Source organism: Hordeum vulgare, chromosome 6H, assembly GCF_904849725.1.
Source record: "Hordeum vulgare subsp. vulgare chromosome 6H, MorexV3_pseudomolecules_assembly, whole genome shotgun sequence".
NCBI lineage: Eukaryota > Viridiplantae > Streptophyta > Magnoliopsida > Poales > Poaceae > Hordeum > Hordeum vulgare.
This window is the reverse complement of record NC_058523.1, coordinates 18,338,985-18,410,728: the sequence shown is the minus strand read 5'-3', so window position 1 is coordinate 18,410,728 and position 71,744 is coordinate 18,338,985. Positions and strand designations below refer to the sequence as shown.

The window sequence follows — 71,744 nt, the reverse complement described above, 5'->3', positions numbered from 1 at the left end:
AGGAAGCTTGGCAAGCGCTGAAGGAGATGCATGCTGGAGATGATCGTGTCAAGAAGGCACATGTTCAAGCTCTAAGGAGGGAGTTCGAGAGGATGAGCATGAAGGCGTCAGAAGGGGTTGGTGAATTTGCGTTAAAACTAACCTCCCTAGTTAATGAGATGCGAGCTCTCGGATCAAAGATGGAAGACATCGCGGTTGTGGAGAAATTACTACGAGCCGTTCCCGACAAGTTTTTACCGATTGTTGGCACCATCGAGCAGTGGGGCGATGTGACGAAGATGTCGGTGATGGAGGTGATCGGGCGGCTAAAGACCTATGAGTTGACGTTGAAGGGACGTGAACGTGACCAAGAAGAGGAGCAGTTGATGTTCTTGCATAATAAGCAGAAGTACCGGAAGTTCGACAAATCTAAAGTTCGTTGCTACAATTGTCAGGACTATGGACACTATTCTCGAGAGTGTCCTAATCCGCGGAAGGAGGCAAAGAAGGAGCACGAGATTCTGCAACTAGCTAAAGTTGACGTGGATGACGGCCCAGGGTTGCTTTGATGAAGAAGCTGCGGGGGGGGGGGGGGGGGGAAGAGTCGTGTCTTTAGTTTTTGTTTGTGTTTGAGTCGTTAATTAGTGTGTCTCGGCGGGAAGACGAAGGCCAACGTGAAGATGGATGCGCACCAGTTAAGTTGAGTTCCTGCATGAGAGGCTATGTGTTTAGTCTGCATGTAGCACGCTAAGATGTGACGGCGTGGGCTGGTAATCCAGGTGATATGTTGGTTCCAAGTCAACAAGTCGATGTTTAGATTAGGGGGTGAATGTTGGGTAATCCAAACATTATTGGAGTCTTGCATGTTGTGTCCGGATAGGAGTGCTAGCCCTAGTCTTAGTAAGTTTTGCTTAGGCAAGAGTAGTAGTCCGTGTCCTGATAGGATTTTTAGGTGTGTGTCCGTATTGTATTTGAAAGTCCAGGTTGAGTCGGTTTGTTAGTCGTAGGGCTAGGTTGAGGCATATATATATGCGTGTATACGCTCAGTTTTGTAACATCAAAAAAACGAGAAAAGCAATAAAGAGATTATTACGAGGCACGACACGTGCCTCTGGCCATCTTCGTGTTGCTGCGTTCGCGTGCGTGTGTTCTGGTCCCGGTGTTTGCGTAAGCGCCGGTGAGATATCGAGTGCTACAACTAGTTCGTATACGTTGAGCCGAGTTGCACGTACACGACTAGTCGAGCTGCAGGGTGATCGTGTGTTTGATCCTGAGGGCGAAAAGCCAACAATTGGTATCTAGAGCAAGGTGTGGAGGCTTCGCCGTCAAGTTACGTCACGGTGGAGTTGTCGTCGCCGTCAAGTTGTGTCACGGACGACGGAAAATCGAAGAAGAGGATCATGTCGACTTCGAAGGCGAGTGGTGGTGGTGTGACCATCCAGTATCCCATGCTTGATGGTGACAATTATGGGGTGTGGGCTGCGAAGATGAAGATCTTCATGCATGCGCGTGGTGTTTGGGCAGCGGTGGAAGGTGAAGGCACGGTCGAAGAGACAAAGGACCAAGAGGCTTTCGCCATCATAGCCCAAGGTGTGTCTGATGCTGTTTTCATGTCCATATCGGAGAAAGAGACGGCAAAGGAAGCTTGGCAAGCGCTGAAGGAGATGCATGCTGGAGATGATCGTGTCAAGAAGGCACATGTTCAAGCTCTAAGGAGGGAGTTCGAGAGGATGAGCATGAAGGCGTCAGAAGGGGTTGGTGAATTTGCGTTAAAACTAACCTCCCTAGTTAATGAGATGCGAGCTCTCGGATCAAAGATGGAAGACATCGCGGTTGTGGAGAAATTACTACGAGCCGTTCCCGACAAGTTTTTACCGATTGTTGGCACCATCGAGCAGTGGGGCGATGTGACGAAGATGTCGGTGATGGAGGTGATCGGGCGGCTAAAGACCTATGAGTTGACGTTGAAGGGACGTGAACGTGACCAAGAAGAGGAGCAGTTGATGTTCTTGCATAATAAGCAGAAGTACCGGAAGTTCGACAAATCTAAAGTTCGTTGCTACAATTGTCAGGACTATGGACACTATTCTCGAGAGTGTCCTAATCCGCGGAAGGAGGCAAAGAAGGAGCACGAGATTCTGCAACTAGCTAAAGTTGACGTGGATGACGGCCGAGGGTTGCTTTGATGAAGAAGCCGCGGGGGGGGGGGGGGGGGGAAGAGTCGTGTCTTTAGTTTTTGTTTGTGTCTGAGTCGTTAATTAGTGTGTCTCGGCGGGAAGACGAAGGCCAACGTGAAGATGGATGCGCACCAGTTAAATTGAGTTCCTGCATGAGAGGCTATGTGTTTAGTCTGCATGTAGCACGCTAAGATGTGACGGCGTGGGCTGGTAATCCAGGTGATATGTTGGTTCCAAGTCAACAAGTCGATGTTTAGATTAGGGGGTGAATGTTGGGTAATCCAAACATTATTGGAGTCTTGCATGTTGTGTCCGGATAGGAGTGCTAGCCCTAGTCTTAGTAAGTTTTGCTTAGGCAAGAGTAGTAGTCCGTGTCCTGGTAGGTTTTTTAGGTGTGTGTCCGTATTGTATTTGAAAGTCGAGGTTGAGTCGGTTTGTTAGTCGTAGGGCTAGGTTGAGGCATATATATATGCGTGTATACGCTCAGTTTTGTAACACCAAAAAAACGAGAAAAGCAATAAAGAGATTATTACGAGGCACGACACGTGCCTCTGGCCATCTTCGTGTTGCTGCGTTCGCGTGCGTGTGTTCTGGTCCCGGTGTTTGCGTAAGCGCCGGTGAGATATCGAGTGCTACAACTAGTTCATATAAGTTGAGCCGAGTTGCACGTACACGACTAGTCGAGCTGCAGGGTGATCGTGTGTTCGATCCTGAGGGCGAAAAGCCAACAATTGGTATCTAGAGCAAGGTGTGGAGGCTTCGCCGTCAAGTTACGTCACGGTGGAGTTGTCGTCGCCGTCAAGTTGTGTCACGGACGACGGAAAATCGAAGAAGAGGATCATGTCGACTTCGAAGGCGAGTGGTGGTGGTGTGACCATCCAGTATCCCATGCTTGATGGTGACAATTATGGGGTGTGGGCTGCGAAGATGAAGATCTTCATGCATGCGCGTGGTGTTTGGGCAGCGGTGGAAGGTGAAGGCACGGTCGAAGAGACAAAGGACCAAGAGGCTTTCGCCATCATAGCCCAAGGTGTGTCTGATGCTGTTTTCATGTCCATATCGGAGAAAGAGACGGCAAAGGAAGCTTGGCAAGCGCTGAAGGAGATGCATGCTGGAGATGATCGTGTCAAGAAGGCACATGTTCAAGCTCTAAGGAGGGAGTTCGAGAGGATGAGCATGAAGGCGTCAGAAGGGGTTGGTGAATTTGCGTTAAAACTAACCTCCCTAGTTAATGAGATGCGAGCTCTCGGATCAAAGATGGAAGACATCGCGGTTGTGGAGAAATTACTACGAGCCGTTCCCGACAAGTTTTTACCGATTGTTGGCACCATCGAGCAGTGGGGCGATGTGACGAAGATGTCGGTGATGGAGGTGATCGGGCGGCTAAAGACCTATGAGTTGACGTTGAAGGGACGTGAACGTGACCAAGAAGAGGAGCAGTTGATGTTCTTGCATAATAAGCAGAAGTACCGGAAGTTCGACAAATCTAAAGTTCGTTGCTACAATTGTCAGGACTATGGACACTATTCTCGAGAGTGTCCTAATCCGCGGAAGGAGGCAAAGAAGGAGCACGAGATTCTGCAACTAGCTAAAGTTGACGTGGATGACGGCCCAGGGTTGCTTTGATGAAGAAGCTGCGGGGGGGGGGGGGGGGGAAGAGTCGTGTCTTTAGTTTTTGTTTGTGTCTGAGTCGTTAATTAGTGTGTCTCGGCGGGAAGACGAAGGCCAACGTGAAGATGGATGCGCACCAGTTAAGTTGAGTTCCTGCATGAGAGGCTATGTGTTTAGTCTGCATGTAGCACGCTAAGATGTGACGGCGTGGGCTGGTAATCCAGGTGATATGTTGGTTCCAAGTCAACAAGTCGATGTTTAGATTAGGGGGTGAATGTTGGGTAATCCAAACATTATTGGAGTCTTGCATGTTGTGTCCGGATAGGAGTGCTAGCCCTAGTCTTAGTAAGTTTTGCTTAGGCAAGAGTAGTAGTCCGTGTCCTGGTAGGTTTTTTAGGTGTGTGTCCGTATTGTATTTGAAAGTCCAGGTTGAGTCGGTTTGTTAGTCGTAGGGCTAGGTTGAGGCATATATATATGCGTGTATACGCTCAGTTTTGTAACACCAAAAAAACGAGAAAAGCAATAAAGAGATTATTACGAGGCACGACACGTGCCTCTGGCCATCTTCGTGTTGCTGCGTTCGCGTGCGTGTGTTCTGGTCCCGGTGTTTGCGTAAGCGCCGGTGAGATATCGAGTGCTACAACTAGTTCGTATACGTTGAGCCGAGTTGCACGTACACGACTAGTCGAGCTGCAGGGTGATCGTGTGTTCGATCCTGAGGGCGAAAAGCCAACAATTGGTATCTAGAGCAAGGTGTGGAGGCTTCGCCGTCAAGTTACGTCACGGTGGAGTTGTCGTCGCCGTCAAGTTGTGTCACGGACGACGGAAAATCGAAGAAGAGGATCATGTCGACTTCGAAGGCGAGTGGTGGTGGTGTGACCATCCAGTATCCCATGCTTGATGGTGACAATTATGGGGTGTGGGCTGCGAAGATGAAGATCTTCATGCATGCGCGTGGTGTTTGGGCAGCGGTAGAAGGTGAAGGCACGGTCGAAGAGACAAAGGACCAAGAGGCTTTCGCCATCATAGCCCAAGGTGTGTCTGATGCTGTTTTCATGTCCATATCGGAGAAAGAGACGGCAAAGGAAGCTTGGCAAGCGCTGAAGGAGATGCATGCTGGAGATGATCGTGTCAAGAAGGCACATGTTCAAGCTCTAAGGAGGGAGTTCGAGAGGATGAGCATGAAGGCGTCAGAAGGGGTTGGTGAATTTGCGTTAAAACTAACCTCCCTAGTTAATGAGATGCGAGCTCTCGGATCAAAGATGGAAGACATCGCGGTTGTGGAGAAATTACTACGAGCCGTTCCCGACAAGTTTTTACCGATTGTTGGCACCATCGAGCAGTGGGGCGATGTGACGAAGATGTCGGTGATGGAGGTGATCGGGCGGCTAAAGACCTATGAGTTGACGTTGAAGGGACGTGAACGTGACCAAGAAGAGGAGCAGTTGATGTTCTTGCATAATAAGCAGAAGTACCGGAAGTTCGACAAATCTAAAGTTCGTTGCTACAATTGTCAGGACTATGGACACTATTCTCGAGAGTGTCCTAATCCGCGGAAGGAGGCAAAGAAGGAGCACGAGATTCTGCAACTAGCTAAAGTTGACGTGGATGACGGCCCAGGGTTGCTTTGATGAAGAAGCCGCGGGGGGGGGGGGGGGGGGGAAGAGTCGTGTCTTTAGTTTTTGTTTGTGTCTGAGTCGTTAATTAGTGTGTCTCGGCGGGAAGACGAAGGCCAACGTGAAGATGGATGCGCACCAGTTAAGTTGAGTTCCTGCATGAGAGGCTATGTGTTTAGTCTGCATGTAGCACGCTAAGATGTGACGGCGTGGGCTGGTAATCCAGGTGATATGTTGGTTCCAAGTCAACAAGTCGATGTTTAGATTAGGGGGTGAATGTTGGGTAATCCAAACATTATTGGAGTCTTGCATGTTGTGTCCGGATAGGAGTGCTAGCCCTAGTCTTAGTAAGTTTTGCTTAGGCAAGAGTAGTAGTCCGTGTCCTGGTAGGTTTTTTAGGTGTGTGTCCGTATTGTATTTGAAAGTCCAGGTTGAGTCGGTTTGTTAGTCGTAGGGCTAGGTTGAGGCATATATATATGCGTGTATACGCTCAGTTTTGTAACACCAAAAAAACGAGAAAAGCAATAAAGAGATTATTACGAGGCACGACACGTGCCTCTGGCCATCTTCGTGTTGCTGCGTTCGCGTGCGTGTGTTCTGGTCCCGGTGTTTGCGTAAGCGCCGGTGAGATATCGAGTGCTACAACTAGTTCGTATACGTTGAGCCGAGTTGCACGTACACGACTAGTCGAGCTGCAGGGTGATCGTGTGTTCGATCCTGAGGGCGAAAAGCCAACAATTGGTATCTAGAGCAAGGTGTGGAGGCTTCGCCGTCAAGTTACGTCACGGTGGAGTTGTCGTCGCCGTCAAGTTGTGTCACGGACGACGGAAAATCGAAGAAGAGGATCATGTCGACTTCGAAGGCGAGTGGTGGTGGTGTGACCATCCAGTATCCCATGCTTGATGGTGACAATTATGGGGTGTGGGCTGCGAAGATGAAGATCTTCATGCATGCGCGTGGTGTTTGGGCAGCGGTAGAAGGTGAAGGCACGGTCGAAGAGACAAAGGACCAAGAGGCTTTCGCCATCATAGCCCAAGGTGTGTCTGATGCTGTTTTCATGTCCATATCGGAGAAAGAGACGGCAAAGGAAGCTTGGCAAGCGCTGAAGGAGATGCATGCTGGAGATGATCGTGTCAAGAAGGCACATGTTCAAGCTCTAAGGAGGGAGTTCGAGAGGATGAGCATGAAGGCGTCAGAAGGGGTTGGTGAATTTGCGTTAAAACTAACCTCCCTAGTTAATGAGATGCGAGCTCTCGGATCAAAGATGGAAGACATCGCGGTTGTGGAGAAATTACTACGAGCCGTTCCCGACAAGTTTTTACCGATTGTTGGCACCATCGAGCAGTGGGGCGATGTGACGAAGATGTCGGTGATGGAGGTGATCGGGCGGCTAAAGACCTATGAGTTGACGTTGAAGGGACGTGAACGTGACCAAGAAGAGGAGCAGTTGATGTTCTTGCATAATAAGCAGAAGTACCGAAAGTTCGACAAATCTAAAGTTCGTTGCTACAATTGTCAGGACTATGGACACTATTCTCGAGAGTGTCCTAATCCGCGGAAGGAGGCAAAGAAGGAGCACGAGATTCTGCAACTAGCTAAAGTTGACGTGGATGACGGCCGAGGGTTGCTTTGATGAAGAAGCCGCGGGGGGGGGGGGGGGAAGAGTCGTGTCTTTAGTTTTTGTTTGTGTCTGAGTCGTTAATTAGTGTGTCTCGGCGGGAAGACGAAGGCCAACGTGAAGATGGATGCGCACCAGTTAAGTTGAGTTCCTGCATGAGAGGCTATGTGTTTAGTCTGCATGTAGCACGCTAAGATGTGACGGCGTGGGCTGGTAATCCAGGTGATATGTTGGTTCCAAGTCAACAAGTCGATGTTTAGATTAGGGGGTGAATGTTGGGTAATCCAAACATTATTGGAGTCTTGCATGTTGTGTCCGGATAGGAGTGCTAGCCCTAGTCTTAGTAAGTTTTGCTTAGGCAAGAGTAGTAGTCCGTGTCCTGGTAGGTTTTTTAGGTGTGTGTCCGTATTGTATTTGAAAGTCCAGGTTGAGTCGGTTTGTTAGTCGTAGGGCTAGGTTGACGCATATATATATGCGTGTATACGCTCAGTTTTGTAACACCAAAAAAACGAGAAAAGCAATAAAGAGATTATTACGAGGCACGACACGTGCCTCTGGCCATCTTCGTGTTGCTGCGTTCGCGTGCGTGTGTTCTGGTCCCGGTGTTTGCGTAAGCGCCGGTGAGATATCGAGTGCTACAACTAGTTCGTATACGTTGAGCCAAGTTGCACGTACACGACTAGTCGAGCTGCAGGGTGATCGTGTGTTCGATCCTGAGGGCGAAAAGCCAACAATTGGTATCTAGAGCAAGGTGTGGAGGCTTCGCCGTCAAGTTACGTCACGGTGGAGTTGTCGTCGCCGTCAAGTTGTGTCACGGACGACGGAAAATCGAAGAAGAGGATCATGTCGACTTCGAAGGCGAGTGGTGGTGGTGTGACCATCCAGTATCCCATGCTTGATGGTGACAATTATGGGGTGTGGGCTGCGAAGATGAAGATCTTCATGCATGCGCGTGGTGTTTGGGCAGCGGTGGAAGGTGAAGGCACGGTCGAAGAGACAAAGGACCAAGAGGCTTTCGCCATCATAGCCCAAGGTGTGTCTGATGCTGTTTTCATGTCCATATCGGAGAAAGAGACGGCAAAGGAAGCTTGGCAAGCGCTCAAGGAGATGCATGCTGGAGATGATCGTGTCAAGAAGGCACATGTTCAAGCTCTAAGGAGGGAGTTCGAGAGGATGAGCATGAAGGCGTCAGAAGGGGTTGGTGAATTTGCGTTAAAACTAACCTCCCTAGTTAATGAGATGCGAGCTCTCGGATCAAAGATGGAAGACATCGCGGTTGTGGAGAAATTACTACGAGCCGTTCCCGACAAGTTTTTACCGATTGTTGGCACCATCGAGCAGTGGGGCGATGTGACGAAGATGTCGGTGATGGAGGTGATCGGGCGGCTAAAGACCTATGAGTTGACGTTGAAGGGACGTGAACGTGACCAAGAAGAGGAGCAGTTGATGTTCTTGCATAATAAGCAGAAGTACCGGAAGTTCGACAAATCTAAAGTTCGTTGCTACAATTGTCAGGACTATGGACACTATTCTCGAGAGTGTCCTAATCCGCGGAAGGAGGCAAAGAAGGAGCACGAGATTCTGCAACTAGCTAAAGTTGACGTGGATGACGGCCCAGGGTTGCTTTGATGAAGAAGCCGCGGGGGGGGGGGGGGGGGATGAGTCGTGTCTTTAGTTTTTGTTTGTGTCTGAGTCGTTAATTAGTGTGTCTCGGCGGGAAGACGAAGGCCAACGTGAAGATGGATGCGCACCAGTTAAATTGAGTTCCTGCATGAGAGGCTATGTGTTTAGTCTGCATGTAGCACGCTAAGATGTGACGGCGTGGGCTGGTAATCCAGGTGATATGTTGGTTCCAAGTCAACAAGTCGATGTTTAGATTAGGGGGTGAATGTTGGGTAATCCAAACATTATTGGAGTCTTGCATGTTGTGTCCGGATAGGAGTGCTAGCCCTAGTCTTAGTAAGTTTTGCTTAGGCAAGAGTAGTAGTCCGTGTCCTGGTAGGTTTTTTAGGTGTGTGTCCGTATTGTATTTGAAAGTCCAGGTTGAGTCGGTTTGTTAGTCGTAGGGCTAGGTTGAGGCATATATATATGCGTGTATACGCTCAGTTTTGTAACACCAAAAAAACGAGAAAAGCAATAAAGAGATTATTACGAGGCACGACACGTGCCTCTGGCCATCTTCGTGTTGCTGCGTTCGCGTGCGTGTGTTCTGGTCCCGGTGTTTGCGTAAGCGCCGGTGAGATATCGAGTGCTACAACTAGTTCGTATACGTTGAGCCGAGTTGCACGTACACGACTAGTCGAGCTGCAGGGTGATCGTGTGTTCGATCCTGAGGGCGAAAAGCCAACAATTGATATCTAGAGCAAGGTGTGGAGGCTTCGCCGTCAAGTTACGTCACGGTGGAGTTGTCGTCGCCGTCAAGTTGTGTCACGGACGACGGAAAATCGAAGAAGAGGATCATGTCGACTTCGAAGGCGAGTGGTGGTGGTGTGACCATCCAGTATCCCATGCTTGATGGTGACAATTATGGGGTGTGGGCTGCGAAGATGAAGATCTTCATGCATGCGCGTGGTGTTTGGGCAGCGGTGGAAGGTGAAGGCACGGTCGAAGAGACAAAGGACCAAGAGGCTTTCGCCATCATAGCCCAAGGTGTGTCTGATGCTGTTTTCATGTCCATATCGGAGAAAGAGACGGCAAAGGAAGCTTGGCAAGCGCTCAAGGAGATGCATGCTGGAGATGATCGTGTCAAGAAGGCACATGTTCAAGCTCTAAGGAGGGAGTTCGAGAGGATGAGCATGAAGGCGTCAGAAGGGGTTGGTGAATTTGCGTTAAAACTAACCTCCCTAGTTAATGAGATGCGAGCTCTCGGATCAAAGATGGAAGACATCGCGGTTGTGGAGAAATTACTACGAGCCGTTCCCGACAAGTTTTTACCGATTGTTGGCACCATCGAGCAGTGGGGCGATGTGACGAAGATGTCGGTGATGGAGGTGATCGGGCGGCTAAAGACCTATGAGTTGACGTTGAAGGGACGTGAACGTGACCAAGAAGAGGAGCAGTTGATGTTCTTGCATAATAAGCAGAAGTACCGGAAGTTCGACAAATCTAAAGTTCGTTGCTACAATTGTCAGGACTATGGACACTATTCTCGAGAGTGTCCTAATCCGCGGAAGGAGGCAAAGAAGGAGCACGAGATTCTGCAACTAGCTAAAGTTGACGTGGATGACGGCCCAGGGTTGCTTTGATGAAGAAGCCGCGGGGGGGGGGGGGGGGAAGAGTCGTGTCTTTAGTTTTTGTTTGTGTCTGAGTCGTTAATTAGTGTGTCTCGGCGGGAAGACGAAGGCCAACGTGAAGATGGATGCGCACCAGTTAAATTGAGTTCCTGCATGAGAGGCTATGTGTTTAGTCTGCATGTAGCACGCTAAGATGTGACGGCGTGGGCTGGTAATCCAGGTGATATGTTGGTTCCAAGTCAACAAGTCGATGTTTAGATTAGGGGGTGAATGTTGGGTAATCCAAACATTATTGGAGTCTTGCATGTTGTGTCCGGATAGGAGTGCTAGCCCTAGTCTTAGTAAGTTTTGCTTAGGCAAGAGTAGTAGTCCGTGTCCTGGTAGGTTTTTTAGGTGTGTGTCCGTATTGTATTTGAAAGTCGAGGTTGAGTCGGTTTGTTAGTCGTAGGGCTAGGTTGAGGCATATATATATGCGTGTATACGCTCAGTTTTGTAACACCAAAAAAACGAGAAAAGCAATAAAGAGATTATTACGAGGCACGACACGTGCCTCTGGCCATCTTCGTGTTGCTGCGTTCGCGTGCGTGTGTTCTGGTCCCGGTGTTTGCGTAAGCGCCGGTGAGATATCGAGTGCTACAACTAGTTCATATAAGTTGAGCCGAGTTGCACGTACACGACTAGTCGAGCTGCAGGGTGATCGTGTGTTCGATCCTGAGGGCGAAAAGCCAACAATTGGTATCTAGAGCAAGGTGTGGAGGCTTCGCCGTCAAGTTACGTCACGGTGGAGTTGTCGTCGCCGTCAAGTTGTGTCACGGACGACGGAAAATCGAAGAAGAGGATCATGTCGACTTCGAAGGCGAGTGGTGGTGGTGTGACCATCCAGTATCCCATGCTTGATGGTGACAATTATGGGGTGTGGGCTGCGAAGATGAAGATCTTCATGCATGCGCGTGGTGTTTGGTCAGCGGTGGAAGGTGAAGGCACGGTCGAAGAGACAAAGGACCAAGAGGCTTTCGCCATCATAGCCCAAGGTGTGTCTGATGCTGTTTTCATGTCCATATCGGAGAAAGAGACGGCAAAGGAAGCTTGGCAAGCGCTGAAGGAGATGCATGCTGGAGATGATCGTGTCAAGAAGGCACATGTTCAAGCTCTAAGGAGGGAGTTCGAGAGGATGAGCATGAAGGCGTCAGAAGGGGTTGGTGAATTTGCGTTAAAACTAACCTCCCTAGTTAATGAGATGCGAGCTCTCGGATCAAAGATGGAAGACATCGCGGTTGTGGAGAAATTACTACGAGCCGTTCCCGACAAGTTTTTACCGATTGTTGGCACCATCGAGCAGTGGGGCGATGTGACGAAGATGTCGGTGATGGAGGTGATCGGGCGGCTAAAGACCTATGAGTTGACGTTGAAGGGACGTGAACGTGACCAAGAAGAGGAGCAGTTGATGTTCTTGCATAATAAGCAGAAGTACCGGAAGTTCGACAAATCTAAAGTTCGTTGCTACAATTGTCAGGACTATGGACACTATTCTCGAGAGTGTCCTAATCCGCGGAAGGAGGCAAAGAAGGAGCACGAGATTCTGCAACTAGCTAAAGTTGACGTGGATGACGGCCCAGGGTTGCTTTGATGAAGAAGCTGCGGGGGGGGGGGGGGGGGGGAAGAGTCGTGTCTTTAGTTTTTGTTTGTGTCTGAGTCGTTAATTAGTGTGTCTCGGCGGGAAGACGAAGGCCAACGTGAAGATGGATGCGCACCAGTTAAGTTGAGTTCCTGCATGAGAGGCTATGTGTTTAGTCTGCATGTAGCACGCTAAGATGTGACGGCGTGGGCTGGTAATCCAGGTGATATGTTGGTTCCAAATCAACAAGTCGATGTTTAGATTAGGGGGTGAATGTTGGGTAATCCAAACATTATTGGAGTCTTGCATGTTGTGTCCGGATAGGAGTGCTAGCCCTAGTCTTAGTAAGTTTTGCTTAGGCAAGAGTAGTAGTCCGTGTCCTGGTAGGTTTTTTAGGTGTGTGTCCGTATTGTATTTGAAAGTCCAGGTTGAGTCGGTTTGTTAGTCGTAGGGCTAGGTTGAGGCATATATATATGCGTGTATACGCTCAGTTTTGTAACACCAAAAAAACGAGAAAAGCAATAAAGAGATTATTACGAGGCACGACACGTGCCTCTGGCCATCTTCGTGTTGCTGCGTTCGCGTGCGTGTGTTCTGGTCCCGGTGTTTGCGTAAGCGCCGGTGAGATATCGAGTGCTACAACTAGTTCGTATACGTTGAGCCGAGTTGCACGTACACGACTAGTCGAGCTGCAGGGTGATCGTGTGTTCGATCCTGAGGGCGAAAAGCCAACAATTGGTATCTAGAGCAAGGTGTGGAGGCTTCGCCGTCAAGTTACGTCACGGTGGAGTTGTCGTCGCCGTCAAGTTGTGTCACGGACGACGGAAAATCGAAGAAGAGGATCATGTCGACTTCGAAGGCGAGTGGTGGTGGTGTGACCATCCAGTATCCCATGCTTGATGGTGACAATTATGGGGTGTGGGCTGCGAAGATGAAGATCTTCATGCATGCGCGTGGTGTTTGGGCAGCGGTAGAAGGTGAAGGCACGGTCGAAGAGACAAAGGACCAAGAGGCTTTCGCCATCATAGCCCAAGGTGTGTCTGATGCTGTTTTCATGTCCATATCGGAGAAAGAGACGGCAAAGGAAGCTTGGCAAGCGCTGAAGGAGATGCATGCTGGAGATGATCGTGTCAAGAAGGCACATGTTCAAGCTCTAAGGAGGGAGTTCGAGAGGATGAGCATGAAGGCGTCAGAAGGGGTTGGTGAATTTGCGTTAAAACTAACCTCCCTAGTTAATGAGATGCGAGCTCTCGGATCAAAGATGGAAGACATCGCGGTTGTGGAGAAATTACTACGAGCCGTTCCCGACAAGTTTTTACCGATTGTTGGCACCATCGAGCAGTGGGGCGATGTGACGAAGATGTCGGTGATGGAGGTGATCGGGCGGCTAAAGACCTATGAGTTGACGTTGAAGGGACGTGAACGTGACCAAGAAGAGGAGCAGTTGATGTTCTTGCATAATAAGCAGAAGTACCGGAAGTTCGACAAATCTAAAGTTCGTTGCTACAATTGTCAGGACTATGGACACTATTCTCGAGAGTGTCCTAATCCGCGGAAGGAGGCAAAGAAGGAGCACGAGATTCTGCAACTAGCTAAAGTTGACGTGGATGACGGCCGAGGGTTGCTTTGATGAAGAAGCCGCGGGGGGGGGGGGGGGGGAAGAGTCGTGTCTTTAGTTTTTGTTTGTGTCTGAGTCGTTAATTAGTGTGTCTCGGCGGGAAGACGAAGGCCAACGTGAAGATGGATGCGCACCAGTTAAATTGAGTTCCTGCATGAGAGGCTATGTGTTTAGTCTGCATGTAGCACGCTAAGATGTGACGGCGTGGGCTGGTAATCCAGGTGATATGTTGGTTCCAAGTCAACAAGTCGATGTTTAGATTAGGGGGTGAATGTTGGGTAATCCAAACATTATTGGAGTCTTGCATGTTGTGTCCGGATAGGAGTGCTAGCCCTAGTCTTAGTAAGTTTTGCTTAGGCAAGAGTAGTAGTCCGTGTCCTGGTAGGTTTTTTAGGTGTGTGTCCGTATTGTATTTGAAAGTCGAGGTTGAGTCGGTTTGTTAGTCGTAGGGCTAGGTTGAGGCATATATATATGCGTGTATACGCTCAGTTTTGTAACACCAAAAAAACGAGAAAAGCAATAAAGAGATTATTACGAGGCACGACACGTGCCTCTGGCCATCTTCGTGTTGCTGCGTTCGCGTGCGTGTGTTCTGGTCCCGGTGTTTGCGTAAGCGCCGGTGAGATATCGAGTGCTACAACTAGTTCATATAAGTTGAGCCGAGTTGCACGTACACGACTAGTCGAGCTGCAGGGTGATCGTGTGTTCGATCCTGAGGGCGAAAAGCCAACAATTGGTATCTAGAGCAAGGTGTGGAGGCTTCGCCGTCAAGTTACGTCACGGTGGAGTTGTCGTCGCCGTCAAGTTGTGTCACGGACGACGGAAAATCGAAGAAGAGGATCATGTCGACTTCGAAGGCGAGTGGTGGTGGTGTGACCATCCAGTATCCCATGCTTGATGGTGACAATTATGGGGTGTGGGCTGCGAAGATGAAGATCTTCATGCATGCGCGTGGTGTTTGGGCAGCGGTGGAAGGTGAAGGCACGGTCGAAGAGACAAAGGACCAAGAGGCTTTCGCCATCATAGCCCAAGGTGTGTCTGATGCTGTTTTCATGTCCATATCGGAGAAAGAGACGGCAAAGGAAGCTTGGCAAGCGCTGAAGGAGATGCATGCTGGAGATGATCGTGTCAAGAAGGCACATGTTCAAGCTCTAAGGAGGGAGTTCGAGAGGATGAGCATGAAGGCGTCAGAAGGGGTTGGTGAATTTGCGTTAAAACTAACCTCCCTAGTTAATGAGATGCGAGCTCTCGGATCAAAGATGGAAGACATCGCGGTTGTGGAGAAATTACTACGAGCCGTTCCCGACAAGTTTTTACCGATTGTTGGCACCATCGAGCAGTGGGGCGATGTGACGAAGATGTCGGTGATGGAGGTGATCGGGCGGCTAAAGACCTATGAGTTGACGTTGAAGGGACGTGAACGTGACCAAGAAGAGGAGCAGTTGATGTTCTTGCATAATAAGCAGAAGTACCGGAAGTTCGACAAATCTAAAGTTCGTTGCTACAATTGTCAGGACTATGGACACTATTCTCGAGAGTGTCCTAATCCGCGGAAGGAGGCAAAGAAGGAGCACGAGATTCTGCAACTAGCTAAAGTTGACGTGGATGACGGCCGAGGGTTGCTTTGATGAAGAAGCCGCGGGGGGGGGGGGGGGGGGGAAGAGTCGTGTCTTTAGTTTTTGTTTGTGTCTGAGTCGTTAATTAGTGTGTCTCGGCGGGAAGACGAAGGCCAACGTGAAGATGGATGCGCACCAGTTAAATTGAGTTCCTGCATGAGAGGCTATGTGTTTAGTCTGCATGTAGCACGCTAAGATGTGACGGCGTGGGCTGGTAATCCAGGTGATATGTTGGTTCCAAGTCAACAAGTCGATGTTTAGATTAGGGGGTGAATGTTGGGTAATCCAAACATTATTGGAGTCTTGCATGTTGTGTCCGGATAGGAGTGCTAGCCCTAGTCTTAGTAAGTTTTGCTTAGGCAAGAGTAGTAGTCCGTGTCCTGGTAGGTTTTTTAGGTGTGTGTCCGTATTGTATTTGAAAGTCGAGGTTGAGTCGGTTTGTTAGTCGTAGGGCTAGGTTGAGGCATATATATATGCGTGTATACGCTCAGTTTTGTAACACCAAAAAAACGAGAAAAGCAATAAAGAGATTATTACGAGGCACGACACGTGCCTCTGGCCATCTTCGTGTTGCTGCGTTCGCGTGCGTGTGTTCTGGTCCCGGTGTTTGCGTAAGCGCCGGTGAGATATCGAGTGCTACAACTAGTTCATATAAGTTGAGCCGAGTTGCACGTACACGACTAGTCGAGCTGCAGGGTGATCGTGTGTTCGATCCTGAGGGCGAAAAGCCAACAATTGGTATCTAGAGCAAGGTGTGGAGGCTTCGCCGTCAAGTTACGTCACGGTGGAGTTGTCGTCGCCGTCAAGTTGTGTCACGGACGACGGAAAATCGAAGAAGAGGATCATGTCGACTTCGAAGGCGAGTGGTGGTGGTGTGACCATCCAGTATCCCATGCTTGATGGTGACAATTATGGGGTGTGGGCTGCGAAGATGAAGATCTTCATGCATGCGCGTGGTGTTTGGTCAGCGGTGGAAGGTGAAGGCACGGTCGAAGAGACAAAGGACCAAGAGGCTTTCGCCATCATAGCCCAAGGTGTGTCTGATGCTGTTTTCATGTCCATATCGGAGAAAGAGACGGCAAAGGAAGCTTGGCAAGCGCTGAAGGAGATGCATGCTGGAGATGATCGTGTCAAGAAGGCACATGTTCAAGCTCTAAGGAGGGAGTTCGAGAGGATGAGCATGAAGGCGTCAGAAGGGGTTGGTGAATTTGCGTTAAAACTAACCTCCCTAGTTAATGAGATGCGAGCTCTCGGATCAAAGATGGAAGACATCGCGGTTGTGGAGAAATTACTACGAGCCGTTCCCGACAAGTTTTTACCGATTGTTGGCACCATCGAGCAGTGGGGCGATGTGACGAAGATGTCGGTGATGGAGGTGATCGGGCGGCTAAAGACCTATGAGTTGACGTTGAAGGGACGTGAACGTGACCAAGAAGAGGAGCAGTTGATGTTCTTGCATAATAAGCAGAAGTACCGGAAGTTCGACAAATCTAAAGTTCGTTGCTACAATTGTCAGGACTATGGACACTATTCTCGAGAGTGTCCTAATCCGCGGAAGGAGGCAAAGAAGGAGCACGAGATTCTGCAACTAGCTAAAGTTGACGTGGATGACGGCCCAGGGTTGCTTTGATGAAGAAGCTGCGGGGGGGGGGGGGGGGGGGGGAAGAGTCATGTCTTTAGTTTTTGTTTGTGTCTGAGTCGTTAATTAGTGTGTCTCGGCGGGAAGACGAAGGCCAACGTGAAGATGGATGCGCACCAGTTAAGTTGAGTTCCTGCATGAGAGGCTATGTGTTTAGTCTGCATGTAGCACGCTAAGATGTGACGGCGTGGGCTGGTAATCCAGGTGATATGTTGGTTCCAAATCAACAAGTCGATGTTTAGATTAGGGGGTGAATGTTGGGTAATCCAAACATTATTGGAGTCTTGCATGTTGTGTCCGGATAGGAGTGCTAGCCCTAGTCTTAGTAAGTTTTGCTTAGGCAAGAGTAGTAGTCCGTGTCCTGGTAGGTTTTTTAGGTGTGTGTCCGTATTGTATTTGAAAGTCCAGGTTGAGTCGGTTTGTTAGTCATAGGGCTAGGTTGAGGCATATATATATGCGTGTATACGCTCAGTTTTGTAACACCAAAAAAACGAGAAAAGCAATAAAGAGATTATTACGAGGCACGACACGTGCCTCTGGCCATCTTCGTGTTGCTGCGTTCGCGTGCGTGTGTTCTGGTCCCGGTGTTTGCGTAAGCGCCGGTGAGATATCGAGTGCTACAACTAGTTCGTATACGTTGAGCCGAGTTGCACGTACACGACTAGTCGAGCTGCAGGGTGATCGTGTGTTCGATCCTGAGGGCGAAAAGCCAACAATTGGTATCTAGAGCAAGGTGTGGAGGCTTCGCCGTCAAGTTACGTCAAGGTGGAGTTGTCGTCGCCGTCAAGTTGTGTCACGGACGATGGAAAATCGAAGAAGAGGATCATGTCGACTTCGAAGGCGAGTGGTGGTGGTGTGACCATCCAGTATCCCATGCTTGATGGTGACAATTATGGGGTGTGGGCTGCGAAGATGAAGATCTTCATGCATGCGCGTGGTGTTTGGGCAGCGGTGGAAGGTGAAGGCACGGTCGAAGAGACAAAGGACCAAGAGGCTTTCGCCATCATAGCCCAAGGTGTGTCTGATGCTGTTTTCATGTCCATATCGGAGAAAGAGACGGCAAAGGAAGCTTGGCAAGCGCTCAAGGAGATGCATGCTGGAGATGATCGTGTCAAGAAGGCACATGTTCAAGCTCTAAGGAGGGAGTTCGAGAGGATGAGCATGAAGGCGTCAGAAGGGGTTGGTGAATTTGCGTTAAAACTAACCTCCCTAGTTAATGAGATGCGAGCTCTCGGATCAAAGATGGAAGACATCGCGGTTGTGGAGAAATTACTACGAGCCGTTCCCGACAAGTTTTTACCGATTGTTGGCACCATCGAGCAGTGGGGCGATGTGACGAAGATGTCGGTGATGGAGGTGATCGGGCGGCTAAAGACCTATGAGTTGACGTTGAAGGGACGTGAACGTGACCAAGAAGAGGAGCAGTTGATGTTCTTGCATAATAAGCAGAAGTACCGGAAGTTCGACAAATCTAAAGTTCGTTGCTACAATTGTCAGGACTATGGACACTATTCTCGAGAGTGTCCTAATCCGCGGAAGGAGGCAAAGAAGGAGCACGAGATTCTGCAACTAGCTAAAGTTGACGTGGATGACGGCCCAGGGTTGCTTTGATGAAGAAGCTGCGGGGGGGGGGGGGGGGGGGGAAGAGTCGTGTCTTTAGTTTTTGTTTGTGTCTGAGTCGTTAATTAGTGTGTCTCGGCGGGAAGACGAAGGCCAACGTGAAGATGGATGCGCACCAGTTAAGTTGAGTTCCTGCATGAGAGGCTATGTGTTTAGTCTGCATGTAGCACGCTAAGATGTGACGGCGTGGGCTGGTAATCCAGGTGATATGTTGGTTCCAAGTCAACAAGTCGATGTTTAGATTAGGGGGTGAATGTTGGGTAATCCAAACATTATTGGAGTCTTGCATGTTGTGTCCGGATAGGAGTGCTAGCCCTAGTCTTAGTAAGTTTTGCTTAGGCAAGAGTAGTAGTCCGTGTCCTGGTAGGTTTTTTAGGTGTGTGTCCGTATTGTATTTGAAAGTCCAGGTTGAGTCGGTTTGTTAGTCGTAGGGCTAGGTTGAGGCATATATATATGCGTGTATACGCTCAGTTTTGTAACACCAAAAAAACGAGAAAAGCAATAAAGAGATTATTACGAGGCACGACACGTGCCTCTGGCCATCTTCGTGTTGCTGCGTTCGCGTGCGTGTGTTCTGGTCCCGGTGTTTGCGTAAGCGCCGGTGAGATATCGAGTGCTACAACTAGTTCGTATACGTTGAGCCGAGTTGCACGTACACGACTAGTCGAGCTGCAGGGTGATCGTGTGTTCGATCCTGAGGGCGAAAAGCCAACAATTGGTATCTAGAGCAAGGTGTGGAGGCTTCGCCGTCAAGTTACGTCAAGGTGGAGTTGTCGTCGCCGTCAAGTTGTGTCACGGACGATGGAAAATCGAAGAAGAGGATCATGTCGACTTCGAAGGCGAGTGGTGGTGGTGTGACCATCCAGTATCCCATGCTTGATGGTGACAATTATGGGGTGTGGGCTGCGAAGATGAAGATCTTCATGCATGCGCGTGGTGTTTGGGCAGCGGTGGAAGGTGAAGGCACGGTCGAAGAGACAAAGGACCAAGAGGCTTTCGCCATCATAGCCCAAGGTGTGTCTGATGCTGTTTTCATGTCCATATCGGAGAAAGAGACGGCAAAGGAAGCTTGGCAAGCGCTCAAGGAGATGCATGCTGGAGATGATCGTGTCAAGAAGGCACATGTTCAAGCTCTAAGGAGGGAGTTCGAGAGGATGAGCATGAAGGCGTCAGAAGGGGTTGGTGAATTTGCGTTAAAACTAACCTCCCTAGTTAATGAGATGCGAGCTCTCGGATCAAAGATGGAAGACATCGCGGTTGTGGAGAAATTACTACGAGCCGTTCCCGACAAGTTTTTACCGATTGTTGGCACCATCGAGCAGTGGGGCGATGTGACGAAGATGTCGGTGATGGAGGTGATCGGGCGGCTAAAGACCTATGAGTTGACGTTGAAGGGACGTGAACGTGACCAAGAAGAGGAGCAGTTGATGTTCTTGCATAATAAGCAGAAGTACCGGAAGTTCGACAAATCTAAAGTTCGTTGCTACAATTGTCAGGACTATGGACACTATTCTCGAGAGTGTCCTAATCCGCGGAAGGAGGCAAAGAAGGAGCACGAGATTCTGCAACTAGCTAAAGTTGACGTGGATGACGGCCCAGGGTTGCTTTGATGAAGAAGCTGCGGGGGGGGGGGGGGGGGGGGGGAAGAGTCGTGTCTTTAGTTTTTGTTTGTGTCTGAGTCGTTAATTAGTGTGTCTCGGCGGGAAGACGAAGGCCAACGTGAAGATGGATGCGCACCAGTTAAGTTGAGTTCCTGCATGAGAGGCTATGTGTTTAGTCTGCATGTAGCACGCTAAGATGTGACGGCGTGGGCTGGTAATCCAGGTGATATGTTGGTTCCAAGTCAACAAGTCGATGTTTAGATTAGGGGGTGAATGTTGGGTAATCCAAACATTATTGGAGTCTTGCATGTTGTGTCCGGATAGGAGTGCTAGCCCTAGTCTTAGTAAGTTTTGCTTAGGCAAGAGTAGTAGTCCGTGTCCTGGTAGGTTTTTTAGGTGTGTGTCCGTATTGTATTTGAAAGTCCAGGTTGAGTCGGTTTGTTAGTCGTAGGGCTAGGTTGAGGCATATATATATGCGTGTATACGCTCAGTTTTGTAACACCAAAAAAACGAGAAAAGCAATAAAGAGATTATTACGAGGCACGACACGTGCCTCTGGCCATCTTCGTGTTGCTGCGTTCGCGTGCGTGTGTTCTGGTCCCGGTGTTTGCGTAAGCGCCGGTGAGATATCGAGTGCTACAACTAGTTCGTATACGTTGAGCCGAGTTGCACGTACACGACTAGTCGAGCTGCAGGGTGATCGTGTGTTCGATCCTGAGGGCGAAAAGCCAACAAACAAAACTCTAGGTTATCAATAAGAGGGTTGACTCATTCACACCAACAGAGGGTCCTAAGGTCTCTGTTGGCTCACTAGAGTATAATCTTCTCAGAGCAACAGCCACTCGATCTTCTAAACACAGTACCCTCCCGTCAACAAAGGTGTAGCTATTTATATCTTTCATTGACGGCCCCATCACCAAGCTGCAGATGTAGCTAAACGTTTTTCTTGTCATTTTGAAGACAGATTCAAATCTTTGAGCATCCTCGAAAGAAGTTAAGGTTCCTGCATGAGAAGAAAAGATAAAGGTGGTACACAATCCATAGCTTATAAGGCAAGAGCTCAACTGTGATAGGGTTAAAACAGTGAGATACAAAAATAACATATAAGAGGTACATAGTAGTTAAAGATATTACTATTCATTTTCAGTCCGGATGTAACCTTGGGGAACAAGTGCGAACAACAAATATTTAGCAACATGAGGGAGTGCAGCCAGATCAAACAGTAAAAAGCTAGTCTTCTTACGTCAATTCTCTTTAGAGGAAAAGGTGGTAATACATCTATGTTGACATTAATACCATGATTTTATTGTCCTGCTCTAGAATAGCGTATTCAGAAGGACTGAGAATGAAGGGAATATATTCCAACTCGAACATACTGATGAAAAGCAGAAAAAAAAAAGAGCATAGTTCAAATAACCAAAATAAATACACAAAGTAAGATGAACGAGCAATGCTAAATTACCTCTAGACATGAAAGCAGAGAGGTTGACATTTGTCTCCAGGCTGTAGGGATTAGCTGTGTACAAGACATGCCATTTCCTTGAATTATCTCATTCACATGCATATGCCTTGACATGCTCAACATGGCTGAACTTGTCCCACTCGGGACCAGACTGACCCGCTGCTATGAAAGAGAGTAGAGCTAGGCTGCAGTATAGCTCCAAATGCATTGGGTTTATACCTCCCATGTATTCTGGGAGTGTCTCGATGTTTTCATCCGTGAGCGTGAACCTGTGGAGTAAAGGAACAACCTCCATCTCCTTCAGCTCTAGGCAATCTTCTATGGTAAGCTTCTGAAGTCTGGGAAGATTTGCGATCCTCACTAGGTCAATGTTTTCATCCAGATCCAATTCGACCAGAGATGGGAAGTTCTCTATAGAGATGAGACCCTGGACATAGTATATGATTAATTTATTCAAAGCCCTTGCCTGGGAGGCAAAGCCAGGAGGAAGACACTTCAATTTGCATTGCTTTAGCATAAGTTCCTGCAAGACGGGAAAGGCTTGCACTTTCCCCTCCCACTCCCACTCCTCCCATTCCACCATTCCCATCAACCGCATCTCATGCAATCTCGGAAATGCAGCCGCCGTCTGGGAAGGAGAGGGACCGTGGTGATGGTGGGACTGTATGAATTCAGGTCCAATACGCTTGATGGCTGGAGCATGGTTGATCTGAATGAACTCCAAATAGGGGAGCTGACACAAGCCATCAGGAAGTTGTGCGCAGCAAGCCATGTCGTTCATGAACAGAATCCTCAAGCTCTTGAGGGACACAACTGATGATGACATCATCCACCTTGGAAGCCATTGGCCAAAATATCCATCGATATAAAGATCCTCTAACCTGGGGGAAGGGCATAACTCATCAAACACCTTTTCGATTCGTTGTTGCTCTTCCTCAGAGATAACATCTTCCTCTTTAACCAGCCCATCATCTCCTAATCTACTACTACAATGTAAGTGTAGGGTGGTAAGATGCACCTTGTCGCCAAGCTTTGCCTTTGCTGCAGATGATGCAAGAGTTATATTCTCCAATCCGTCCAATTGAAGATTCTTGAGCCAAGAAAGTGGACCTAACTCTTCCAAACTGCACCACTCGCCATCCACCTGGGCTGGAAACCCACATAGCATCCTCAAGTTTGTTAGAGCACAAAACCCCCTAGGTATGCCTTCTATACTTGTTCCCCTGAAGTTCAGACACCTTAGCTGCCCTAATTTTACAATGTTATCTGGAAGTTTCACAAATTGCTGGCAATTTACAAGGTTAATGTACTGCAAGAAATTCATCTTTCCAATACTATCAGGCAGACAAGATATATCTGTGTTTTCTAAGGACAGGTACCTCAGATGCTTGAGTTCATGCAAAGATTCAAGCAATGCTACAACCTGTGCAGAATCTATATGTAAAGTTCGTAGACATGGAAAATGAACTAACGAATCACCGGCCTTGATATTTATGTAACCAGCTGATATTAGTGCCCTTAATGTCTTCTGTGCTTGCAAAGAACTCCAGTCTAACCCATCTGTTTCCGATGCTTTACTTTCTAGAGATAACCGAAGAAACTCATGTGCACTTAGTTTACTAACAATACTAGTTTCTCCACTATGAGCTGTCAGTGCCTCGTCTCTAGCCACAAACCGAGCAAATGAGCGTACAACATCATGCATGTTGCAGACACATTGATCAACATACTCTGTATTTGGCTCTATAAGATTCCTCAGTATCAGCTCCTTATAGTACTTGCTTCCCAGTCCTTCCAAGTCATCCGAGGTCCCATGAAGACATCCTTCACTAATCCACATGGCAATTATCTCATCATTAAAAAACAATCCAGATTTAGGGAGAAGTGAGTAGTATAGAAAGCATTGCTTCATACAACAAGACAAATCTTCAAAGCTTAAATATACTGCATGGTTTAGCTCTTCGGGAATTCCAGATATCGACCATATAGAATCATCCAGAACCATCTCCCACTCACGGTGTGTTTTGTCCTTCTGACACAAGAGCCCTCCCATTACTTTGACAGCAAGAGGTAAACCATCACATTTTGCTACAATTTGCACCCCAATATCCTTGAGCATTTCAATTTCCTGTTCATCTATCTCACTTGAGATTATCTGCAATCAGTTTAAATGATAGACTCAATAAGCAGTTGAACGGCCAGTGTCAACTCAATATTACTCTCTCCGTTCCTAAATATAAGTCTTTTTATAGATTCCAATACGGACTACATAAGGAGCAAAATGAGTGAATCTACACTCTAAAATGCATCCATATACATTTGTATATAGTTTGTATTTAAATCTCTAAAAAAGACTTCATATTTAGGAACGGAGGGAGTAGTTAAAAATAGGCTAATGGAGAAAAGGGACTCGTGAAATCTCATTTAAAGTATTATTTAAATTGAACTATCAAGTGAATGAACTGGTAAGTGGAGATGTTGCTGTCAACTGGGATGCCTACAATCATAACATGCTCACCTAGACAAGATGTTAAGTTTCTTACGCTTTTAACCACAAAATATTTAGCTTAATTTATAATATCAGAAACTAAACAAATTGCGTGTTTAATTATGCAGATAATACTAAGATAAATATATTCGTCCTCTGGAAAACAGAGTCATGCATATTTTATATTTTGCGGGAAAAACACAGTCATATTTTATCTACAACTACAAGGCAGGAGGGCCTGTACATGTTTAAATTATCTATAATTCTACATACGCAATTTTATAAACTAGCATCCAAATAAGTAAAGAATTTGAAGTACCAGCTAATATTTTAATTCATGTTTCCGGATCATGAGATTTGTTGGCTACACCTATAGGTGGGCTGGGCACCCTTTCGTATCACTCTACTGATTACAACTTTTTCATACTGTAGTATTGACACCTCCAGCCAAACACGACTGAAGTTTAGCCCAAGGAATGACTGTGTATTTGTGAACATGGTGGAAATGGAAGAACAATACCAGTGTGTCTCACCTTTTATAAATCGAAGGACATTTATATTATCCTAATTACTGATTCTGTTTGGATTTGCATTTTCGGTGGCGAGTACGTGTACGTTAAAATTTTAGCTTTCTAAAAGGGAGAAACAGTGCCAAGAACACTATTAATTACTCCCACACACAACTATATATTAGGGAAACAATACTGTCCAATTTTCATCAACCTAAATTTGATACTTTGGTCAAGTTGGAGTCGTGATGGTACAGCTTATTACATGTAAGAGTGATGGTACAGCTTATTAAATAAAGTTACTATGATACCACGCTCTACAAACTATGCATTATGAACACCCATCATGCAACGAAAGACAACTAACTACGAGTGGCCTAGTTATCTCTACTCCAAATTAAGCAGGAGGCGAGTAATTACTGACGATGCATGGAGTTTAGTTACGCACCTGTTTCTTGAGCAATGACCAGGCATCCTCCTCCTCTAATTTGTCGACATGGTGGTAGGGAAGCGCAGCTTTCATCCCTCGGGCAACTCTTTCATCTCTAGTAGTGACGAGGACTCGGCTACCTTGAGCCACAACATTAGCCAAGGATGTTTTATGCACATCACCCCATGCTTCATGGTTCCACACATCATCTAGCACTAGGAATAGCTTCTTCCCTTTCAAGGCAGTAGCAAGGACTGGCTGAAGCACAGTCAACGCCTTTTCACCTCTATGTGACCCCCCTCACCCCCTGCGAGTGTGATGATTGTCCTTAGCAGCTCAACCTTGTCAAAGTCCTTGTTGATGCTCAACCATATCATTTTGTCAAACTCGGCCTTCATGGTTTCATCATTGATGACCTTCTGGGCAAGAGTGGTCTTACCGATCCCACCGACACCAACAACAGCGAACACCATGATGTTGTTGTTGCTCTCTTTCTCAGTCAGCAACATCTCAACCATCTTCCTTGTGTCCTCTTCTATCTTGTCCCCGACTAGACCCGACCGGTCGAACTCCCCCGATGTCTCCCGCCTGGTATTACCACGACGAGAGGTGTGTGCCGTGCTGCAATGATCCTCATAGGAACCAAGATCGACGAAGCTAAAAGCAGCGCTTTGCTCCTTGATGTCGCCGAGCCTCTTGTTGAGCGCTTTGATGCGGGTGCCGATGTCATGGGCATAGGAGGGATTCCGCATGCAGAAGAGCAAGGGGTTGAAGCACCCCACATCTTTAGTGGCTGGACCCTGCTCCATGGCCTTGAGCTGGCAGAGGTCGAGGATGTCGGTGGCTTCGTACATGGCACGCTTGAGCTGGCCCACCCAGTCTTGCACGCTCTTATCGGTGATGTTTCTCCTATCAGCGTCGGCGAGGAAGTTCTTGAGGTCCCTGAGCTTGACGCCCATCTTGTCGATCTCGTCCCTGACTCCAAGTAGCATGTGCACCTCTTCGCTGGCCATCTCCGTCAGCATGCTCTGTACATAGGATGCTAAGGCATCCAGAACCATGGCCATTCTCGCTATGTAATCGCTTGCTGCAGCTAAGATAAATCAACACCACATCGTCGTCGTCATTCCCCCAACACTCGGTGCAGCTAAGGAGTAATTTACGAGTACTAGTACAAAGGGGGGATGAGTGACAGCACGTTGGAATTAAGTCTGAACTGATAAGCATGAGGAACGAGTTATAAGCATGAGAAATGGCAAGAAGGATGGACAGGCGTAATCTAGCTAGCTGCTAGTTGGACAGATGCAGGGAAACTCACGGGAGAGGAGCGTGCGTGTCCTTCAGGACAGGTCGTCGCCGTCTCGACCAAGCCGCGCGCCTCCGTCGCGGCTACCGTTGTGTCGTCGTTATGGAGTAGGTGGCAGGGGCGAAGCGCAGTAAGAGATGGGGCGTAGAAGCTGCAGGGAGGCGGCGCTTGGAGGAGATCTGAGCGGCGGCCAGCGAGGGTTGTAATGGAGATCTGAGCAGCAGCCACCGGCCATCACGGCGCATAATGGAGGCAGCAGCAGGGACCATGGATCAGGGAGTGAAGAATGTGGGGGCCGGGCGCCGGTGAGGAATGGGAATGATTGAGGAGCGGCGGTTTGGTGTGACCTCACGACTGCTTCTCGGTGATGACTCATGTTTCGTGCGCATGGTTGGAGGAGGTTTGTAGGGGATTATGTCCGAGGGGATCGGAAACCCCACGATTCTCTCCATGTTCATTTCGTGGACAGAGTTTATAGTAAGCAAACCCCTTTCAATCCTCTCTAATCCCCCTTGATTTCTTTCTACCCACGCAGCTTAGAAACCTTCTCTCATGGCTCACGGATTTGACAATTGAGGGGATTTGAGAGGATTGGGTGCAAGGAAGGGATTCACCCAATCCTCTGAAAACCCCCCTTCACAATCCTCCCCAACCCCTTCGTGCCAAACAAGGCCTTAGGGAGGGAGGTCAGTCTGGACGTAGCGAGCGGGCCACCCGCTCGTGACCCGTTCAGTCTTGGCCCGCTCGGTTCAGACCCAACAATAAAATATATCGGTCCAAGTTTAGATTTTTCTCCCTAATAATAATAAAGAAAATACGGTTTTTGATCGTCCGTCGTGGTATTTTTATAAAAAGTGTCTTCGTTTTTAGTTAATCAACCCGCAGTCCTATTTTAAGTGGATACTTTAAGAAAACGTTCCGTTCTTACAGAAAACCCCCCGCAGTATTGCCTATTCAACCAACGATCCTCTTTTTTTACCTAAATCGAGTACACGCAAACCACCCCGCAGCATCTGGATTGGGTCAACGCGGCTTGAGCGGCTGGGGGCGATGCGGCGGCTCGAGCCCCACCATCGTCGTGTTCTTCTTCCCGTCCCCACCAGCCGTGAGAAGAGGAGCCCATGCCGCGACTCCCCTCCTGCTCCTCCTCATGACTCCACCGATGGCGGCTCGATCTAATCGGGAGCATGACGACGACGACGAGCACAAAAAGGGCACGAGCCTCATGCTCATGGACGCGGAGTATCCCTCGCCGGTTGCGGTGTTGTAGGAGGCGGAGATGGAGGTTGTGGAGGAAGACGAGGACGGATTCAGCGTGGTGCGGGGCTCTTCTCGGCCCAGAGCAGCTCTTGTGACCTGACGGAGGAAGAAGAGCCCCATGCGTGGAGCGCGCAACTACAGAGGCAGAGGAGCCCCGCGACGGCGGTGGCGCCCCGGCCGGCGCGGTGGATCTAGCGGTGGTTGTACTTGCGGCCGAGGCAGTCGAGGCACTTGCGTCCCTCGATCATGTTGCCCATGCAGCGGCGGCAGTATGCGCGGCCGCAGACGAGGCAGTGGTGGTGGAAGACGTGCCCGTACCGGTTGCACGTGGCGGCAGTGGCGCAGCAGTTGGAGTGCGGGATGCCGGCCCGGCGCATCTGTCGTCTGCTTCTGCTTCTGCTGGCGTGGGCGCGCGTGGGAGGAGGGCGCAGGTGTTGCTGCTGTCATGCCATGCTGCTTCTGCAGGTGGCGCGTGCCGGAGGAGGGAACAGGGACGGGGAGAGCTGGAAGCAGAAGTACATCACCCCGGGGCTCATGCAAGCATACCCCGGAGAAGCATTTCACCAGGCTCGTCGTGTACGCCGGCGAAGGCGCGTGCTGCGTCAAGTTGCAGTACGCCGTGTTCGCTAGGTGGTCTGTGACAGCCCGATCCCGACGTTCCAGAAGATCCCCCCTTTTATTCCGTTTTCGTCGTGTGGGTATTTTCTTTTGTCGCATCATGCGCATCATCTGCATTGCATCGGCATCTTCGTTGCGGCCAGTTTTCAAAACTTGCATTCGTTAGTAGTTGCCGGTTCTCGTCGTTGTTCGTTCTGAGTCCGACCGCACTCGCACGCGCCCTGTGGCATCGTCAAAACCCTGTTTTTAAAAGGTGTTGAAAACTTTCTCTAATCGAGGTGAAACTTGGCATGCGGTCGTGATTAGATATAGCTAGGCCGCCTGTCGAATTTCATCGCGAACGGAGTCCGTCTGGTACCCGTACGGTTGACCGTAGCGGCATCGTCTTCGGTTATTCGTCGGACGTTTGTCGGTGTTTTTTAAATTCGTTGCCGCGCCGCCCGTTTTCCCTCTCGTCTCCGGATATCCCCTCTACACGGCTGCGTACCCATTCCCGCTTTCGAAATCGTCCGAATCCGACCGCACGGTTGGATCTGGAACGAAATTCCGGCTAACCTAGCCCCCCATTTGTCTATAAATAGACCCTCCTCCTAATTTTGGACAACCAACCCCCTGTGCCTCGAAAACTGTGCCCTCACCTAACCCTAGCGCAGCCTCCCACCTCCAGCCGCCGGGCCCGTCCGAGCCCGGGTCAGGCCCGCCGAAGCCCATCTCGGCCCGAGGCTAACCCTAGCCCGAGCTCCCGCGCCTTCGCCGTCGACCGCCGCCTCCTGCCCGCAGCAGCCCGAGCTGCCGTGCCCCGCGCCTCCGGCGACGCCCGCCGGCCGTCCCGTTCGCCTCCCGCCGCCTGCTCGCAGCGCGAAGCTCTCCTTGCCGGAGACCTGCAGCACCGGCCCGCAGTCGCCGCCATGGCCGCCGCCCCACGCCGTGCCTCGGTGCCCCGCCGGCCTCCCGCGCCAGATCCGGCCGGCCCACGCCCGGAACCGGCCGCCTGCACCGCCCGTCGGAGGTGCCTGCCTCCATCCCCGCCGACGCCTGCTGCCGCCGTGTACTTCGCCGCCGCAGCTGCCTCTGGATCCCGCTCGGGAGGAGCCCGACGGGAGTTGCTTGTCCGCTCACCAACCCCAGCGTGGGCCGCTCCTGCGCCAGCAGCCCAGGGCGCCAGCTCCTGCCCGAGCCGGCCCAGCTGGGACGGCCCACCGCCTCGCCTCCTCCCTCCAGGCGGCCCAGGTGAGACCCCCCTGTTCGGCCAAGTAGTTAATTAGGTTTATTCGGATTAATAAATTCCAGAATATAGACGATTTTAGAATGCCCGTAGATTTTATTTCGTAAGTCGGATTGAGGCGCGTAGCATATGGTTTTCGTGTAGTTTCTCGCGTAGAATCCGTTTTTAAAACTTGAACAAATGTTTGACGTCGTTTAGCATGCCTAACGCCTAGTTTAGCGTGCTGTCCCAATAGAATGTTGCCCGTGTTTAATTTTCGCGTGTGTCCGGGTTGCTTGTATGCCGTAGATAAGATGTCCATGTTTTAGGAGCCACTTTTTCATGTATTTTAGAGCGGTCATTGGTATTTTTGCGTGTAGGGTTTGTCGGTAGTTTATTTTCCCGTGTATAGGTTATTTTCTCGCATTTTCGTGTGGCATTATATTGTTGTGCAACCCCACATATTTTATATGTTTTCGGGGTATAAAAATCCATGGGATTTTTCTGTGCAATTAGTTTTAGCTTTTGAGTAAATTAGTTCGCGCGATATTTTGCCGTGATGCCCTTTTTTTAATTCGTAGGATTTATTCCGTGCTTCGTTTGACTGAGTCGTCAACTAAAGAGTTGATCTTGGGTGTTTAGACTAGCCCCTGGTATTTTTAGTTGCAATAGAAATGCATGTTTAGGTGTGTTTTGATTGCCCTCAAGTTGCTAGAAATAGTGCTGTTTTGGACGTGCTGAAATATTTCTAAGTCTGCGATCTGTTATTATTTTGTTGTTGTCTTATCTTGCTTGCATCTTGTGATCTGTAGCTCTTTTGAGATTGGTCCAATGGAGTTAGTTGTACCCCTTGTGTTTCTATAGCATGCTGTAAATTTTCATGCCATTTGGAGTCTTGTACCTATAGGTTTTGTTGCTGTCAATATTGCTTCAGATCGAAAACTGCACTTTCATGAGGTGTAATTTTCACTAAGTCTGAAATAGAGAGTGGGAAGCCATTTTATGAGTTCTTTCCTAGTGTTCCTTGCTGCCATGCTAGTTGTTGTTAGTTGTTCGTAGTAGTGCTTCTTGCCCTCTTCTGTGACATGCCTTGCTTGAGCATATCGGAGTTGTGTAGCCGTAGTTGTGGGGCGTAGAAAATGCTATGTGGCTGATTTTGGCAGATTGTAGTGATTTCTTGTTTTGCCCGTAGTTGTTGAACTGTAGCTCCGTTTTGAATGTGTCCTATATGAAACTTGCTTAGAATCTCGTGTAGTTTCATTTTCTCTTGCTGGTTGCATGTGTTGAAGTGCTCGTAGCCGCCGTTGCACACATTTTGCATTCATGCCATCATATCTTGCGGTGCTTGTATCTTTTGAACCGTAGCTCCGTTGGAGATGTTCTTTGTGTGTAGGTTGCTTGTCTGACGCGTAGAATCACGTGAACCTATTTGTTTTTCTGTTTAACAACTAATTAAAAGCATTAATTCAGATCTGGACAGAATTGTAAATTAACTTGTGAGGTCGTTTCGGTGGTGCTATAAGACATTTCCGACCACATTTAAAATGCCTAGATAGGTAGATTAATTGCGCTTCACCTCTTGCCATGTTTAATCACATTTAATATTTCCATGTATCTAATCGGGATGGAACTAAATAGTTAACGTGGAGTTTCGTCAATATGCAACTCGTTGCTTATTGAACTTCACTTAATGTGTAGTGTTTGAATGTGTGATTGGTCATGCCGTGACTTGCATGTATTCAGCTGTTCATGCATCATTTGTGTTGTGCATCGTATGGTGAATTCCGTGTGTTGATTTGTGTTCCGGTTTGATTCGTCTCGATAGAGCTCTGCACGCGTGCCGGATTGTGAGGACCCGTTCGACTACGTCGGTTCGTCTGCTTCTCGGAGGCATTCTTCTTCCAAGCGGGATCTCAGGCAAGATGATCATTTCCCCAGATACCATTACTATCATTGCCATGCTAGTTATTTCGATGCTGTCGTTTATGTCTCGTTGCCTACTACATGTTAAATATCAGCCTCTCAACAATGCCATGAAAACCATCAACCTGTTCAACCTAGCAAACCACTGATTGGCTATGTTACCGCTTGCTTAACCCTGTGTTAGCGTTGCTAGTTGCAGGTGCTTTGCTTCCATGTGAAAACATGGGTTCCTTGTTATATCACCATATTAAATGTTATTCAATTTAATGGACCTATATACTTGGTAAAAGGTGGAAGGCTCGGCCTTTCTAGCCTGGTGTTTCGTTCCACCTTTGCCTCCTTAGTTTCGGCTACCGGTGTTATGTTTCATAATTGAGCGCTCCTAACACGATCGGGGTTGTTATGGGGACCCCCTTGATAATTCATTTTAGATTAAAGTTGGTCTGGCAAGGCCCAACATTGGTACTATTTGCCCAACATAATAATTTGATAATACTGAAATGCATAGGGAGTTAGTGCTACCCGAGGAGTAATTTCACATAATACAGGGAGGGCCAGTGCTGATGGTGCTGGTCCAAAACAGAGCAGCTTACTAACGCTACCCGGGGCAACTCGGCGTTTGGCGTGGTAACCATCGCTCATCCGCCGTGTCCTGAGAACGAGATACGCGGCTCCTATCGGGATCGTCGACACGCCGGGCGGCCTTGCTGGATTAATTTTACCTTTGACGAGATATCTTGTGCATCGGGATTCCGGTGATGCTTTGGGTAAACTCAGAGTTGAGGTTTTCCACTAAGGAATTCGACGAGATCGCGAGCTTCGTGATCGAGGATTTCTATGCGGCTTGTGGTAATTTGTGATGGACTAGTTGGAGCACCCCTGCAGGGTTAAATCTTTTCGGAAAGTCGTGCCCGCCGTTATGTGGCAACGTGGAAACTTTGTTTAATACTGGTTCTAGATAACTTGAAGTTAACTTAATTAAGACTTACCAACTGTGTGCATAACCGTGACTGTCTCTTTCGTGAGTTCCTTCTCCGATCGAGGACACGGTGGGGTCATGTCTGACGTAGGTAGGTGTTCAGGATCATTCATTTGATCATCCGTAGTTCCCGTACGCTATGCGTAGATCTTCCCTTTCTTATTTCTTGTACTCGTAAGTTTAGCCACCAAATATGTGTTTAGCCGCTGCTGCAACCTCACCACTTAACCATGCCTCACCCATTAAGCTTTGCTAGTCTTGATACCTTTGGAAATGAGATTGTTGAGTCCCCTGTGGCTCACAGATTACTACAACACCAGTTGCAGGTACAGGTTACTTGACGCGAGCGCGTTGATTGTTCATTTGGAGTTGCTTCTTCTTCTTCTTCTTCATCGATCTAGGATGGGTCCCAAGCCGGCAGCCTGGGATAGCAAAGATGGACGTCGTTCTTATTTTTCTCGTTTGTTTTCGTCCGTAGTCGGACCCTGCTCTTACCCTTGATAATTATGTAATGTACTGATGTGACTTTGATGTAGCTTGTGACGAGTGTAAGCCAATTCTATATATAATCTCTTCTGTTCAGTACATGTACTTGTGACGATATCCATTCTTGCGACACGATGAGATCCGCTTCTATCCCTGACGAGGCCCTCGTGTCAAATTGAGGATAGGGTCGCATCTTGGGTGTGACATGGTCGCACACCGGGTTCCGAGCCAGTCTGAACGATGCCATGCCGTGGCACGAGTCTGTAAGTAAGGTGACAACACTGCCACCGTATGAAAACGGGGATTGGCCACTACTACTTGGTAGTTGGTACTCACGCGAGGGTGCCGTTGTAGCCGGAGGTCATCGTGACGGAGGAGAAGTCATTGCCCTTGAAGCTCACCATGCTCAGCTCGTTGCTGATGCTCCTCCCCAGGTCCAGGGTGCCATTGAACGCATTGTCATCGAGGATCCTGCAAAGAGGCCTTGTCAGATTTGCCATGGCACGGCACTCTAAAGACCATCAGAAAAGATTTTTGTGCAAGTTTACACTTGCTGTAGCTGCGGGCTGCTGAACAGCCTCATGGGCACCGTGTCCTAGAGTCTTCTGGATTGTAAGATCCTTGGTTTGGCATCACAATACAATTACAATGTCAGAATTAACCATCCCAGCATATGTACTGTGAAGTTGCAAATTTATTTCAGGGGAACTTACAGAGCCGAGAGCTATGGCAACTTCCAAAACCACTGTGGGCTCGGGGAAGGATCAAATGTGTTGTTACCTGGACATACTTGCTATTTCTGAAAAAAGAAGCTTCCCTGTTGGCTGGCATCTCTAATGGTAGTTTTACCTATCTAGCAAATGAAAGGGCTTCTAATAATTCAATAAATAAAGCCCAACTGGGTCAATTACATATAGTTGGTTGTAAATGACATTCAGTTTCTAGCTTACAACGGAATCTAGACATGTACTCTTTAACAATATTATGTGCTTGATTATGGTCCTATGTATTGGTTGAGATTGTCATGTTGTTTATTACCAATATTTTTTTTTCCCAGTGCAATGCACGGGCATTTATACTAGTCTAGACCGAAAAAAGTTCGGGACCGGACCGAATGAGTGGACCGACAATGCAACGCCTAAAAAGAGTGATCTGAACAGAACGAGAGTATATTTTCCAGAAAATCCTATTTGATACACTTTGTGTCAAATAGATAACCAAGGGCACATGAGCTTCGAGCGAGCGATCGGATTTGAGCCAGCCCGTTAGTACTTCCATCCGTTCCGGTTTTGGAAACCTTTTACAAGTTTTCAGCCGAGTTTTCTCTGTTTTGAACACTTTTTAAAAGATTTCTTGAACAGTTTTTTTTGTTTTCTTTTTTGTTTACTCCTTTTCGTTTATTTTTTTCCTGTTTCTGTTTCAAAAATGTTTTGAAATTTAAAAAATGTTTCAGAATTTAAAAAAAATTCTGAAATTTAAAAAAATGTTTTGAAATTTGAAAAAATGTCCTAGATTCTGAAAAACTGTCCCGAAATTTGAAAAAATATTCTGGAATTTCAAAAGAAAGTTCTAGCATTTGTAAAAATGTTTTGGAATTACGTTTAGCCACAAGCGTCATAGTAAACCAATAAAGTGTATCTATTGCAGTGGCTAGGCTCGCGCGAAAGAAGCCACATGTCTCTGGTTTGATCTTTGCATAAAGCTGTTTTTTTAAAAACTTTTTAGCTGTTTATACTAATGGGTCGGTGATACGTCTCCAACGTATCTATACATTTTGATCGTTTCATGCTATTTTAGTGTCAACTTGGATGTTTTGTATGCATGATTATGCTATTTTATATTATTTTTTAGACTAACTTATTGACCCAGTGCCCAGTGCTAGTTTCTATTTTTTCCGTGTTTTTGGCCTTTTCAGATAGGAATTTTGAACGGAGTCCAAAAGGAATAAAACCTCCGAAAAGATTTTTTTCCGGAACAGAAGACACTCGGGGAACTTGGGAACCAAGGCAAAGGGGCCCAGGGGAGGCCACAAGCCCCCTAGCCGCGGCCTGGGGCGCGTCTAGCAGGCTTGTGGGCCCCTTGTGGCTCCCCTTCCCTAGCTCCTTCGCCTATAAATTCACTAAAATCCCTAAAAAATCAGGAGAGCCACGAAAACACTTTTCCGCCGTCGCAAGCTTTCGTTTCCGCGAGATCTCATCTGGAGACCTTCCGGTGCCCTGGCGGAGGGAGTTTCGAAGACGGAGGGCTTCTTCATCAACATCATTGCCTCTCCGATGATGCATGAGTAGTTCACCACAGACCTTCGGGTCCATAGTTAGTAGTTAGATGACTTCTTTTCTCTCTTGGATCTTCAATACAAAGTTCTCCATGATCTTCACGGAGATCTATCCGATGTAATCTTCTTTTGCGGTGTGTTTGTCGAGATCCGATGAATTGTGGATTTATGATCAGATTATCTATGAATATTATTTGAGTCATCTCTGATTTCTTATATGTATGATTTCATATCCTTGTAATTCTCTTTGATTTATGGGTTTTGTCTGGCCAACTAGATCTATAATTCTTGCAATGGGAGAAGTGCTTGGTTTTGGGTTCATACCGTGCGGTGACCTCACCCAATGACAGAAGGGGTAGCGAGGCACGTATCGTGTTGTTGCCATCAAGGGTAAAAAGATGGGGTTTTCATCATATTGCTTGAGTCTATCCCTCTACATCATGTATCTTGCTTAAGGCGTTACTCCGTTTGTCATGAACTTAATACACTAGATGCATGCTGGATAGCGGTCGATGTGTGGAGTAATAGTAGTAGATGCTGACAGTATCGGTCTACTTGTTTCAGACGTGATGCCTATACATGTGATCATTGCCTTAGATAACGTCATGACTTTCCGCGATTCTATCAATTGCTCGACAGTAATTTATTCACCCACCATAATATTTGCTGTCATGAGAGAAGCCTCTAGTGAACACTATGGCCCTCGGGTCTATTTCACATCTTCATACCTTCGTACTTTGCCGCACTTTTATTTCCTTTTTGTCTCCACCAGATCTCACTTTGTAAACAATCGTGAAGGGATTGACAACCCCTTTGTCGCGTTGGGTGCAAGCTCGTTTGTTTTTGCGCAGGTGTTGTGGTGCCTCATCTTGACACTCCTACTGGATTCATACCTTGGTTCTTAAACTAAGGGAAATACTTACTGCTACTGTGCTGCATCATCCTTTCCTTTTCAAGGGAAAAACCAACGCGGGCCAAGATTTCTAGTAAACGTGCCAATTTCTGGTGTTGTTGTTTGGGAGATAGCAGCCCGTCCAGCTGGACTCGCCGCATAGGAGCTCCCATCTTCTCCTTCCTTCCTTCTATTCGCTCCTCTGATCGCATTCATTGCACTGCCTCGCATCCAGCTCCAAGCTTTCTGCCCCGATCCAACACTGAGCTAAGCTATGACATAACTACTCAGAGTACCGCGGTAGCCCGCCTACTGCTAAACGTGGCCCGACAAGGCCACCTGCGATAGCGATAGCAACAACGTGCACATGGAAAACACGCTACTGATAAATTCAATAGCAGTAGCGCTAAATGCGGAAAAGCGCTACTGCTATGTTTAGCTAACCTGTTCCTACTCCCCTCTCGCCCCACTCCTTCCCTCTCCGTTCGAACCCCTCTCTACCCGATGCAGCGCGCCGCCCTCGCCGCCGCGACCCGAATCACCGCCCCCCTCGTGTGCTCGCCGCCGCCAGACGCCGCCGCCCCCTCCTGTGCTCCACGCCACCGTCGCCGGACTCCGCCGCCCCCCTCCAGACGCCGCCACCGCCCTCCAGGTAACACCGTCCCCCCCTCTCTCGCTTGCCCCTCAACCCCCTCCAAAAGAAGAAGAAGAAGAAGAAGGAGAATAAGAAGAGGAGGAGAAGTAGAAGAAGAGGAGGAGAAAAAAATATTGTTTTTTATTATTTTGTGCTGGGTTGATTCTGTTTTTTATATTTTTTGTCATTTAATTGTTATTGTTATTAGGTTAGTGCTAGGTTATTAGGGTTAGTAATATTTAGAGTTAGGTTAGGGTTAGAAGAAGAGGAGAAGTAGAAGAAGAGAAGGAGAAGTAGAAGAAAAAGAGAAGTAGAAGAAGAGAAAAAAAAGAAGAAGAGGAGAAGTAGAAGAAAAAGAGGAGAAGTAGAAGAAAAAGAGAAGAAGAAGACGAGGAGAAGAAAATAATAATAATAAGAAGAAGAAGAAGAGGAGGGAGAAGAAGAAATAGAGGAGGAAAAGAACAAAATAGAGGAGGAGAAGAAGAAATAGGTTAAATCTGTCTTCATTTTCATTTTTGTCATTTAATTACTATTGGTATTAATTTTGCTTTAAGTTTGTATTAATTCATCACATATTGTTTTGTTTAATTAAGTACTCCATTCAGTAATTAAAAATATCCCCAGTTTTGCCGGAATGTCCGAGTAGCCTATGTTTTGCCGGAATGTTGATTCATTTCCGTTCCGGCAAATTTCAGGCGCTCCATATGTCCACTTTTTAGCAAAGGCCATGCTGAAAATTTCCATGAATTTCGGCATGACTTTTGCTAGAAACTAGGACATATTGAATGCCCGTGAATTGCCGGAAAGGGGAATGAATCAATATTCCGACCAAATATAGTCTCCTTTTTATTATTCATGCTTCTGTTTATATATAGATGTAGTGTTCAATTATTTAAATATAGTGTCACGGTTGTTGTTTATACATTTACAAACATGTTCCAGGATTATAAGTTAAATTACCATATTAAAACAAGAAATGTCTGACGATGATTAAGTGTGAATATTGCGACGACTATCGGGGTATGTGCGACATGCCTCACTTATGAGACGACAGGTTCTTCAGCATCAAGCTTGACGAGACCTTCAAAGGTAGTATGGTACGCAACGATGATAATTGTTTTTTTGTAATTAAGCATGCATGACTTTTGTTTCTTTGCTTCAACGTGTAATTTCTGTTTCATACAATTCGACTAGTTCCTTCCTTGCCATGCAAGAAGGTATGTGTTTGAGAGGCTCGGTTTCGAAGACCACAAAAATATGGAGACGAGAACGGCTAACCTGAGGACTATACATGGTCACACATTTGTGATCAAAGTAATGAATTCAGTTTTTAACACAGAAATAGGGTGACCAAATTGGTAAGATCTTTGCAAGGCATATGGATTTCAGGAGGGTATCGAAATAATCTTCGATCTTCGTCCTGAAGATAATATGCCAGGTAACATCGACATTTGGGTCTCTGTGATTCATCACAGAGACGTAGGTGTTATTTTGTTTTATGACATTATACCTAGGAGCGAGGACTAGGTCTTATGAGAGACAAGTTTTTCTGGTTTATATTAACTTAGCATGATCGATTAGGATGCATGCATATGATGATTATTATGATGTTTTTTGTTTTATGAGATTTTAACTTGGTATATGATTAAGATGATGATGAGTTGGTATAAATGACGAGACTACTTTATGTGTATGATATGATGAGAATAATACATGTTTATTATGATACGATGAAACTACTATTTAAAGCATGCACAAATACGTAGAGGAGGCATAAATACGACGGGAATAAATATTGAAAGCAGGAATATTAATAGTAGTGCTGGAATATTAGCAGTAGCAGCGCAAACTTAGTAGTAGCGCTTTCTGTACTCCAACACTACTGCTAACATAAATATCAGTAGCGCTGAAAATCCAGCGCTACTGCTAACAGGTTAGCTAGCTGTAGCGAGTTAGCAGTAGCGTTGGCCCCAGCCCTACTACTAGGAGTAAAATAAGCGCTACTGATAGCCTTTCTCCTACTAGTGATATTACATCGAGGAGCTGTTGTTGTTTGTCATTAGCTAAACACAACCTAAAAAATAGCTAAAAACAGGAGCTGCTGTTGTTGTTTGTCAAAGAAAATGTTGCACTTTTGCTTTATTTGTTTTCAAAAATCAACAAATACCTAAAGAATAACTAAATAGAACCTAAATACAACAAAAAAAGTCTCTCAAGAAGCAAAACCTGCCTCTCGTGAGAAAAAAAACCCAGAAAATACATATTTTTTTTCTCTTTTCGAAAGGCTCGGCCGTGCCTCCCGTGAAGGATTTGATTTCTCTGTGCAGCGTGGGATATCGTATGGGCCTGTGCATTTGCGGATTTGATTTCTCTGATTCTCTACCAGCCCATACTAATACCCTTAACCATTGTTTTTCCTTTTAGTTTTCTTTGTTCTTCTTTTTTTATTTTTCAGTTTATTTTACTTTTTCTTTTCAATTTTCTAACATCTTTTCAAATTCATAAACATATTTTGAAATCATGAACAATTTCTAGAAATCAACAACCTTTTCAAAATCATGCACATTTTTTACAATTTCATGAGTATTTTTTCTGAAATTCCGTACATTTTTTCAAAATTATGAACTATTTACAAACATTTTTTGAAATTGCATATATTTGTTGGAACATGTGAACAATTGAACTGGTGATTTGCTTTTCAATATTGCGAAGATTTTATACAAACTAATGGGATTTTTTAAAATTTTGGGAAATATTTTTATAAAAATTATCAATATTTTTGAATTCACAAACATTGTTTTCAGATTGACAAATATTTTTTGAATAAGCCAAATCATGAGCATTTTCTGAATGGATGGATATTTTTTCAGGTTCGTAATCATTTTATGAATTTGCAAATATTTTTTAAAATTGATGAACGATTTTGAATTTCCTGACCAATTTTTAAACAAGATAACATTTCAAAAAATCACGAGAATTATTTAATATGTGAACATTTAAGATTTCTGTAACTTTTCTTTTCACAATTCATAATTGTTTTGTAATTGTAGAACCTTTTTGTAATCCCGAATCATTTTAACAAAGAATAAAACAAAAAACAGATAATAAAAAAAGGAAAAGTATAAACGAAAAAAAACATGAGGCGTGCAGCCCTGCAAATGGGTTGGCCCAAACCGGTGCGCCAGGGGAAGGGAGGGTACGCGTTCGCACGATCCCCTGCGCACCGGGCCAAATAGGGGGTCCTCCAACCCGCTGGTTGAGGGATCATGCCGACTTGCTCGAGACCCGAACTAAAGACAGCCCACCAATGTGTTTGTAAATTCCGCGGTTTCCATCCCCCGGTTGATTTACCACTCAAAAAAAGAAATCACCCGGTTGATTTGTCTAAAAATAATAATAATCTGTGGATGGATGGATGGAGACTACAGATATGCTACATTACCGTTTTAAACTAGTCGCCGGTACACAAAGTTTAGACCACTTAACAACTCTCGTCTTTGCTAAACAGATAGATGGCCAGAATTACAAAATGTTGAGTTCAGTTCATGTTGCATAAAAGAGCAGGCGTCACAATAGACGTAATCTTTCGCTCCATTGTGACGCCTGCTCTTTCGCTCCATTGTGACGCCTGCTCTTTTATGCATTCAAATGCTCCAACCAGCAGGATGTCCGCTTCTCTTCTACCTGATCAAATCAAGGTTTTAGTTGTATCTGTATTTTTGATCTCTATGGATTGCAATGCTGCTAATCTTTTTTGTCCACATCACCCATGCTGTCGAATGAATCACCATTAGAGCATTTGACAATACTGAAGGGAAGTATGTAAGAGTCGCAGCTTAAGAGAGAGAGAGAGGGAGGGAGGGAGGGAGGGAGGGAGAGAGAGAGAGGGGGAGAGAGGGAGAGGGAGGGAGGGAGGGAGAGAGAGAGAGGGAGAGGGAGGGAGGGAGGGAGAGAGAGAGAGACATTGCTCATAGGTGTATCAGTTAATTTCCTTTCGTAGTTATGTAATTATATATGACCAAGGGAATTCATCAGCTAAAGGTTATCACTGACATTACGAGCCATATTGGAGAAAACAAACCAGGAAGAAGAGAACTTACATATTGCCTGTGATGGAAGGAATAACAAAACTTTTAAGCACAGACTGCAGCGTACCTATAATGTAGCTGGCAGAAAGAAGTTTTTTCAGTTAATGATCCCCTAAGCCTGATGCAGCTACCTCATGGTCCTCCTCTGCATCTACTAAACAGATGAAGGATAGAAACAACAGGAGGAATAAATATGAAAAATTAGTTCACAGAGTAACTAGATGAACAAATTTATATGTAAGAGTTTTGTTAATTCACCTCCGGATTCAGATGACATTCTGGCCAAGAAAAATTGCGACAGCATATCCCTTGCCCCCACAGCGTCCTCATTTGCTAACTGGCGCACTTGCTGATGGTAACTCCAATCCTCAGCGCCTGAGCTTGGCATGGCTGCATCATCCTCCATATCTATGACTACGTTATGCAATATGCAGCAGGCATTGATTATGTTACTCAGAGTGTCCGGATTGACCGGCCACCATGTCTCCACTTGTAGGTACTTCCATGTGTCTTTGAACCTTGCCAGTACATTATTCAGCGTGCAGATTCTGGCTGCGGAGTGTCTCCTATTGAACTCCACCTTGGAGTCGGAGAGCTCTTCTTCCTTGTAAGGTGTGAGTAGCCAGGGGAGAAGAGGGTATTCTTCATCACCAATTAGGTATTCCCCGACTTCTGATCCATCTAATGATACCTTCAGCTTGCTGCCATTCAGCAAATCACCCTTCTGGCACTCATTGAAGAGTGAAGAGTCGTGCAAAATGCTCAAGAGGTTCATGCTACCTGTCGATGCCAACCAAATGTTTGTGAACCTCATCTCTGGATCAATGATGACTTGCATTATAACACGGCAATTATTCTCACTATCAGGGTTTGGTCCAAATGGGATGCAAGTTGTACATATAACACCACAGCAGTTATTCATACTGTGGATCTTGTCAAACATGGATTTGATCTTATACATTTTACTGGAGTCTGGCCAAAGCAAGTGGTGCTTTGCTCGATTGCACAAGACAGCAACAAAGCTCTCGGTTACCAACAAGACGGTTGACTTGTTCACACCAACAGTTGATCCTATCGTCTCCGGTGGCTCACTAGAGTACAACCTTCTGAGAACAATGGCTACTAGATCTTGTAAAGACAGCTCCCTCCCATCAACAAAGGTGTAGCATGTCATACAATTCAATTCCATACTCACCAAGCTGCAGATGTACCTAAAGGTTCTTCGTGTCATTTTGAAGACAGACTCAAATGTTTGCGCATCCTCCAAAGGAAATGCGGTTCCTGCATGATAAGAAAACAGTATAGTAATTACACACTCAACTTCCAAGGCAAGAGCTCTGCTGTGAGCCTGTGACGGTGCTAATATGGAACAGGTATTTAGCAACATGAGGGAGTGCAGACAAATCGGAAAATAGCATTCGTGAACAGTAACCATTACGAAATGATTAGAAGCCAGTCATCTGTTTTTCTTTTACATAAAAAGGTAGTAATGTCAATGTTGACATTACTGCCATGTTTTTGTTGACCTGCTCTGAAAGGATGCATTCAACAGAATGAGAATAAAGGAAATATATTTAATTAATATATGGATGAAGTTAGATAAAATATCAAATAAACAGAGCAAGCAGACAAAATTAAGATAAATGAGGAATGCCAATTTACCTTTATACATGAAAGCAGAGCTGCTGACATTTGTCTCCAAATTGTAGGGATTAGCTGTGTACATTGCATACCATCTCCTTGGATTATTTCCTTCTTGTGCATATGCCTTGACATGCTCAATATGGCTGAACTTGTCCCACTCAGGACCAGATTGCGCCACAGCCATGGACGCAAGCAGCGCCAGGCTGCAGTAGAGCTCCAAACGCCTTGGGTTTATACTTCCCATATATTCTGGGAGTGTCTCCATGTAGTCATCCTCGAGCATGAACCTCTGTAGTGCAGGAACACCTTCCAGCACCTGCAACTTTGGGCAGTGGGTGATGGTAAGCTTCTGCAGTCTGGGGAGATTAGTGATTCTCTCCAACTGGAAGTTCTCAATCACTTGCAGTTCGATCAGGGAAGCAATGTTCTCTAGAGAGATCAGACCCTTGACCTGCTGTATGGATAATACCTTCAAAGCCCTTGCCTGGGAGGCAAGGCCAGGAGGGAGACGCCTCAAATTGCATTCAAACAGAATAAGCTCAGTCAGGGCAGGAAAGGCTTGCACTTGCTCCTCCCACTTCCACTCCTCCCAGTCCACCAAGCCCATTAACTTCATCGTGTGCAATCTCAGAAATGAAACCACCGTCTTGGAAGGATGAGGATTCTGGTGATGATAGGACTGCAGGAATTCATGTCCAACACGCTTGATGGCTGGGGCACGGTCGATCTGAAGGAACTCCAAATAAGGGAGCTGACACAAGCCATCAGGAAGTTGTGTGCACGAAGCCAGATCTTCAGCCATCAGAATCCTCAAGTTCTTGAGGGGCATATCTGGTGACGACATCATCCACCTCGGGTGTCGTCGGCCAAAATATCCTTCCATGGCAAGAAAATTTAAGCTGGGAGGAGGGCAGAGCTCGTCAAACACCTTCTCGATTTGTTGGGTCTCTTCTTCAATCAGCCCGTCATCCCCCAATCTACTACCACAGGTTAAGCATAGGTTGGTAAGATGCACCTTCTCAACAAGCTTTGCCTTTGCTGCGAACGAGGAAGCAGTTACATTCTCCAACCCCTGTATTTCCAGATACTTGAGCCGAGAAAGAGGGCCCAACTCTTCCAAACTGCACCAATCACCATCCACCCGGGCCGGAAATCCATTTACTTTCCTCAAATTTGTCAGAACACGGAACCCCCTAGGTATGCAATTTATACTTGTTTTCTGGAAGTTAAGATACCTTAGGTGTCCTAAGTTTACAATGCTATGTGGAAGTTTCACAAATTGTTGGCATCCTCTAAGGCTAATGTACTGCAAGAATTTCATTTTGCCAATGCTTTCTGGAAGACTACAGATATCTGACTGTTCTAAAGATAAGTACCTCAAGTGCTTGAATTCATGCAAAGATTCAACCAGCGCAGCATGTGCAGACTCGATATGCAGAGTTCGTAGACATGGAAAATGAACCAATGAATTACCGGGCTTCATATTTATATGGCCAACTGATATTAGTGTTCTCAGTGTGTTTTGTGATTGTAAAGAAGTCCAGTCTAATCCATCTGATCCCGATGCTTTACTTTCTAGCGACAATCGAAGAAACTTATGTGAACAAAGTTTACTAACAATATTACTTTCTCCACTGTGAGCTGCTAATGCCTCATCTCTAGCCACAAATTGAGCAAACGAGCGAACGACATCGTGCATGTTGCAAAATAATTGATCAATGTACTTTGAATCTGGCTCTATAAGGTTCCTCTGTATCAACTCCTTATAGTACTTTCTTCCTAATTCTTCCAAGTCGTCTGAGGGCCCATGTAAAAATCCTTCACTAATCCAGATGCCAATTATGTCCTCTCTTAGAAACTTTGTAGCTTTAGGGAGAAGGGAGTAGCATAGAAAGCATTGTTTGATGCAAGAAGGTAAATCTTCATAGCTCAAATATACTGCATGGTTTAGCTCTTTGGGCATTCCAGATACTGACCATATAGAATCATCCAGAACCATCTTCCAGTCACTGTGTTGATTATCCTTCTGACACAAGAGTCCTCCCATTACTTTGACAGCAAGAGGCAAGCCATCACATTTTGCTACAATTTGCAAGCCAATATCCTTGAGCGTATCAATCTCACGTATATCAGTCGCACTTGAGACTATCTATAAAAAATTTAAACCAATCGATTCAGTAAGGAGCAGGCTGTCTTGAAATAAAAATGGTAGTCTATTAGCCGCTAGTGGAAATTCAGTTACAGTTAATAATAAGCTCATGAAGAAAGGAAACTAACGAGAGATCGGTCCATCTGTCAATGAACTACCTAAACTGAATTTGTCAATTGAATGAATCGCTAACCAGGGAGGTTGCTGTCAACAAGGATACCTAACACGTGAATGCCTAACATCATAACATATGCTACAATGTCAACCAAACAAGGTGCTAAGTTCTTTACTTTCCTTTTAACCGAGATGCTTAGTTTGTATACAATTACAAACCAAATTCTGCATTTAATTATATCAATGAATATTACAATACACACATCCATATTTAGGTGGAGTTGTATTTGTTATACAACTACAAAACCAAACCATAGGTTGAGTGGCTAGTTGAGGTGGTTGTACCCAACCATAGTTTCTAAAACCAAATTGGTTCAGTTCACCGGTCAGACTGCCGGTTCACCAGTTTAGGTCTCCTTTGATTCACGGGATTTCCATAGAATTTCATGGTTTTCTTTCCTGTGATAGGTGCTTGATTTGCAGGAATGCAATCCGTAGGAATTATTCCTATAGAACTTTCCCTGGTCTATTTTATAGGAATTTTTCCATGAGCTCTGACCTTTTTAAAAGAATCCTGTGATTTTCCTATGCTGCCATCAAACACCCACTTGTGTAAATTCCTCTGTTTTTCAATTCCATACAATTCAAGTGAGCAGGGTATAGCAATCCTCCATTTTCCCTACATTATGAATCGAAGGAGCCCTTATTGTCTCGTTTTTTAGGCCATAGAAAAATATGGTCTGTGTACTAATGTTGTAGATGCCAAATAAGTTCATTCTCTTCTACTCCCACCGTTCCTAAATATAAAGTCTTTTTAGGGATTTTAATACGGACTACATACGGATGTTTATAGACACATTTTAGAGTGTAGATTCACTCATTTCGCTCTGTATGTAGTCCCTATTAAAATCTTTAAAAAGACTTATATTTACGAACAGAGAGAGTATGTGACAAGAACGCAGGCCAGCCGAGTTGGTTATTGGCCCGCCTGTTACGGTTTATCCCCGGTTAGCATAACAACCGCCCAGTTCGACGATAGTAAGACACGTGTGGTGGCTTCCTTAATCTTGAAATTTTGATATATATGCTTTCTCATAATCTGGACTTCCCAAATAAGCATAATTAGTGAAGATGCAGAGTTTGGCTATGTACCTGTTTCTTGAGCAATGACCAGGCATCCTCCTCCTTCAATTTGTCAACGTGGTGGTAGGGAAGCACAGCTTTCATCCCTCGAGCAACTCTCTCATCTCTAGTAGTGAGGAGGACCCTACTACCTCGAACCACAGTATTAGCCAAGGGTATTTCAAGAACATCACCCCATGCTCCGTGACTCCACACATCATCTAGCACCAGCAATAGCTTTTTCCCTGTTAGGGCAGCAGTGAGAATTGGCTGAAGCACAGCCAACGCCTTTTCACCACAATGTTTTCCCCCAGCAAGGGTGATGATTGTCCTGAGCAGCTCAACCCTGTCGAAGTCCTGGTTGATGCTCAACCATATTGTGTTGTCAAACTCGGCCTTCACGGTTTCGTCATTGAAGACCTTCTGGGCAAGAGTGGTCTTACCAATGCCGCCGACACCAACAATGGCAACCACCATGATGTTGGCGTTGCCCTCTTTTTCAGTCAAGATGATCTCAACCAGCTTTCTTGTGTCTTCTTCAATCTTCTCTCCGACTATACCCGACCGATCGAACTCCCCTGATGTCTCACGGCAGGTATTTCCAGAATTAGAAGCCTGCACCTTGCTGCTACGATCCTCGTATGAACCAAGATTGATGAAGCTGAAAGCAGCGCTTCGCTCCTTGATGGTGTCGAGCCTCTTGTTCAGATCCTTTATGCGGGTGGCGATGCCGTGGGCATGGGAGGGATTCCGCATGCAAAAGAGCAAGGGGTTGAAGCACCCAACATCTACAGTGGACGGACCACACTCCATGGCCTTGAGCTGACAGACGTCGAGTATGTCGGCAGCTTCGTACATGGCACGCTTGAGCTGGGCCACCCACTCTTGCACGCTCTTGTCTGTGATGTTCCTTCTATCAGCATCGGCGAGGAAGTTCTTGAGATCCCCAAGCTTAACATCCATCTTGTCGATATCATCTCTGACTCCAAGCAGCATGTGCACCTCTTCCTTCACCATCTCCGTGAGCATATTCTGCACGTAGTATGCAAAGGCGTCTAGGATCATCGCCATTTTTACCGCGTTGTGGCTACAGATTAAGCAAAGCCAGATAAAAATGAAGCGCAATAACAGAGCTTGAGAAACCAAAAACTGCTGGGATTCACAGTCAGGCAATTTCTTTTTTTGTCTCTCCACTTCAGCTCTCCCCAAGCTCACGCCGACGCCACCCAGACGTGATCCGCCCGACGCGGCAGCTTCGCCACCGCGGCCGTGAACTGCGCCGCCAACCGAACGTCCTGACCTGAGTTGCATCCACCACGGCCAGATAGCCCGAAAGTAAAATTCAGATAAAATTCACCACCAAAGCAGCGCACCGCGACTCAATCAATCAATTCGAGCTCACCTCTGGGATTGGGGAGCCCGTCCTTGTCGACGGCGAGCGGGTACCCGGGGGCAGTCAATGTTCCCCGGATGGCAACCGAGGCAGGCTCGTTAAACTTAAACCAACCACGGCCGGCCGGCGTCGGTGTCCCACCAGCGCGTACGTAGTACTCCTCCGCCAACGCCCTCGCCAGAGCTAGCGCCGCCGGCTCCGCTTCAAGAAAAAGAAAAACTCCGGCCGGAGTACCTCCCACCGTCCCGCGCCCGCTGCAGCTCTGCAACTGCGCCTCCGCCTCCTTTCTCCGAAATCCGAGATTGGGTCCTCACGATTTGTAGCGGGGCAGTTGGATTTGGGCTGGGTCTTGCTCGATCTGCCGCTGACTGGATCAGGTTTGTGTGGTGGCATGGAGCTCTCAAGTCAACGGCAGCCCTTCCCCGCCAAAGAAAAACGCCAGCACAATAATTTGGCACCCAGAGAATCCAACTTTTTTTTAATAGACAAACTCGTCAAGCTTTATTCAGATCATAACGTTTGTTTTTGCCGGAATTTTTTTATATTTTACTGTTCTATTTTACTATTCACACGGGTGCATTTGAGCTCGAGCTTCCCATTGTTGTTAGAGCTGAGAGACCGTGAGCTCCCCTCCTCCCCCCCCCCCCCCCCCCGCGCTGCTGGCTGCTCCGGCCGCGTCGGCCACCAGATCCGGCGTTTTACCATCCCCTTGTCGGTGCCCCTCTACGTCCTCTGGGAGCTCGCTTCGGCCCCGCGGCTCTTCGCACCTGTTGGGGAACGTCGCATGGGAAACAAAAAATTTCCTACGCGCACGAAGACCTATCATGGTGATGTCCATCTACGAGAGGGGATGAGTGATCTACGTACCCTTGTAGACCGTGCATCTACGTACCCTCTTAAAGATCCGTGTGCACTTTGCATATATTTACGTGCTCCCCTTCGACGTAGTTGCGGATGAGGTTGAAGCGTCGTTTGATGTGTCTGGACTTCTTGTGAAACCGTGGTTCCTTTGCTAAGGCAATGGCACCCGTGTTGTCACAGAACAAGGTTATTGGATTCAGTGCGCTTGGCACCACTCCAAGATCCGTCATGATCTGCTTCATCCAGACACCCTCCTTAGCCGCCTCCGAGGCAGCCATGTACTCCGCTTCACATGTAGAATCTGCTACGACGCTTTGCTTGGAACTGCACCAGCTTACCGCACCCTCATTAAGAATAAATACGTATCCGGTTTGCGACTTAGAGTCGTCCGGATCTGTGTCAAAGCTTGCATCGACGTAACCTTTTACGGCGAGCTCTTCGTCACCTCCATACACGAGAAACATCTCCTTAGTCCTTTTCAGGTACTTCAGGATATTCTTGACCGCCGTCCAGTGATCCACTCCTGGATTACTCTGGAACCTACCTGCCATACTTATGGCCAGGATAACGTCCGGTCTAGTGCACAACATTGCATACATGATAGAACCTATGGCTGAAGCATAGGGGACGGAGCGCATATGCTCTCTATCCTCATCAGTTGCTAGGCACTGAGTCTTACTCAATCTCGTACCTTGTAAAACCGGCAAGAACCCCTTCTTGGACTGTTCCATTTTGAACCTCTTCAAAACTTTATCAAGGTATGTGCTTTGTGAAAGTCCTATCAGGCGTTTTGATCTATCCCTATAGATCTTAATGTCTAGAATGTAAGCAGCTTCTCCTAGGTCCTTCATAGAGAAACTTTTATTCAAGTAATCCTTTATGCTCTCCAAAAACTCCACGTTGTTTCCAATCAACAATATGTCATCCACATATAATATTAGAAACGCCACAGAGCTCCCACTCACTTTCTTGTAAATACAAGATTCTCCAACCACTTGTATAAACCCAAATGCTTTGATCACCTCATCAAAGCGTTTGTTCCAACTCCGAGATGCTTGCACTAGTCCATAAATGGATCGCTGGAGCTTGCACACCTTGTTAGCATTCTTATGATCGACAAAACCTTCGGGTTGTATCATATACAATTCTTCCTTAAGGAAACCGTTAAGGAACGCCGTTTTGACATCCATCTGCTAGATTTCATAATCGAAAAATGCAGCTATTGCTAACATGATTCTGAGGGACTTAAGCATCGCTACGGGTGAGAATGTCTCATCGTAGTCAACTCCTTGAACTTGTGAAAAACCCTTTGCCACAAGTCGAGCTTTATAAACGGTCACATTGCCGTCAGCGTCCGTCTTCCTCTTAAAGATCCATTTGTTCTGAATGGCCTTGCGGCCCTCAGGCAGTACCTCCAAAGTCCACACTTTGTTCTCATACATGGATCCTATCTCGGACTCCATGGCTTCTAGCCATTTGTTGGAATCTGGGCCCACCGTTGCTTCTTCATAATTTGTAGGTTCATTGTTGTCCAACAACATGATTGATAAGACGGGATTACCGTACCACTCTAGAGCAGCACGTGGTCTCATCGACCTGCGTGGTTCGACAGAAACTTGAACCGGAGTTTCATGATCGTCGTCATTAACTTCCTCCTCAACCGGCGTCGCAACGATAGAGGTTTCCCCTTGCCCTGCGCCACCATCCAGAGGGATGAGAGGTTCGACAACCTCGTCAAGTTCTATCTTCCTCCCACTCAATTCTCTCGAGAGAAACTCCTTCTCGAGAAAAGCTCCGTTTTTAGCAACAAACACTTTGCCCTCGGATTTGAGATAGAAGGTGTACCCAATTGTCTCTTTTGGTTAACCTATGAAGACGCACTTTTCCGCTTTGGGTTCCAGTTTTTCAGGCTGAAGCTTTTTGACATAAGCATCACATCCCCAAACTTTAAGAAACGACAACTTTGGCCTTTTGCCATACCACAGTTCATATGGTGTCGTCTCAACGGATTTTGATGGTGCCCTATTTAAAGTGAATGCAGCTGTTTCTAATGCATAACCCCAAAACGATAACGGCAAATCAGTAAGAGACATCATAGATCACACCATCTCTAATAAAGTACGATTACGACGTTCGGACACACCATTACGCTGTGGTGTTCCAGGCGGTGTCAACTGTGAAACAATTCCACGTTGTCTTAAGTGAGCACCAAACTCGAAACTCAGATATTCACCCCCACGATCAGACCGTAGGAACTTGATCTTCTTGTTACGATGATTTTCAACTTCACTCTGAAATTGCTTGAACTTTTCAAATGTTTCAGACTTGTGCTTCATTAAGTAGACATAACCATATCTACTCAAATTGTCAGTGAAGGTGAGAAAATAACGATATCCGCCGCATGCCTCTACGCTCATCGGACCACACACATCGGTATGTATGATTTCCAACAAGTCACTTGCACGCTCCATTGTTCCGGAGAACGGAGTTTTAGTCATCTTGCCCATGAGGCATGGTTCGCACGTGTCAAGTGAATCAAAGTCAAGTGACTCCAAAAGTCCATCGGCATGGAGTTTCTTCATGCGCTTTACACCAATATGACCTAAGCGGCAGTGCCACAAAAATATGGCGCTATCATTGTTAACTCTAACTCTTTTGGTCTCAGTGTTATGTATGTGTGTATCGCTATCAAGATTCAATATGAACAATCCTCTCACATTGGGTGCATGACCATAAAAGATGTTACTCATAGAAATAGAACAACCATTATTCTCTGACTTAAAAGAGTAACCGTCTCGCAATAAACAAGATCCAGATATAATGTTCATGCTCAACGCAGGCACTAAATAACAATGATTTAAGTTCATAACTAATCCTGATGGTAACTGAAGTGAAACTGTGCCGACGGCGATTGCATCAACCTTGGAACCATTTCCTACGCGCATCGTCACTTCATCTTTCGCCAGTCTTCGTCTATTCCGTAGTTCCTGTTTCGAGTTGCAAATATGAGCAACAGAACCAGTATCGAATACCCAGGCACTACTACGAGAGCCGGTTAAGTACACATCAATAACATGTATATCAAATATACCTGATTTTTCTTTGTCCGCCTTCTTATATGCCAGATACTTGGGACAATTGCGCTTCCAGTGACCCATACCCTTGCAATAGTAACACTCTGTTTCAGGCTTAGGTCCAGCTTTGGGTTTCTTCGTCGGATTGGCAACAGGCTTGCCGCTCTTCCTTGAATTACCCTTCTTGCCTTTGCCGTTTCTCTTGAAACTAGTGGTCTTATTCACCATCAACACTTGATGCTCTTTACGGAGTTCAGACTCTGCGACTTTCAGCATCGCAAACAACTCGCCGGGTGACTTGTTCATCCCTTGCATGTTGAAGTTCAACACAAAGCCTTTATAGCTTGGCGGCAGTGATTGAAGGATTCTGTCAGTGATAGCCTCTTGCGGGAGTTCAATCCCCAGCTCAGCTAGACGGTTTGAGTACCCAGACATTTTGAGCACATGTTCACTGACAGACGAGTTTTCCTCCATCTTGCAAGCATAGAATTTATCGGAGGTCTCATACCTCTCGATCCGGGCGTTCTTCTGAAAGATAAACTTCAACTCCTGGAACATCTCAAATGCTCCATGATTCTCAAAGCGATGTTGAAGTCCCGATTCTAAGCCATACAAGACTGCACATTGAACTATTGAGTAGTCCTCCTTACGTGCTAACCAAGCGTTCTTAACATCCTGATCATGTGTTCCGAGGCCATGTCTGCACATGCTAGGCTCGTCAAGCTTAACCCGAGTGTTTCGCGTGCGCAACTATTTTGCACCCGTTGTATGTGAACGTTGAGTCTATCACACCCGATCATCACGTGGTGTCTCAAAACGACGAACTGTAGCAACGGTGCACAGTCGGGGAGAACACAATTTCATCTTAAAATTTTAGTGAGAGATCACCTCATAATGCTACCGTCGTTCTAAGCAAAATAAGGTGCATAAAAGGATTAACATCACATGTAATTCATAAGTGACATGATATGGCCATCATCACGTGCTTCTTGATCTCCATCACCAAAGCACCGGCACGATCTTCTTGTCACCGGTGCCACACCATGATCTCCATCAACGTGTCGCCATCGGGGTTGTCGTGCTACTCATGCTATTACTACTAAAGCTACATCCTAGCAAAATAGTAAACGCATCTGCAAGCACAAACATTAGTATAAAGACAACCCTATGGCTCCTACCGGTTGCCGTACCATCGACGTGCAAGTCGATATTATCTATTACAACATGATCATCTCATACATCCAATATATCACATCACATCGTTGGCCATATCACATCACAAGCATACCCTGCAAAAACAAGTTAGACGTCCTCTAATTTTGTTGTTGCATGTTTTACGTGGTGACCATGGGTATCTAGTAGGATCGCATCTTACTTACGCAAACACCACAACGGAGATATATGAGTTGCTATTTAACCTCATCCAAGGACCTCCTCGGTCAAATCCGATTCAACTAAAGTTGGAGAAACCGACACTTGCCAGTCATCTTTGAGCAACGGGGTTACTCGTAGCGATGAAACCAGTCTCTCGTAAGCGTACGAGTAATGTCGGTCCAAGCCGCTTCAATCCAACAATACCGCGGAATCAAGAAAAGACTAAGGAGGACAGCAAAACGCACATCACCGCCCACAAAAACTTTTGTGTTCCACTCGAGAAGACATCTACGCATGAACCTAGCTCATGATGCCACTGTTAGGGAACGTCACATGGGAAACAAAAAATTTCCTACGCGCACGAAGACCTATCATGGTGATGTCCATCTACTAGAGGGGATGAGTGATCTACGTACCCTTGTAGACCGTACAGCAGAAGCATTAGTGAACGCGGTTGATGTAGTGGAACGTCCTCACGTCCCTCGATCTGCCCCGCGAACAATCCCGCGACCAGTCCCACGATCTAGTACCGAACGGACGGCACCTCCGCGTTCAGCACACGTACAGCTCGATGATGATCTCGGCCTTCTTGATCCAGCAAGAGAGGTAGAAGAGTTCTCCGGCAGCGTGACGGCGTTCCGGAGGTTGGTGATGACCTTGTCTCAGCAGGGCTCCGCCCGAGCTCCGCAGAAACGCGATCTAGAGGAAAAACCGTGGAGGTATGTGGTCGGGCTGCCGTGGAAAAGTCGTCTCAAATCAGCCCTAAAACCTCCGTATATATAGGTGGGAGAGAGGGGACCTTGCCTTGGGGCTCAAGGAGCCCCAAGGGGGTGGGCCGAGCCAAAGGGGGGAAGGACTCCCCCCCAAACCGAGTCCTACTTGGTTTGGTGGGTGGAGTCCTTCTTTCCTTTCCCACCTCCTCCTTTTTTTTTTCTCTTTGATTTTTCTTCCAATGCGCATAGGGCCCTTGGCTGTCCCACCAGCCCACTAAGGGCTGGTGCGCCACCCTCATGGCCTATGGGCTTCCCCGGGGTGGGTTGCCCCCCGGTGAACTCCCGGAACCCATTCGTCATTCCCTGTACATTCCCGGTAACTCCGAAAACCTTTTGGTAATCAAATGAGGTCATCCTATATATCAATCTTCGTTTCCGGACCATTCCGGAAACCCTCGTGACGTCCGTGATCTCATCCGGGACTCCGAACAACATTCAGTAACCAACCATATAACTCAAATACGCATAAAACAACGTCGAACCTTAAGTGTGCAGACCCTGCGGGTTCGAGAACTATGTAGACATGGCCCGAGAGACTCCTCGGTCAATATCCAATAGCGGGACCTGGATGCCCATATTGGATCCTACATATTCTACGAAGATCTTATCGTTTGAACCTCAGTGCCAAGGATTCATATAATCCCGTATGTCATTCCCTTTCTCCTTCGGTATGTTACTTGCCCGAGATTCGATCGTCAGTATCCGCATACCTATTTCAATCTCGTTTACCGGCAAGTCTCTTTACTCGTTCCGTAATACACACCCTCCTCTTCGTGATCCCCTGCCTCAACGACCGCGGCTTCAGATCTTGCCTTGACGCCGTAAATCCGGCACCGTTGGGGGTCTTTCGAGGCCGGGGATCGGCTCGGACCGTCGGATCCTTACCTGTCGCCTCGCTACGGGCCGACGCCTCTTGGATCCATGGTTGTTCAGCCTCCCCCTACCCCCCCCCGCGTTAATGTTCCCATCTCGTGCCCGCTCCCCCATGCGGGCGGGGGGGGGGGGGGGGGCTGTGCATTCTCCGCCGCAAATCCTGCGCCGAGAGGAAGGCTCCGGGGTGGGAGACTCACCGGATCCAGCGGACCCAACACCACTGCTTCCTCCTGGGAGGCTCATGCTTTGATCCATTGTGGTATGTCCCTCCCCCTTGCCATCTCATGCATCGAATGCGACATGCAGTATTGAAGGAGGATGGATCCAAGCTCCATCACGCAAGTCCAAGCGAGCAACCAGGGATCCGAGGCCACAGCTAGTCCACCCAGGTCTGGAGGCCTTTTTAAGACGTTTCCGAGGGCGTTGCTTCTGTTGCCTCAGCAAGCGACACCGTAGAGCCGACTGCAGGGATCCTTTCCGCTGCATCATCTGCAAGCGGTGTGCCCACTTCGGCAAAGAGTGCGTGCAGAATCCTAGGAATAGGCGGGGCGGGGGAGCGGCGAAGGAGAGGCTTGGGGTCGTCGAGGGTAGGGGGCCGGTGCACGAGCGACTCGTCTTCCCCGGCGCTGAGATGGCTCCGGATGACGCCCCCGGCGCCGATCACATGCGCCGGTCGTGCAACAGTCGTAAGTTCATCGAGTCAACGCCGGCCATGGAAGAGCAAGTGTTCCTACTGCAGCAACACGCGGTGGTTCTGACCGCCGTCAACAAGCTACACGCCACCAGCTCACTTTCCGTTGGGAGGGCGCTGGAGAAGGAGTTCAAGATTCCGCCACACCTGCTGCGCATCACCAACCACGACCTAGAAGACTTTCTAGTCTACTTCAACCTGCCAACACACAAGGACCTGGTGCGCGCCGAGGAACCATCTTCGTCGATGGAAACACCTTCCTGGCGGAGTCTTGGCACTAGGATGTGTATGCGCTCCATCAGTTCTGGATGATGCACGTTCGGGTTGTGCTTGAGAAGATGCATATGCACCTTTGGACCCTAGAGGGGGCAAAGGACGTGTTGGGTGACAAAGTGATCATCGATAGGCTAGATAGACGCACCTTTGAGCGTGTCGACACGAGGCTCTTCACCGTCTGGGTGTGGGCATGGGAGCTAGCCCATATCCCCACACGCCGGACGCTGTGGAAGCATGCCAGAGGCGCTAGATGTGTCGAGGATATGCACGGCTTCTCGCCCCGAGCCGCGCCATCGCGCCTCCGCCGAACCTGCTGCGACATGCTAGTCCACCTCGACCGCGTCGAGGACTGGACGCCGCCTTCCCCATGTTCTTCCCACTCCAGGCAAAGTGGCTTGCCATCTTCAGATGACGGCGACGATCACCTTTCCCATGCCGCCCTGCTGCCGGCAACTTGTTGGAAATATGCCCTAGAGGCAATAATAAATTAGTTATTATTATATTTCTTTGTTCATGATAATCGTTTATTATCCATGCTATAATTGTATTGATTGGAAAGACAATACATGTGTGGATACATAGACAAAACACTGTCCCTAGTAAGGCTCTAGTTGACTAGCTCGTTGATCAAAGATGGTCAAGGTTTCCTCACCATAGGCAAGTGTTGTCACTTGATAACGGGATCACATCATTAGGAGAATCATGTGATGGACTAGACCCAAACTAATGAACGTAGCATGTTGATCGTGTCATTTTGTTGCTACTGTTTTTCTGCGTGTCAAGTATTTATTCCTATGACGATGAGATCATATAACTCACTGGCACCGGAGGAATACCTTGTGTGTATAAAATGTCACAACGTAACTGGGTGACTATAAAGATGCTCTACAGGTATCTCCGAAGGTGTCCGTTGAGTTAGTATGGATCAAGACTGGGATTTGTCACTCCGTGTGACGGAGAGGTATCTCGGAGCACACTCGGTAATACAACATCACACAAAAGCCTTGCAAGCAATGTGATTTAGTGTATGTCACGGGATCTTGTATTGCGGAATGAGTAAAGAGACTTGCCAGTAAACGAGATTGAAATAGGTATGTCGATACTGACGATCGAATCTCGGGCAAGTAACATACCGAAGGACAAAGGGAATGACATACGGGATTATATGAATCCTTGACACTGAGGTTCAACCGATGAGATCTTCGGAGAATATGTAGGATCCAATATGGGCATCCAGATCCCGCTATTGGATATTGACCGAGGAGTCTCTCGGGTCATGTCTACATAGTTCTCGAACCCGCAGGGTCTGCACACTTAAGGTTCGACGATGTTTTATGCGTATTTGAGTTATATGGTTGGTTACCGAATGTTGTTTGGAGTCTCGGATGGGATCACAGACGTCACGAGGGTTTCCGGAATGATCCGGAAACGAAGATTGATATATAGGTTTGTCTCATTTGGTTACCGGAAGGTTTTCGGGCATTACCGGCATCGTAGCGGGAGTGACGAATGGGTTCCGGGAATTTACCGGGAGGGGGGGAACCCACCCGGGAGTGTACCAAGGCCTTAGGGGTGACACACCAGCGCTTTGTGGGCTGGTGGGACAGCCAAGAAAGGCCCATGGCGCCACCAAGGAAAAACCAAAGAGAAAAAGAAAAAAAAGGAAGTGGAAGGTGGAGAAGGACTCCACTTTCCAATCCTAGTTGGACTAGGATTGGAGGGGGAGGACTTCTCCCCTTGGTTCGGACGACCCCTTGGGGATCCCTTGAGCCTCAAGGCAAGGTCCCTCCCCTCCCTCCTATATATACTGGTGTATTAGGACTAATTTGAGACAACTTTGCCACGGCAGCCCGACCACATACCTCCACGGTATTTCCTCTAGATCGTATTTCTGCGGAGCTTGGGCGGAGCCTGATACATCTCCAACGTATCTATAATTTTTGATGGTTTCATGCTATTATCTTGTCAAACTTTGGATGTTTTGCATGCCTTTTATTTATTTTCTGGGACTAACTTATTAATCCAGTGCCAAGTGCCAGTTCCTGTTTTTCCATGTTTTTGACCCCTTTCAGAGGAGATTTTGTAACGGAGTCCAAACGGAAGAAAATCCCCGAAAATAATTTTCTGGAACGGAAGAAGATCAGAGAGCTTGGGGGCCAAGCCAGAAGAGCCCCAGGGGCCCGACAAGCCCCCACCACGCGGCCAGGGGGGCGCGCCATGCAGGCTTGTGGGGCCCGTGGAGGTCCCCTCACCTAGATCTTGCGCCTATAAATTCCCAAATATTCCCAAAAAATGAGGGGAGCACCATAATCACTTTTCCGCCGCCGCAAGCTTCTGTCTCTGCAAGATCCCATCTGGGGCACGTCCTGGTGCCCTGCCGGAGGGGGGATTCAGACAAGGAAGGCTTCTCCAACACCATGACCTCTCCGATGATGCGTGAGTAGTTCACCATAGACCTACGTGTCCATAGCTATTAACTAGATGGCTTCTTCTCTCTCTTGGATCTTCAATACAAAGTTCTCCATGATCTTCATGGAGATCTATCCGATGTAATCTTCTTTTGTGGTGTGTTTGTCGAGATCCGATGAATTGTGGATTTATGATCAGATTATCTATGAATCTTATTTGAGTTTCTTTTGATCTCTCTTATGCATGATTTCATATCCTTGTAATTCTCTTCGAGTTGCGGGTTTTGTTTGGCGAACTAGATCTATGATTCTTGCCATTGGAGAAGTGCTTGGTTTTGGGTTCATACCGTGCGGTGCCCTCACCCAGTGACAGAAGGGGTAGCGAGGCACGTATCGTGTTGTTGCCATCAAGGGTAAAAAGATGGGGTTTTCATCATTGGTTTGAGATTATCCCTCTACATCATGTCATCTTTCTTAAAGCGTTACTATGTTCATCATGAACTCAATACACTAGATGCATGCTGGATAGCGGTCGATGTGTGGAGTAATAGTAGTAGATGCAGAAAGTATCGGTCTACTTGTCTCGGACGTGATGCCTATATGCTAGATCATTGCCTTAGATATCGTCATGACTTTGCGCGGTTCTATCAATTGCTCGACAGTAATTTGTTCACCTACCGTAATACTTGCTATTTTGAGAGAAGCCTCTAGTGAACACTATGGCCCCCAGGGTCTACTCCACACCATATTTTCAGCCTTACACTTTTTACTTCGTTGCACTTTCCGCCTTCACATCTCACTTTGCAAACAATATTGAAGGGATTGACAAGCCCTTTGAAGCGTTGGGTGCAAGCTTGTTTGTTTTTGCGCACGTACTTTGGACTTGACAAGGCCCTCCTTTTGGTTCGATACCTGCTACTGCGACAACAGACCTTCCCTGGCAACGGCGCAGGAATCCTTCTGCTACTGGCTACGCCTATAGGGACTTCCTTGGCAAATATGCAAAGGATTTCCCCGCGGCCTTGGAGCCTTGCATTGGTGTTCCCTTGAAGAGGAAAGGGTGATGTAGCACAACGGCGGTAAGTATTTCCCTCAGTTTGAGAACCAAGGTATCGATCCAGTAGGAGGATCGCGTCAAGTCACAAGTACCTGCACAAGCACAAAAGAGCTTGCACCCAACGCTATGAAGGGGTTGTCAATCCCTTATAGATTAATTGCAAAGTGAGAACTGAAAGCAAAAAAGTAAACAAAGCAAAGTAAAAGTAAAGGTGGAGATGATAGTTGTGAATAGACCCGGGGGCCATAGTGTATACTAGTGGCTTCTCTCATGAAAGCAAGTAGACGGTGGGTGAACGAATTACTGTCGAGCAATTGATAGAACCGCGCAAAGTCATGACGTTATCTGTGGCAATGATTATATCTATAGGCATCACGTCCAAAACAAGTAGACCGATACTTTCTGCATCTACTACTATTACTCCACACGTCGACCGCTATCCAGCATGCATCTAGTGTATTGAGTTCAAAAGAACAGATTAACGCCTTAAGCAAGATGACACGATATAGATGGACAATCTCAAATATATGATAAAAGCCCATCTTGTTACCCTTGATGGCAACAACATGATGCATGCCTTGCTGCCCCTTCTGTCACTGGGAAAGGTCACCGCACGGTATGAACCCAAAACCAAGCACTTCTCCCATTGCAAGAATCATAGATCTAGTTGGCCAAACAAAACCCAAGACTCAGAGAGACTTACAAGGATATAAAATCATGCATATAAGAAATCAGCAAAGACTCAAATATAATTCATAGATAATCTGATCACAAATCCACAATTCATCGGATCTCGACAAACACACCGACAAAGAAGATTACATCGGATAGATCTCCATGAAGATCACGGAGAACTTTGTATTGAAGATCCAAGAGAGAGGAGAAGCCATCTAGCTACTAACTACGGACCCATAGGTCTGAAGTGGACTACTCACGAGTCATTGGAGGGGCGATGGTGTTGATGTAGAAGCCCTCCAACTCCAAAGTCCCCTCTGGCAGGGCACCGGGAAGGGTCTCCAGATGAGATCTCGCGGAAACGGAAGCTTGCGGCGGCAGAAAAGTGTTTTCGTGGATGCCCTGATTTTTTCTGAGATTTTAGGGAATTTATAGGCCAAAGAGCTAGGGCAAGGGAGCGCCAAGGAGGCCACAAGCCTGGTTGCCGCAGGCCCCCATGGCTGCGGCAACAGGGCTTGTGGGCTCCCTGTGGGCCCCCTGCCTTGGCCCTCAAGTCCCCCGATCTTCTTCTGTTCTGGAAAAATTTATTTCGGGGATTTTATTTCGTTTGGACTCCGTTCCAAAATTAGATCTGAAAAGAGTCAAAAACACAGAAAGAAACAGGAACTGGCACTTGGCACTGAATTAATAAGTTAGTCCCAAAAAAAGATATAAAAGGTGTATAAAACATCCAAAGTTGACAAGATAACAACGTGAAACCATCAAAAATTATAGATACGTTTGAGACGTATCAAGCATCCCCAAGCTTAACTCCTGCTCGTCCTCGAGTAGGGAAGTGATAAAGAATGAATTTTTGATGCTTTCATGCTACCTAGCATAGATGTCCTTTGTAACTCCTCTTATGTGACATGAATGTTCAGATCCATTAGATTCAAAACAATAGTTTGCTATTGATGTGGAGACAATAATACTTCAAGCAAACTAGCAAGGTAATATGAACTTTCAAAATAACAAGGCCAAAAGAAAGTTATCCCTACAAAATCATATAGTCTGGCTATGCTCTATCATCCTTGCACAATGAATTTGAATCATGCACAACCTCGGTATTGGCCAAGTAATTGTTTTCACACCTTTACTTTCTCAAACCTTTTCAACTCTCACGCAATACATGAGCGTGAGCCATGGTTTTAGCACTATAAGTGGAGTGGAGTGTGGTGGAGGTTGCAAGACAAACAAGGAGAAGATGGTCACATTGACTAGGCATATCAATGAGCTGTGGAGATGCTCATCAATAGATATCAACGTGAATGAGTAGGGATTGCCATACAAATGATGCACTAGAGCTAAGAGTATGTGAAAGCTCTTAAAGAAAACTAGTGGGTGTGCATCCAACTTGCTTGCTCACGAAGACCTAAGGCAAATTTGAGGAAGCCTATCATTGGAATATACAAGCCAAGTTATATAATGAAAATTTCCCACTAGCTATATGGTGGTGAGAAAACGAGAGACTCTCAATCATGAAGATCATGGTGCTTAATAAGCACAAGTGTGGAAACATAGTAGCATTGTCCCTTCTCTCTTTTTCTCTCAATTTTTTTTGGTGGGCTCTTTGGCCTATTTTTTTATATTTTATTTTGGTGGGCATCTTTGGCCTCTTTTATTTCCTCACATGGGACAATGCTCCATCAAAGATGATCATCACACTTACAACTCAAAACTTAGAGCAATGATGAGTCTATATGAAATGCCTTCGGTAGTGTACCGTGACAATGATCTAGCATGGCATAGACATCAATGGAAACATCATGCTAGCTATATTATGATCATGCAATGGCAATGTAGAAGTGGTGGCACATGTCATGGTGGTAGTTGCATGGCAATATATCTCAGAATGGCTTTGAAGAAGCCATAGGAGGTAGGTATGGTGGCTGTTTTGAGGGAGGCTAATGGTGGGTTTTGTGCACCGGCGAAAGTTGCACGACACTAAAGAAGATAGTGATGGTGGAAGGTGAAAGTGCATCTAAACCATGGACTCAACATTAGTCATGAAGAACTCATATACTTGTTGCAAAAGTTTTAGTAGTAATCGAAACAAAGCATTCAACGCATACTCCTAGGGGAAGGGTTGGTAGGTATAAACCATCGCGCGACCCCGACCGCCACACAAAGGATGACAATCAATAGACTAATCATGCTCAGACTTCATCACATAGCGGTTCACCATACGTGCATGCTACGGGAATCACTAACTTCAACACAAGTATTTCTAGATCCACAACACCTTACTAGTATAACTTCAATATTACCACAACCACAAGTCAAAACTAATTGAGATGAATCAAACTTCTCTAACTATTCAATGCACATGAAGGTGGAAGTTTTCATATCCCTTTGGATAACTACCCCTTTTGAGACTACTTTCATAGCATAGATCAACTACCAAGCCACGCGCTTCCGTGCTCTAAAAGATATAAGTGAAGCACATAGAGTAAAATCAACTAGCTCAAAAGATATAAGTGAAGCACATGTGAGTTGAATTGTCTAACCAAAGGATATAAGTGAAGCTCGACAAAATCACGGTGAGTGCATGTCTCTCTCTCTAGGTGTGCAGCAAGAAAGTTTGTGACACAACAAAAATAAAAGACTCCTACGATACAAGATGCTCCAAGCAAAACACATAACATGTGGTGAATAAAAATATAGCCCCAAGTAACGTTACCGATGGATTGAAGACAAAAGAGGGGATGCCTTCCCGGGGCATCCCCAAGCTTAGGCTTTTTCAGCATACTTGAATCAACTTGGGGTGCCTTGGGCATCCCCAAGCTTGAGCTCTTGCCACTCTTTATCTTTTTGTCCATAAGAACTTCACCCAAAACTTGAAAACTTCACAACACGAAACTTAAACAGAAACTCGTGATAACATTAGTATAAGAAAGCAAACCACCACTTCCTTAGGTACTCTAGCAAACTTAAATTCTACTTATGTTGATGTTGGATTACTGTATTTTCAATCTTCCCTGGCTAATACCCCCCGATACTATCCATAGTTTCATCAAAATAAGCAACCAACTCAACAAAAACAAAATCTGTTAACAGCAGACCAGCCTGTAGAAATCTGTATACTTCGTATACTTCTGGTACTTCAAAAATTCTGAAAAATTACGACAGTATGAAGAATTTGCGTAGAAATCAGCAGAAAAAAGAATCAGCTCAAAAGCTCTTACAGAAAAAAATGAAAATTCTTTTCGTGAGCATAAAGTTTCTGTCTTTTCCAGCATGACCAAACGATCATCCCCAAGACTTATCATAACGGTTTTACTTGGCACAAACACAAAAGAAACACAAAAAACACAATCGTAACAGAATTATGAAAGTGTAGAAAACAAAAAACAGAAATAAAAAGGATAGATTCGTTGTGTTGCCTCCCAACAAGCGCTATTGTTTAACGCCCTTAGCTAGGCATAAGGTGATGGAATCACGTATAGTCATCTTTGGTGCTCAAACCATAAGTAGCCCTCATCATAGATTCATAAGGCAATCTTATTTTCTTTCTAGGAAAATGCTCCATGCCCTTCTTTAGACGAAATTGAAATCTAATATTCCCTTCCTTCATATCGATGATAGCACCAATAGTCCTTAGGAAAGGTCTACCAAGAATAATGGGACATGAAGGATTGCAATCTATGTCAAGTACAATGAAATCCACGGGTACATAGTTCTTATTTGCAACAATAAGAACATCATTGATCCTTCCCATGGGTTTCTTGACAGTAGAATCCGCAAGATGCAAATTAAGAGAACACTCTTCAATCTCATGAAAACCAAGAATATCACATAAAGACTTTGGGATCGCGGAAACACTAGCACCCAAATCACACAAAACATTGCATTCATAGTTTTTGATTTTTATTTTGATAGTAGGTTCCCACTCATCATGAAGTTTTCTAGGTATAGAGACTTATAATTCGAGTTTCTCTTCAAGAGATTTCATCATAGCATCTACGATATGTGCGGTAAAGGCTTTGCTTTGGCTATAAGCATGTGGAGAGTTTGCAATGGATTGCATCAAGGAAATGCATTCAAACAAGGAGCAACTATCATAATTGAATTCCTTGAAATCCAAAGTGGGAGTTTCATTACTACCCAATATTTTGATTTCTTCTACTCCAGTCTCCACGCCTTTATCATCAAGATAGGTGGACTCCGAATCATTGGGGCGTTTTTCAACCAAAGTGAATTCATATCCAGCCCCTTCATCAATAGGTTTTACACGCGAAAAAAAAGATTCAAGAGGGGTCACACCAAGCACTTTAAGATCTTCGTGATTTGCATCACTAGAACGCACCCTTTTAAACCATTCATGCCTAGCGCGAATTTGGGCGGTTCTTTCTTTGCTCTCATTCATGGAGACACGCTTAGCTTTTAAAGTTTCATCCAAGTTGACCTTGGGAGGAGCACATTAACTTTGAAAGCATCAATATCACAAGACATCCTATCAACGCTCTTAGCCAAATCGTCTATTTTGAGTAGTTTTCCTCTATGGACGTGTTGAAAATCTTTTGAGAGTTGATGAACTCTTTGATATTACTCTCTAAATCAGAGGGTAATTTGTTGTGATTTCCATAAGTGTTGTTGTAGGAATTGCCAGAATTGTTAGAGGAGTTACTAGGAAAAGGCCTAGGAACATAGTTTCCTCTAAAAGCATTGTTGTTGCCAAAATTGTTCCTACCAACAAAATTAACGTCCAAACTAGCGTTGCTACTCTCAATCAAGGAAGATAGTGGCATGTCATTAGGATCTAAAGGAGCATTTCTACTAGCAACCAAATTCATCAACTCGTCCATCTTAGCACTAAGCGAGTCAATTTCTTCTATAGCATGTACCTTTTTGCTAGCAGGTGACCTTTCAGTGTGCCACTGAGAGTAGTTGGTCATGATATTGTCTAGGAGTTTTGTAGCTTCCCCTAACGTGATTTCCATGAACGTTCCACCTGAGGCAGAGTCCAAGATATTGCGAGAAGCAAAATTCAAACCAGCGTAAAAGATTTGTATAATCATCCACAAACTCAAGCCATGAGCGGGACAATTTCTAATCATTAACTTCATCCTCTCCCAAGATTGTGCAACGTGTTCATGATCAAGTTGCTTAAAATTCATGATATCGTTATAGAGAGAGATAATCTTAGCCGGCGGAAAATACTTGGATATGTAAGCATCTTTGCACTTATCCCAAGAATCGATACTATTTTTAGGCAAAGAAGAAAACCAAGTTTTCGCACGATCTCGCAACGAGAAAGGAAAGAGCTTCAATTTAACAACATCATTATCCACATCTCTTTTCTTTTGCATATCGCAAAGCTCAATGAAGGTATTGAGATGGGATGCGACATCTTCACTAGGAAGGCCAGAGAATTGCTCTTTCATAACAAGATTCAGCAAGGCAGCATTGATTTCATAAGATTCCGCACTAGTGGCAGGAGCAATCGGAGTACTAATAAAATCATTATTATTAGTACTCGAGAAGTCGCAAAGTTTGGTGTTTTCAACCATGATGACTTCAACAAACCAACAAGAACAGAAGCAAGCAAGAAAACTGGCAAAGGAAAACGGCAAAAGGCAAAAGAAAACAACAAAGGAGAAAGGCAAAAAGGCAAATGAAAACGGCAAGGGAGAAAGGCAAATGAAAACGGTAAATGTGAAGTGGGGGAGAGGAAAACGAGAGGCGACTGGCAAAAAAAGGTAAATGCAAGAGATGAGTTTGTGACACCTACTTGGATAGATCTTGACTTCATCTCGCCTCCCCGGCAACGGCGCCAGAAATAGGCGTGTTGACGTGAGATTATTCTTGTCTTGATACTCCTCGGCAAGCGATCCTCCCCGGCAACGGCGCTAGAAATCTTTCTGCTACTGCGACAACAGACCTTCCCTGGCAATGGCGCCAGGAATCCTTCTGCTACGGGCTACGCCTATAGGGATTTCCTTGGCAAATATGCAAAGGATTTCCCCGGGGCCTTGGAGCCTTGCGTTGGTGTTCCCTTGAAGAGGAAAGGGTGATGTAGCACAGCGGCGGTAAGTATTTCCCTCAGTTTGAGAACCAAGGTATCGATCCAGTAGGAGGATCGTGTCAAGTCACAAGTACCTGCACAAACACAAGAGCTTGCACCCAACGCTATGAAGGGGTTGTCAATCCCTTATAGATTGATTGCAAAGTGAGAACTGAAAGCAAAAAAGTAAACAAAGCAAAGTAAAAGTAAAGGTGGAGACGATAGTTGTGAATAGACCCGGGGGCCGTTGTGTTCACTAGTGGCTTCTCTCATGAAAGCAAGTAGACGGTGGGTGAACGAATTACTGTCGAGCAATTGATAGAACCGCGCAAAGTCATGGAGTTATATGTGGCAATGATTATATCTATAGGCATCACGTCCAAAACAAGTAGACCGATACTTTCTTCATCTACTACTATTACTCCACACGTCGACCGCTATCCAGCATGCATCTAGTGTATTGAGGTCAAAAGAACAGAGTAACGCCTTAAGCAAGATGACATGATATAGATGGACAATCTCAAATCTATGATAAAAGCCCATCTTGTTACCCTTGATGGCAACAACTTGATGCGTGCCTTGTTGCCCCTTCTGTCACTGGGAAAGGTCACCGCACGGTATGAACCCAAAACCAAGCACTTCTCCCATTGCAAGAATCATAGATTTAGTTGGCCAAACAAAACCCAAGACTCGGAGAGACTTACAAGGATATCAAATCATGCATATAAGAAATCAGCAAAGACTCAAATATAATTCATAGATAATCTGATCACAAATCCACAATTCATCGGATCTCGACAAACACACCGACAAAGAGGATTACATCGGATAGATCTCCATGAAGATCATGGAGAACTTTGTATTGAAGATCCAAGAGAGACGAGAAGCCATCTAGATACTAACTACGGACCCGTAGGTCTGAAGTGGACTACTCACGAGTCATTGGAGGGGCGATGATGTTGATGTAGAAGCCCTCCAACTCCAAAGTCCCCTCTGGCAGGGCACGGGGAAGGGTCTCCAGATGAGATCTCGCGGAAACGGAAGCTTGCGGCGGCGGAAAAGTGTTTTCGTGGATGCCCTGATTTCTTCTGGGATTTTAGGGAATTTATAGGCCAAAGAGCTAGGGCAGGGGAGCGTCAGGGAGGCCACAAGCCTGGTTGCAGCAGGCCCCCTGGCTACGGCAACAGGGCTTGTGGGCTCCCTGTGGGCCCCCTGCCTTGGCCCTCAAGTCCCCCAATCTTCTTCTGTTCTGGAAAAATTTATTTCGGGGATTTTATTCCGTTTGGACTCTGTTCCAAAATCAGATCTGAAAAGAGTCAAAAACACAGAAAAAAACAGGAACTGGCACTTGGCACTGAATTAATAAGTTAGTCCCAAAAAAAGATATAAAAGGTGTATAAAACATCCAAAGTTGACAAGATAACAGCGTGAAACCATCAAAAATTAAGATACGTTTGAGACGTATCAATACCTTGGTTCTCAAACTCAGGGAAATACTTACTGCTCCTGTGCTGCATCACCCTTTCCTCTTCAAGGGAAAAACCGACGCAAACGAGAGAAGTAACAAGAAGAATTCCTACGCGCCAGGGAAGGACTTTTGTTGCCGCAGCAAAAGAATTTCTGGCGCCGTTGCCGGGGTGGAAGATCAAGTCTAAAACTCATCCAAGTAAGTGTCGCAAACTCATCTCATGCATTTACTTTGTTTGTCACTTGCCTCTCGTTTTCCTCTCCCCCACTTCACCAATTTGCCTTTTTCGTTCGCCTTTTCGTTCGCCCTTTTTCTCGCCCGCTTTTTGTTTGCTTGTGTTCTTGCTTGCTTGCTGAATTCACCATGAACGAAAACACTAAACTTTGTAACTTCTCAAATACTAATAATAATGATTTTATTAGTACTCCGATTGCTCCCGCCACTAGTGCGGAGTCATACGAAATCAATGCCGCTTTGCTGAATCTTGTTATGAAAGAGCAATTCTCTGGCCTTCCTAGTGAAGATGTCGCATCCCATCTCAATAGCTTCATTGAGCTTTGCGATATGCAAAATAAAAAAATGTGGATAATGACGTGATTAAATTGAAGCTTTTTTCCTTTCTCGTTGCGAGATCGTGCAAAAACTTGGTTTTCTTCTTTGCCCAAAAATAGTATCGATTCTTGGGATAAGTGCAAAGATGCTTATATATCCAAGTATTTTCCGCCGGCAAAGATCATCTCTCTCCGTAATGATATCATGAATTTCAAGCAACATGATCATGAGCATGTTGCACAAGCTTGGGAGAGAATGAAATTAATGATTAGAAATTGTCCCGCTCATGGCTTGAGCCTTTGGATGATTATTCAAATCTTTTACGCTGGCTTGAATTTCGCTTCTAGAAATATCTTGGACTCCGCCTCAGGTGGAACGTTCATGGAAATCACGTTAGGAGAAGCCACAAAGCTCTTAGACAACATCATGACAAACTACTCTCAATGGAACACTCAAAGGTCACCTACTAGTAAGAAGGTACACGCTATAGAAGAAATTAACTCGTTGAGTGCTAAGATGGATGAGTTAATGAATTTGCTTGCTAGTAGAAGTGCTCCTTTGGATCCTAATGATATGCCTTTGTCTTCTTTGATTGGGAGTAGCAACGCTAGCTTGGACGTTAATTTTGTTGGTAGGAATAACTTTGGCAACAACAATGCTTTTATAGGAAACTATGTTCCTAGGCTGATGGGGTTATAGTCCTAGGGTAGGGTCATAGGCCTGCCCAATGGGTCCTACCCAAGGACTACCCTTCATAAGGGATAAGGCCCTTAGTCAGTTCCGACTGAATTAAGGACTTCCCATCATCCAGTCGATGACGATTCCTACATCATCCAGTCGGAGATGAGCATTCGGATCGTATCAAACTTACCGACTGGATTCCACTCTGTACATCGTAACCCCCTTGGAGGGCAACGGTCATACATTTCCATGTACCTTTATTAGCATTTAAGACATACGTTACCTGTAACGTATGCAGTTATTCGCCACTACTCCACCCCTGTGCACTGAACCGTTATGAAGGGTAGCGCACTCTATATAAGCCGCCCTTCCCCACTGGTGCAGGGGTTGGCAATTCACTGTAATCCATATTCCACTCGACAACAAGCTCCCAAGAGCACTGAGATGTAGGGCTTTTACCTCCACCGTAGAGGGGCCTGAACTCATACAACCTCGCCGTAGCTAAGGCTCTGCCCATCCTTTCGTACCCTACACATCTACTTTCACACTTATACCCACGACATAGGCCTTTTCCTAGTAACTCCTCTAATAATTTTGGCAACTCCTACAACAATACTCATGGAAATTACAATAGATTACCCTCTGATATAGAGAGTAATATCAAAGAGTTCATCAACTCTCAAAAGATTTTCAATGCGTCCATAGAGGAAAAACTACTCAAAATTGACGATTTGGCTAAGAGCGTTGATAGGATTTCTTGTGATGTTGATGCTTTGAAAGTTAGATGTGCTCCTCCCAAAATCAACATGGATGAAACTTTGAAAGCTATGCGTGTTTCCATGATTGAGAGCCAAGAAAGAACCGCCCAAATTTGTGCTAGACATGAATGGCTTAAAAAGGCGTGTTCTCGTGATCCATATTCCACTCGACAACAAGCTCCCAAGAGCACTGAGACGTAGGGATTTTACCTCCACCGTAGAGGGGCCTGAACTCATACAACCTCGCCGTAGCTAAGGCTCTGCCCATCCTTTTGTACCCTACACATCTACTGTCACACTTATACCCACGACAGTTGGCGCCCACCTTGGGGCAGGCGTCTAAGCGACTTCCAGCGAGTTTGCCACTACATCTTTTCATCATGTCATCCGGTGGAGATTTGAGCATGGGTCACGAGATCCTCTTTGGCGCTCTCTCCTTCATCGTCGACGATTCGGCATGGCTTTGGGACGCCCCTCTCGACGTCGAGGCGCTCCCCAGTCGCGGGGCTACGCACTTCCGTGCCGGCGCCCGCAGTATCCTTATTCTCCAGCAGTCGGCTCCGGTGTCGACCTATGCCGCCGTCGCACGCCTCAATAAGCGGTCCCGCCGTCCGTGGCTCTAGCGTTGGGTGCAACACGCCCAGGCGCGCCAGCACGCGTCCTCACAAGTGGCGGTCCTAGAGTCGGTTGTAGTGGCGCCTCCGTCCCAGCGCTCGGACTCAGTTCCGACTGAGTTTCCTTCCGAGTACTTGGGTCGTGGACCTGCAGCTGAAGTTCACATGGCCAACTCCCATGAAAGTCCTCGTCAGACCGGCCGGAACGAGCAGGAGGTCGGCGAAACATCCGGCGCTCGCCGTCAGCCCCGCCGTTCTGCCAGTCGGCACACTCGGCGGAGCAACGTGGAGGTGTTCCGCACACCCGTCCTCAACCTGGTGCCGCCGCCAAGATAGCCGATTCCCTCGAGCCGACTGATTCAGAGGCTGGTAGAGGGATCGAGCAAATCCGTGCCCTGCTGCACACGGCACAACAGCAAAATTCGGCGGTCTCCCAGTCGCATAACAGGATCCACAATAGTTCTGTTCACGCGAACACGCATCGGTCAGTTCACAGCCCCGGTTCTCATCAGCGACACAGGGGGGCAGCCGTTCCATGAATCCCGAAGATCGTCGCCGTTCACGCACCCCTCCGCGGGGTGGGCCCTATGGGCCCCGACATCATGATGACCGGCGTTCAGTCGGTGACACTTATGTTCCAAGGCCCGACGCGAGGGGCATATCGCCCAGAGGAGGGTCGACAGGGGCCGGGCCCACCGCGATGGCCACGATGTGGACCGTCCGAGTGGAAGCAGGACCATCGTCTCTGGTCCCGAGTGTTTCAGTCGAGCCATCCGTTCGGCTGACATCCCTCCCAACTTCCGATTGGCGACGGGGATCAACAAGTTTACAGGAGAATCCAAGCCAGAAACGTGGCTGGACGACTACCGAGTGGCAGTACAGATCGGAGGAGGGGACGACCACGTCGCCATGAAACACCTCCCTCTGATGCTCGACGGCTCGGCACGAGCGTGGCTGAATCAGTTGGCTCCCTCAAGCATCTACAGCTGGGCAAATCTGGCCCGAGTCTTCATCAGGACCTTCGAAGGGATGTGCAAATGCCCTGCTGGTCTCGTGGAGCTCCAGCACTATGTCCAGAAGCAGAATGAGCCCCTGCGCGATTTTATTCAGCGTTGGACGACCCTTTACCACACGGTGGAGAACGTTACAGAGCACCAAGCAGTCTGCGCCTTCAAGGCAGGCGTGCGGTACAGAGATTTGTACTTGAAGTTCGGTCGAACAGGCGACATCTCCATGAGTAAGATGATGGAGATAGCGGCACGCTATGCGAATGGCGAAGAAGAGGACCGCATTCGTAGCGGCAAGCACACAGCAGTCGCCGATGGAGATGGGAACAGCACTCGGAAGCAGAAGCAGAAAGCTCCATCTACTCCACAGGCAGAGGCCGCAGCCGTTACCAATGCCAAATTCAAGGGCAAGGGGAAGGCTCAGTTCACCCCCAAGAAGAAGCAGTTCGGAAACCACATCCTGGACCAGCCATGTCCAATTGACACGAAGATGGATGAAGAGGGCAACGCCATATTTCCGAAGCATACCACTCGGCAATGTCGCCTCCTGATCCAGGGGTTCGGCGAAGGGCAGTCGAGTGAAAAGGACAATGAACAGGATGAGGAGGACAAGGAGGATCCGTTCCCCCAAGTCCATGCAACACTGATGATTTTTGCTAACGCTGAGAGCAAGAGTCGACTGAAGCTGGTGAACAGGGAGGTGAACATGGCCACGCCGACCAACCCCACGTTCCTCAAATGGTCTCAGACTGTGATCTCCTTTGACCAGTCGGATCATCCAGCGCACGTACCTACCCCAGGGAGACAGGCTCTGGTCGTCGACCCGATGGTGGAAGGAGTCCGACTGCGCAAAGTCCTCATGGACGGCGGCAGTTGCTTGAACATCATGTACGCTCACACTCTGAAGGGGATGGGCATTCCGATGTCCAAACTTAGCGAGAGCAGCATGCAGTTCCATGGAGTCGTCCCTGGACGAAAGGCCAAGTCACTCGGCCAGATCGCGTTGGACGTCGTCTTCGGCTCCGACAAGAACTTCTGTAAGGAAAAGCTAACGTTCGAGGTGGTGGACTTCCAGAGTGCGTACCACGCAATTCTGGGCCGCCTGGCGTATGCGCGTTTCATGGCCCGTCCATGTTACGTGTACCTGAAGCTGAAGATGCCAGGCCCAAAAGGTGTGATCACTATCACCGGCAATCGGCAGTGGGCCGAGGAGTGTCTGCAGCAGGGATCGAGGATTGCCGATCAGCAGATGGCTGTCCTCGAGCTTGACGAGTACAAGAAAACAGTCGACCCCGCTGACTTGATGCGTTCGAATAAGCCAGCTTCGGAGTCCGCATTCCAGTCGGCGGGAGAGACGAAGAAGGTCAGCATCCACCCGACGGACGACACCGCTGCCTCGACGAACATCTCCACCACCCTCGACCCTAAATAGGAAGCCGAGCTCATCCAATTCCTCCGTGAGAACTGGGACATCTTCGCATGGAAGCCCGCTGACATGCCAGGTGTACCCAGGGAGTTGGCTGAGCACCGACTGCATGTGGATCCCGCCGCTCGGCCTGTCCGAGAACTCCTGCGTCGGTCCGCCGCGCACAAGAGGAAGGCAATCGGAGAAGAGGTGGCTAAGCTTTTGGCAGCCAACT

At 46.8% G+C, this 71,744-nt stretch overlaps 1 protein-coding gene and 2 pseudogenes across 4 annotated transcripts; 1 reads left to right on the top strand and 2 right to left on the bottom strand.

Annotated features, from left to right (window-relative positions):
• Positions 1–20,003: 20,003 nt before the first annotated feature.
• On the bottom strand, positions 20,004–26,823 carry LOC123403632 (annotated as a pseudogene).
• Positions 26,824–27,417: 594 nt separating this feature from the next.
• LOC123404929 lies at positions 27,418–28,028 on the top strand (annotated as a pseudogene).
• Positions 28,029–39,766: 11,738 nt separating this feature from the next.
• On the bottom strand, positions 39,767–47,377 carry LOC123403631 (disease resistance protein RGA2-like). Of its 4 annotated transcripts, XR_006611518.1 has the most exons (7): positions 46,929–47,377; positions 45,557–46,826; positions 42,160–44,290; positions 40,756–41,778; positions 40,565–40,651; positions 40,075–40,093; positions 39,767–39,974 (listed from the first exon to the last, which is right to left on the bottom strand). XR_006611518.1 is itself a non-coding variant. In XM_045097553.1 (6 exons), exons 2-5 carry the CDS (start codon positions 46,595–46,597, stop codon positions 40,599–40,601), a joined length of 4,248 nt encoding a protein of 1,415 aa, XP_044953488.1. In that variant the 5' UTR covers positions 46,598–46,826; positions 46,929–47,377; the 3' UTR covers positions 39,767–40,093; positions 40,565–40,598. The 4 variants fall into 4 exon arrangements, 3 of the variants coding, with proteins under 3 accessions (XP_044953488.1, XP_044953490.1, XP_044953489.1); XM_045097553.1 differs by having other exon boundaries at positions 39,767–40,093; XM_045097555.1 differs by having other exon boundaries at positions 39,767–40,093; positions 40,565–40,648.
• Positions 47,378–71,744: the final 24,367 nt, after the last annotated feature.

Coding starts and splice junctions, on each gene's coding strand:
- LOC123403631 (XM_045097553.1), bottom strand. CDS start 46,597: ATGGCGATGATCCTAGACGCCTTTGCATACTACGTGCAGAATATGCTC. Junction 44,291..45,556: donor GGTCATTGCTCAAGAAACAG/GTACATAGCCAA, acceptor AATTTTTTATAG/ATAGTCTCAAGTGCGACTGA. Junction 41,779..42,159: donor CTCTGCTTTCATGTATAAAG/GTAAATTGGCAT, acceptor CTTATCATGCAG/GAACCGCATTTCCTTTGGAG.